General features: G+C 37.2%; 1 pseudogene; it reads left to right on the top strand.

The window, feature by feature from the left end:
• The first annotated feature begins 51,525 nt into the window (after nt 1–51,525).
• Nucleotides 51,526–52,538, top strand: LOC140229425 (uncharacterized; annotated as a pseudogene).
• Nucleotides 52,539–72,089: the final 19,551 nt, after the last annotated feature.

Raw genomic sequence — 72,089 nt, 5'->3', positions numbered from 1 at the left:
TGTAACGATTGATGTCGCTAGGCCCTTTCTGGCAACTTGGGAAAAATACGTCCCGCAGACATAAAACCTAAAATCGGCTGGTTTTTATATCTTGCCTTTAATCACAATTTTCAGTGTGATGACGTCATCAAAGTACAAAACAATGACATGGACTTGAAAGACAATTGTTCGAAGTACAACACCTCCGTTGTCGTCATTACATACTATGATCGGTTTGACAAAGTCAGCCTGCAAAATTTTGCAGCAGTCTAAGCAATGTGGTCTCCAACACAAAACAGAGGGATATTGTTTGTGGGTGTGTGTGTGTATAGGTGCGTTTATATACGAACGTGATTTCTACATGGACGAATGTGTAATACACCATTGAAGAAAAAAAAGTAAAATAGATAAGTATTTTTTTTCGTGCTCTTATGGGGTTCGAACCCGCACGTGTGCAACCTTACGTCTCTGAGACGTCGCCTTTAACCTCTCAGTCATACGTCTCGACGAGAAAATATGAGGAACGTAAGCTTATATGTGAAAGATGAATCAGGAATCGTTTCGTCCACCTTCCATTCTCATTTTCAGTTTTAAGCTGCAAAATTGTCAACCTGATGAGAAGATTTGAAAAAAAAAAATAAAATGTATGATTACTGCAGCTTATTGTCTCAGCTACAACATACTAAGTTAAGTTTCAGAGGAAATGAAGCAAAATCAAGTGAGGTAAAGGTGCTTGAGCGTTATCAAGTCAATGCATGGTAAAAAACAAAAATCCCCTCCCATAGACATAACACATAATCTTCGCTGATTTTGATATCTTGCCTTTAATCACAACTTCTAGTATGATGACGTCATCAAATTAGAAAACATCGACATGAACTTGATAGACAATTGTTCAAAGTATAACATATTCATCGTACGTCGTCAGTTTGATATTGACATGACGATCAAACACAGGAATATGAGGCAACTATTAGTACCTGTGTGAAATTATTATAGGCATGGTTATCCAATTCCCCTAAAATTTCCTTATAATTGCTTTACTTTTACACAGAGTTAAGCTATCCCTTTAAACTCGTCATATATAATTTATGACGATCTCACGTGATCGACACACATTCAAAGGGGACAGTTAGAAGTGGAAGGAGTGCATAATCGTGTCATTAATTCCTAATCAATGACACCCCTACTATAGGCATATCATAATTTCTCATCTAAAATCAATGGTCTATAGGACTCATGCACCATTACTTGTATAGTGCATAAACTTTGCTTTTTAAGCTTTGAGTGAAACGTGTCATAGCATAATTCTGTAATTCCATCAGCAGTGATTGACATAATGAAGAAGAAAGATATATCACATTGAACGCTTAGAACCTAACGGGGGGGGGGGGTATTACAGCATGATACTCGGTTCTTTACTGCCCAGCTAGATGCCAACAACATCCATCATTCACGGCTACGCATAGAGAAACAGCCATGGCGAAAATAAAACTTTCCTTTCTCATAGGCACAATAACACAGAACCCCTTTGAACACACTATAATTGGCAGGGAGGGACATGAAAAAGTTCATTACAAATACTAAACAGCGTATGCATTCCATTCATGTGGCACGAGATACCTCTATAGCAACATAAAGCCTGTCTTCAACTCCGTTGGTCGAACAACGACAACCTTGAAATTTCAAAGAGATGAGCGAGACGCTATATACACCTGGCCTAGAGTTAATTTATTCAGTTCTCATTCCTACTTCAAGTTGGGTTATGTTATTGTAATCATTCCCATCTGCAGTATAACAAAACCAAACTGAGCGAAAAGGGGAGAGAAAAACGAGAGGTGGCAAAAGGAAAACTGCATGCACAACTGCAATCCATAGCATTGCGTGTGACAAGTGAAGCAAATGTATTAGTTGTTATAGCAGTGTTTTATGAGCATAAACAGACAAATAGACAGACAATGTCAAATTTAAAAACCATCAATTAAATGTCAGAGAAGATGGTAAACAAGATGCATTGAAACCGTAACTAAATCGAACATATTTAGATATAACATTCTTGAATTAAAAACAAGATAAAGAAAAATAATGTCCACGTCAGGATTAAAAAAAAAAAAAAACGCCGCACGAACATGCATTATATTCTAAATTTTAGATGGGAATACGGTCTTGATGCAAAGGTCCAAGGATTGTCTCATTAATTTAAAAGCAATGATTCCCTTACCACCACCAGTACCACACCACAATGAAGTCTCTAAAATCGATGGTAGCACATATCATTGCATCGTGCATTGAATTAGCTCCCTTTTCCTAAACTACCAGTGAAACGTGCCATATTATATTGTGTAATTCGATCAGTAGTGATAGACTTTAAAGAAGAAAGATAATGCAACAAATTGAGTGCTTACCACATTGCTTATAGGGCTATTCCACTTTGGTACTGATCTGTTCTATTCTCCCAGATGCCAACAACACATATCACCTATGGCTAAACTAGTGAAACAGCCATGACGAAAATAAACGACAGAGAACCCCGTCATAATCACTACACTAATTGGAAAGGTATTGCCCGAAATTCCTCATATAATATGAAGCAATATCAAGTCACTTCCTTCCCTGCCTGTCTTTAACTCCGTTATTTGGTCAAACAATAACAACCTGGAATTCCAAACAGATAAGCGAGACGCCATACATCTGGACTCAAGAGTTAATTAATTCAGCTCCCATTCCTGTTAGTTATGTAAACGTACACGTTCCTACCTATATCCTGCTACAGTATAACAAGAACAAATGAAGAGAAAGGAAAGACTGGAGAATTCGAATGGTAGCAAGCGTGGCACTGTTTCAAGGGGCAATGTACAACATTACGTGCGACAAAATTAATGAAGCAAACCCAACCTTCAAACTCGAATACAAAACAAGGTAAATAGAGTTGCTGTGTTCATGACATCAGAGTGAAGCTGAACTGCAGAAAAAAAAAAGAAATAAAAGGAAAAAGTCCTGCGGGACTCGATTATCTTCTCTCCTTCCGGTCGGGCATTACAAACACGCAGCGCGCTCAGCGATTCTGCCACACGGCTCTCCCGAAGATCGTGTGCGAAACTTAAATACTATACACAACACAAATTTACTTTGATATTCAATTTTTTGGCGATATACGTCAAGTGACTGAAAGCGCCATTCAACTTCCCACAAGTGGCCGCGTGGATTCGATCAATATACAGTTGCAAAGACAAATCGGGAATCGCTTCGACCAGATTCCATTTTCATTTTCAGTGATCGACAACGAAAATAATAATAAGTAGCGACTTGAAGTAATATTGAGAAATGTTCGTGAAGTCCAATTCTTTATACAGTCCTACATAATTCAGATGAAATTGTTTCTGTCATGCAACTAATTGAAAATTTCGTTTGGTGTCGGCGTGTCCAAGTAAGTTGATTGGACAGCTATGTGAATGAATATTTACCAATAGGTCTTTATATTGCAAAAAAAAAAAAAAAAAATCAAACATGGCCATGCGGTCTTTTAAGAGTCATCTTCACTTGAACATTTGTAATTTCAAGTCCAAGTTGCCAGTCAAAGCAATGTGGTCTCCAACACAAAACAAAGGGATATTGTGTGTGTGTGTGTGTGTGTGTGTGCGCGCCTGTGTGTGTGTACGTTTACATGAAAACGTGATTTCTACATGGACGAAGGTGAATACTCCATAAAAGAAAAAAAAAAGCAAAAGATATAAGTATTTTGTTTCGTGCTCTTATGGGGTTCGAACCCGTACGTGTGCAACCTTACGTCTCTTGTGACGTCGCCTTTATCTTCTCGGCCATGTACGTCTTGACGAGAACGTAAGCTTATATGTGAAAGATGGTTCAGGAATCATTTGGTCCACATTCCATTCTCATTTTCAATTTTTAGCTGCAAAATTATCAACCAGATGAGAAGATTTGAAAAAAAGAAATGCATGATTACTGCAGCTTATTGTCTGAGCTACCACATACTTAAGTTTCAGAGGAAGTGGAGCAAAATCAGCTGAGATAAAGGTGGTTAAACGTTGTCAAGTCAATGCACGGTTAAAAAAAAAAAAAAAAAAAAAATCACCTCCCATAGACATAACACGTCAACTTGTCTGATTTTGAGTCTTTACCTTTAATCACAATTTGAAGTATGATGGTAAGTCTTCTCGAACTAAGAGTGTGGAACGTAAGCTTCTACGTGAAAGATGAATCATGCCGATCACCCTTGACCGACACATCTTCAAAGGGATCAGTTATTAGAAGTGGAAGCCCTCGTGCCAAGATATTGTCTCAGCAATTCCAAAGCAACGATACCCTTACATTTAGGTATACCATCATTTCCCTCTGAAATCAATGGTATTATTCATGTACAATTGCTTGCCTTGTCCATAAACTTTGCTGTACAAACTTTCAGTGAAAGGTGTCATAACATAATTCTGTAACTCCATTAGAAGTGATTGACTACATAAATAAAGATAATAAATATCAATTTAACGCTTAGCGCGTATAACTAAGGGGGATTTTAGCCTGATGTTGTGTTATTCACTGCTCAGATACCAACAACACTCATCACCTACGGCTACGTATAGGGAAACAGCCATGACGAAAATAAGGTTTTCCTTTTCTTTGGCAGATAGACACACAACCCCTTTAAACACATTAAAATTGACATGGAGGGACATGAAAAAGTTCATTACTACTACTAAACAGTGATGCCTTCTACTCATGTGGCACAAGATACCTCTATAGCAACATAAAACCTGTCTACAATTCCGTTATTGGGTTAAACAATAACAACCTGGAATTTCAAAGAGATGAGCGAAACGCCATACACCTGGCCTAGAGTTAATTCATTCAGTTGCCATTCCTGCTCCAGTTGAGTTATGTAAATTATTTTCCGTATAGAGAAACAGCCATGACGAAAATAAAAGTTTTTCCCTTTCTTTGGCAGATAGACACACAACCCCTTTAAACACACTATAATTGACATGGAGGGACATGAAAAAGTTAATTACTACTACTAAACAGTGATGCATTTTACTCATGTGGCACAAGATACCTCTATAGCAACATAAAACCTGTCTACAACTCCGTTATTGGGTCAAACAATAACAACCTGGAATTTCAAAGAGATGAGCGAGACGCCATACACCTGGCCTAGAGTTAATTCATTCAGTTGCCATTCCTGCTCCAGTTGAGTTATGTAAATTATTTCCCGACCTGTCTTGTGACAGTGTAACAGGAACAAACGAAGAGAAAAGGAAAGAAAAACGAAAAAGTGGCAAGCGGGGCACTGTACCAAGGGCAATTTAAACAATACGTATGATAAATGAAGCAAATCCAACCTCCAGCCTCCGACAAAAAAAAAGGAACTTGAGTGACTGTATGTCTTGGGGTAGTATACTTGATAAGATAATACGATACATGACATCGCCGATCGGAATAAGCTGAACTGCCAAAAGACAAACAAAGAAAGAGAGAGATAAAAAAAAATTATAGCGTCCTGCGGGTCTCGAACATCTCGTCCTAAGGTAGTGCGTAATGACCATGCAGCGCGCCAAGCGACTATAAAGCCACACGGCTGTCCCGAAGATTGGATGTGAAATTTATATCTTTATACCATATACAACATGAAAAAGTTCATTACTACTACTAAACAGTGCTGCCTCCCACTCATGTGGCACAAGATACCTCTATAGCAACATAAAACCTGTCTACAACTCCGTTATTGGGTCAAACAATAACAACCTGGAATTTCAAAGAGATGAGCGAGACGCCATACACCGGGACTAGAGTTAATCAATTCAGCTCCCATTCCTGCAAGTTATTTACACGTACATGTTCCTACCTATCCTGTTACAGTATAACAATAACCAATGAAGAGAAAAGGAAAGAGCAAACGAAAGGTGGCAAGCGGGACACTGTAACAAGGGGCAATTTACAACATTAAGTGTGACAAAATTAATGAAGCAAACCCAATCTCCAAACTCCAATACAAAACAAGGGAAATAGAGCAGCCGTGTTCACGGGTTACGTACAATTGATAAAATAATATGATAAATGACATCGGAGTAAAGCTGAACTGCCGAAAAAAAAAAAGAAAAAGAAAGAATGGGAGTCGAACTTCTCTCCTTCCAGTATGGCGTTATGAACACCCAGCGCGCCAAGCGATTACCCCACACGGCTGTCCTGAAGATCGAATGCAAAACTTAAATGTATAATGATACTGTCGTGACTGTGTTGCCTTGTGATGGCGCTATTCAACTTCCCACAAGTGGCCGCGTGGATTCGACCAATATACAGTTGCAAAGAACAATCGGGAATCGTTCCGTACAGATTGCATTCTCATTTTCAGTTTTTAACTACAAAATTGTCGACCTAATGAGAAGATTTGAAAATATAAAATGCATGATGACTGCAGCTTATTGTCTGAGCTGCAACATACTTAAGTTTCAGAGGAAATGGAGCAAAATCAGCTGAGATAAAGGTGCTTAAACCTTGTCAAGTCATTGCATGGTTTAAAAAAAAAAATCACATCCCATAGACATAACACGTAAACTTGTCCGATTTTGTGTCTTTACTTTTAATCACAATTTAAAGATGATGACGTCATCAAATTTCAAAACCATGACATGGACTTGAAAGGCAAATGTACAAAACAAAACATATTTCAATTTGGGGTAATATTAAGCTTAAACAACAGAGATACGAGCAAATGAATGTCAGAAACAGTACCTCAAAAAAAATTAATTCCACTTTTTTTATTTCAGATGATGATATTGTGACCCGCTACAACAAAAAGGTCCTAAAGTCGCGCACGGTGGAAGCCGTGAAAATCGAGTTTGAAGTCAGAGCATTAAAATTGGTCAAAACTTACGATTTTCTGATTTCGATATATTATTGGAGTCTAACATGTCTTCTATCATCTGTCGAAATTTTGAAGCAAAATGATCAAAGCAAAGACCAAAAACTAGCGTTTTTCTGAGCCATGTTTTTTGGCGTTTCAACGAAGCAGAAACTGGTTCGAAAATTTGGATTGAGCGCCACAGATAGGTTCCGCCCCTAACAACGACCAGAGTGATCTCATTGGTCAGTTTGCTGCTTGCTGCTAACCGAAGCGTGAAGCTCGCACACTGCCCAGTCGACTGGTGCGTGCGGGCGGGGTGCGCTATGCTCAGCCGCTTCTCACATCCTGGTCACTGATTGGTTGGTGAGGAGACCGCCGACGCTGATGTGTTTGAATGAACTCTTCGGGGGTTGCTAGGGCTTACCTTCTATTGTTCAGAGGTGAAAACTGACTTGCGTGTCCCTGATCGCGATTGCGTCGAAAGGAAGACTTTTAGGGCGCTTTTCTCGAAACAGTGATTTTCCAGACGCCTCGACATGCTCTCTTTTAAACATCGATACCTCCGCAGCCGATTATTTTTATAAAATATGTTATATATCAATTTAAAGCAGAAAGATTAGGAAATTATATCATGCAATTTTGAAATAAACGACCTCCCCCGACTTTAGGATCATTTTGTTGTAGCGGGTCACATATGATGACGTCATCGAGTTTTCCTGGCAATATTGGTACTTGAAATGTTATTTCCAATTCATATGCTTTTGTAATATGCAATAGAAATATATGGTCAACGGACGATTTAAAGAGCTATGCCGAAATAAACAAAGACATGTTTTTTTCACTATATTTGCAGAAAGACGCGCGCGCGGAATTTCAACTTTGACGCCAGTGCATTCCTTTGTTATAGGTCAAAATCGATCGGAAATCAATGGATATTGTTACTCAAAGTATCAGAAATCCAAATCAGTCAAAAAATTGCATTTTCATGTTGGTTACGCCCTCTGCGCGCGAAATTGCGCGGACGGACGCGCACGCGAGAAAATGTTTGAAACGCTTAAAATTGTCTGAAACTTCGAGATTTCCCATTGGGAAGTCGTTTTGAGCCTTTTAAAATTTTGACGCGCGCTTAGGCGCGCCTAATGATGACCTGGGTAACTAGCGTTAAAAAGTCAGATAGAGCGTGACCTGAACTTTATGTCCAGCGAAAATGATAGAGAAATGACATCTAGTTATGAAGTTATGATCGATCATGTGACAAGGTCTGAAAATCACAAAATGGCACCTAGATGACGTCATAGATATGTTACTGTCATGAAAACCTTATTGTGGCTAGATATTGTTATGAGACATGTTGGCTGAAAATGTCATGTCATTCCGTTATGTCATTGTTGAGATATTGACGACACAAAATGTGGCAGAAAGAAAGAAGAATAAAAAAAGAAAGAAATTTTGACAATCACAATAGGTGATACGCTGATAGCGTGATACGCTGATAGCGTATCACCTAAAAATAAAGAGAGATTTTGACAATTACAATAGGTGATACGCTGATAGCGTATCACCTAAAAATAAAGAGAGATTTTGACAATCACAATAGGTGATACGCGGATAGCGTATCACCTAATTAGATCATTAGAAATCCACATATAAACTAATAATAGCAGACCGAACTTCAGTAGAGTCTAGTTCTGTGTTTTCAAATTGATCAGTTAATTAGAAGTACGTGATATATCAGCATGATTGTATCAGACGTACAATGTAATGTGTGTGTGCAATGTGATGTGTGTTGTAGAGCTATTGCAAGCGACAGTTATTTTCCAGCATGTTGCGTTGTTCATTGAGATCGGACGAACCTCGTCGTGAGTGCAGTGACCTGTTTAAGCAGAACGTATGTACATTATGTACATGCACAACACTCACACACACACACACACACACGCACACACACATACACAGGTATTACTACTACTACTACTACTACTACTACTACTACTACTACTACTACTACTACTACTACTTCTACTACCACTACTATAGGTGACTCGCTGCATGTGTACATAGAGAGTAGGGCTGTCCGAATCCACGTCTCACTAGTCGAGTCCATTCATTGTGTAGAAGTTGGCCAAGCTGGAAGTCAATGCGCTTGCGCACTTCAGTCTTTCGCTCAACTTATGAATAATTCATGTCCTGTAGCGTTTCCATATGTACGAAAAAAAAATAGCCCCTCGGATAGCTACCCCCGGATAACTACCCCCGGATAACTACCCCATAATAACCACCCCCTGGATAACTACCCCTCTGATAACTATACCCTCGGATAAATACCCCCTGGTTAACTACCCCCCCCCCCCCCGATAAATATTTCCCCCTCCCCCGACAACAACCCCCCCCCCCCCTACGGATAAATACCACCAGGAAAATGTCCCCAGGGCAATTACCCACCAGATAAACATCAACCGGGTGATTACTCCCTATAGGGCTCTCCCACCAATCTTGATAGCCTACAACTACCTCCGGATATCAAACTTACTTACCCTCCAGGGCAATTCACCAGGACAATGCCCCATCGGGCACCCCCGAACCCACGGCCCAAGACAATTACTCAGAGGCAGTTCTACCTGGGATGAAAGGTCATGGAGTAGCCGCAATATTCCATAGTTATGTCTAGTTGTAGAGCCACATTATATTACTTTCATTTCATAAATTAATGAATACATTACTGTATCTATTAAGACAATGCTTATCACTGCCTCCAGATGTGTCTAGGAGAATTTCGATGCAATTTTCTGTTTATTTATTATAACACAGAACATTATTTCCGTTTAAAATTGCCCTTCTATAAAATTAGGCCCCAAACAATCACCTCTACGCCAATTAATTTGCCACAAGAAAATTACCCCTTCCATTTTTATTTTCTAACATCGTTTGTTATTTCAGTCAAAAAAACTCATATTTTGTGAACAGCGACAAATAACGGGTATCAACTAAGTCTTAGCAATCACAGTGATTAATTCTTCTTTTCTTTCTAATGATTTCGGTATTCCCGAGCCGCATCCGAGCCGATAATACATTAACCATCTATGTTTTTGTCTTGTCCCTTTGCTTGCTTGCTTTACAAATAACAATGATGATAATGATAATAACATAATAATAAGCTCAATAAGCATGTCCTTCCTTCTGCATTGTGTACCACTTATGTGAAGAATATATTGAAGCATTGTCAAGTTACAGCAAAATTTGTAAACAAAGGCATAATAAACGTCCATTGAAAGAAAGATATCATTTTCGAATAGTAAAGTGCATGAAAAAGTTGCATCCGTCGTACTTTCAACACAAATTTGACTTCAAAGTATATAGGCAAATGTAGTTTTTTAGTAATGTATGGACACAAATTTCCCTTAAGAATATAGGTGAATACAGAGAGCAAAGCCAATTATATTCTTATGTTAGCTCTTTTGAGTATATACAGAGCGATGGTTATTCAAAACAATCCTGGAAAAGAGCAGAGGAAAGCAATAACTGTTCATGTTCGTAAAGGAAGTTTATTCAAGAATGCAGATAAATTCCTTTCTAAAGAAGGAATATACACGTGCGCTGGATTATCCATCAAAGAATTAAGCATACTTTTGTGTTCGTTAGCTTTTGTTAAAAAAAATTATAGAATGAAATGAAAAATCCTGATATGTTCATTTGTATCAAAACGTGCAGTAATGAATTAATGCTTAGGAGAAAATGAGGGAAAACTCTTGGGCGTCTTTTCCCTTTTATCCAGGCTAATTTTACAGTGTTGAGGTAGGTACTTTAAGATCCGATCTACAATGGGTGATGTGCACGCAAGGCAAAAGAAACAAACCTGTCTAAATTCCAGATATCTTCGGGGGTTACCAATCACCTGTAGGCATCCGGTTACCATGGTAACCATGCACAATATTATAACTTAAAATGAATCCCACTGTATTGCTGTCATCTCTAGCAACGTGTACATTTATAGTTTTATGCAGTTTTGATGAATTCTTCATGAAATAAATGCAAAAACTGTGATAAGTTTGTCATTTTCAGTGCCCCAATAGCGACAAGCGTAACCGACCCTAGTCTTAATTTCTAGCCGTTTTTATTTCGTCTTTATTTCTCTGAGTTGCAGCTTGTGTATTGTGCAGAAGCCCGCTGTATTGCGCTAAGCCGAGTGAGGGCACATACCCAGTGATTGCGATTCGGGCGTCGCAATCACTGGGTATGCGCTCTCACTCGGCTTGCTTTAACTCGGAGAAATACAGACGAAATAAAAACGTCTAGAAACTACACTACACCGAACCCACCTTGGCGTGAAAAGTTAGTGTGCAGGCAAAAACCCTTGTTTGTCGCCTAAAAAGTCTGTACGCGCTGAGACTACTACTCGCACCACTGGCATTGGCGCCTGTAGAAGTGCTAGAGGTACGGTTCGTGTAGTAGTCTTAGCGTGCGCAGACTCTTTCTCGAAGAATAAAGTCTTGTCGCAACTAAAGTGGCCTGTAAAATGTTATTGATACCACAATTTGGAATCACATACTACCTAGGGGTGTTCCAGAGGGTCAAGCCGACCACCCCATGCAGTCAAACCTTTTCTGCGAATGATCAGGGGGTCGAATCTCGGAGGGGGGGGGGGGGGGGGCAAAGGGACATTTGCCCCGCCCCTACGGAAATGTTGGGGGCTGACAAATCATTTGTCCCCCAAGCAATTCCCGAGATGAGGACAAATCTCGAACTTTCTTTATGGAAAATTGTCCAAATACCGCCAGAACTATGCAGCAGATCGTTGAATTGCAATCATAAACATGCAAAAGCTCCACTACTGGGTCCCTTTCGATGACTTTGTACACTTTTGAGATTGACGTATTTTCTTATATTTTATCAAAGAGTGTGCAGCAAATTTTTCACTTACAAAAGCTCCCTCAAATGCAGAGGCGTCGATGGGGGGGGGGGGGATGGTTCCATTAGAAAAGTAAAGGGGACAAGCATGTCATTTTGCTTCTCCTCGTGTAACTCCCGAGATGTGGATATGTTCTTACTTTTTTGATAGAAAACTGTCTAAATAATTTATTTCACCCAAAGGTGGCTGAATTTCAATTCTGAAAATGCAAACTCTCCCTCGCGTAAGAGGGGGATACCAGGTCTAAATCCTTCCATACCCTCCCCGTCCAGTCCTTTATACTTAATACACTTTAGATTGACAGATTTTAAATGTTTTATCTGAAGTGTGCACCAGGTCTGTCACTTCAGATACAAAAAAAGAACACTGAAGAGCCATCTTTTTTTCAATCAACCCTTTCCCCGCTTTGTTTCCCATTAAAAACTTTAGTACACCTTGGGGATTGACAGCTCTCCGAATTTTCCATCAAAATTTGACATTATTTTGTATTTGTATTCTGAGAATACAAAAACCCAACCCCTTCAGTACGGATTTACGCGGTTTATATCAGCTGCAGATTTTGACCCCCCCCCCCCCCAAAAAAAAAAAAAAAAATCTTATGGAACTTAGATTACCCCACTCATATCTAAAATTCCGCTGAACTTGGTTTGGTTTATTTTGGTTTATTTTTGCATTTTTTTTCTCCAAATACAATTGCAAATGAAAACAGAATGATACAGATAACATACAAATCAATACAAAAAATATCATTTGCGTAACAACATTAGTCTGAAGTGACATATGAATCAGAATAACATATTAAGGCATACTGTATCTATTAACAAAGGAGAAATCAATACAGGGACCGTCATCATAAGCAGAGCTTGACGTGGATGAGGCCCTATCTGAATATGTGATACCAATATAATACAACACCAATTTTATATGTACTCATAAAACTCTTAATCTTAATACACGAAACACATTTTGCTAGAGAAAAAAGAAAAAGAAAAAAAAGAGAAAAAAAAACAGAAAAGAAAAATAGTGACTTGGCGCTTTAAAACAAGAAAAAAAACAGCACGCTGCACCATTGACTACTGCATGGTATAGTAGACTATAAAAGTGTAGGTGTGTGCGAGTGACAGTGCGTCGTGTGTGCAGGTGACAGTGCAAGAGAGAATAAAGGCTGTAGCATGCCTATTCTGGGGGTAAGGTATGGGCTTTACTTAATGTATGCAATATCATTATCAAAGAAGGGAACGGGAGGGAATGGAAAAAAATTGAAAAAAAAACACCATTTTGCATGGATCAGGGCTGACTGCGACTTAAGGAAAAAAAAAAGAAAAAAATACATTGATCAAAGACTACTAACTGGAAACATATTTCAATAATAAATACTTTTTTAAATGAGCTTTAAAGGAAAAAAGTGAAGTACACTGCTTTAATTGATCAGGTAGGTTATTCCAAACATCGGGACCGTAATGTCTAATTGATTTCTGAGCTAAAACAGTTTTGGGGTTTACAAGGTGGAAGTCTGTCGAACGGCGAGTTGGATATGTGTGTATATTCGAATTTAAGTGAAAAATATTATGAAATAAAGAGGGAAGTTGATTTGTTGCGTACTTGTACATAAATATACCTGTTTGTAAAATGTGGATGTCCTGCAGCTTCAAAGAATGCAAACGATGAAATAAAGGATCTGTATGAGATAAATATGTGGAATTAGTAATAATGCGAATAGCACACTTTTGGAGTAAATACAATGAATTCAGTTTAGTAATAGTACAATTTCCCCATACAATATTTGAATACAATATATGAGGCAAAATTAAAGAATTATATAAAATAATCAGGGATCGTTCTGATAGGAGATCTTTCAACTTCCAGAGTACGCCAATATTTCTTGACAGGGTCCTTTGTAGACAGGATATATGTTCGTTCCATGTCAAATGAGAATCGATTGTAATGCCTAAAAATCTAATAACCTGTTTCTCGCAAAGAGAAAACCCATCAATTGATATATTGACATTAAGATCCTGTGAGTAGGGTTTTCTAAAATGAACAAGATTTGTCTTGTTAACATTCAAAGATAACTTGTTTGATTTAAACCAATTCAATATATTCAACAATTCAGTGTTCAAACGATTAACAAGGGTCCCTCTATCATAATCTGATGTAATAATAGATGTATCATCAGCAAAAAGTATAAAATTCAGAGATGGAGAAGAACTTATAATATCATTTATATAAATGTTAAACAACAGAGGCCCTAAAATGGAGCCTTGAGGTACCCCACATTTAATATCAAGTTTCTGTGATTCATAAGACTGAAAACTAACATACTGTTGACGGTTTTGCAAATAATTCATAAACCAGAGCAGAGCGTGACCTCGGACTCCATACGTATTAAGTTTATATATCAATACTTCATGGTCGATAACTTGAGTTAGATGACTTCGAAATGAGATTTCGTGATCAACTATATGACACGTTAAGTTACGGGCTGTTTTTGATGAAGTATACAAGTGCTACAGACAGGACCAATATGGCCGTAACATCATTAATGATCGACTTTACTTAACATAATGCTTTATACGAATACAGTACAATATATATATATATATATATATATATATATATATATATATATATATATACATATATATATATATATATAACAACTTAAGATTTATCATCATTCAGTTTAAGGCCACTGAATGTAAGTCAGATTCTTCAAGATTTGCCAACATGCTTCAAGTTTTGCAATGGCCGATGACAATGAAGACACAGCAGGTTTTCTAAGAGAGAAAATGAAGTTGTGTATCATAATAATGCTTAACAATGATAACCAAATTTATTCTGGGCTAGCTTATTAATCCTGTATAATAGCGTTTTAAGTGTTATTTCGGCATTCTGGCGAACTCTTGCTGTAGCATGTACTTTTTATGTTACCTTGCGATGTACAGTATGCTGGTATGTATCTACATTGTATATGTCATCTTCTGTATATACGTTTTACTATTTAATGTACATATCTTCATCAATAATATTCAGGGCTCCATGGCAGACCACTATTTATTGATGAATGGGCTACCCTGACAAAAGATTAGAAATAAATAAATAAATACGATGTTTGCGCAATACTTTATCTATAAGTTACATAAACAGACAAAAAAAAAAAAAAAAAAACCGGGCCTCCAAAAGAATCCTGGGGTAACCAATAACAAATAACCAATAACCAATAACCAATAACCAATCCTGTCATAATTCTTCTCTGCAGCAACTCATTAATGATCATTTTCAGTGCATGAAACACACGTATGCGTACGTATTGGACCTACACACAATGTAGATTATATGAAAGTAGGCTTCATTACAGATGTATATAATAATGATGTACTAGTACATAAATGTCTTATATCGCACGAAATGCACACACAATGTCGTAGAACGTGGCTACAGCTGCTAACGTCTTTCACGGTGAGGGAGGTATTTAACCAGGGGGTATAGGCCCTAGTTATCCTGGGGATTTTTTTTTTTCCGGGGGGGGGGGGGGGAGGGATAGTTACGGGTGGTAGTTATCCGGGGGTAGCATCCTGGGGGTAGTTTTCCGGATGGTAGTTTTTCGGGTGGTAATTATCTGGGTGGTAGTTATCCGGTGGGTAGTTGTCCTAGGGGAATTGCCCTGGAGGGCAATTGCCCTAGGAGGGTAGATATCCGGTGGTAGTTGCCCTAGGGGGGAATTGTCCTGGGGGTAATTATCCTTGCGGTAGTTATCCGGAGGGTAGTTGTTCAGGGGGTAAGGTTTTGTTCCATCTCATTCTCAATTTAATTTCAATTTTATTTTGTATTGAGACAGATCGAACTTCTTGGCATAGATGAAGCAACCGGAGAAGATCACATCAGATGCAAACTTTTAAAGATGACAAAGAATGTTATGGCACAATCTCTTTGCGATATTGATAACAAATCCCTGACAACGGGAGTTGTTCGACGTAAATGAAAAAAGTGAATGGAAAAGAGCAAATTCTTGAATGCGAATGATTTACTTCACCCTAATCAATCTGGTTTTAGACCATTTCATTCCATATTAACTGCTTTTGCAAAAATTTTGAATCAGTGGTCATTGAATATAGATAATAATCAAATTTCTGGACTTGCCTTCAAAGATCTTCGGAAAGGCATTTGATACTGTAGGTCATGACCTACTTTTACATAAATCAAAGTGTACGGGTGTAGCAAGACGACTGTAGATTGGTTCAAATCCTATTTAAGTGACAGACAGTAAGTGACGCACGCAATTAAAAGGAGCCAAGTCCCACCCTTCAACTATCAAATTAGGTGTACCTCAAGGGTCAATTCTTGGTCCCCTTTTATTTTCAATCTATGTCAACAGTCTACCCGAGTGTACTTCAGAAGGTGCTATAGATATGTACGCTGACGATACGACCCTCACTGTCAGTGCTAATGATGCAGCAGTTTTAGAAGAAAAGATAACTGTTGCACTAAACAAAGTAGGCTATAATATTAAACATGGAGACAAATTAGCACAGGTGATGAAAGATGTTTCAGACGATTTCTGTTAAATGATTTGAAATTCAATTTTGTGTACCGGAAGTACATTTTTAAAGCTTACTGAAGTTACAGGGAAATCAAGTCACTTCTGTTAGTGATATTTCCATTTTTTTCAGAAGCATGATGAAAGGAAAAAGTGGAAAGTGCAGCACTTTAAAGGCCGATTTTTATTCATTATTCAAGTTTATGCAATTCGCAGTCAGGATATGCTGTAAGTATTCATTATATATGTTTATAAACATAATAAAGATGTCATTGACCCGTGATTTCAAGGATATGAATATCAGAAGGAACGTTCTGCGTATTGTATATCATATCCTGAAGGGAACAGGTTAAGTACGATTCAAGACAGTTATTTGAATTAACATTTAAAACTATGCCAATTTCCAGTGACCGATACCTGTGTATTATGACCACTGCAACAATGATTTTTTTTTAGCGGTTCGACAATGACCACAGACATTATCAGAACAGAATAAGTGACCTTATGACGGATCATTTTGCACAAAACCATATGCAAATTTATGCATATTATGTATAAAGAAATACCGTTACTACTGATGTCATAATTGTGTCCCCTGGCCTAAACAGAGATTTAAACACCAGGAATGTACTTTCAACGAATTTTGTGTTCAAAGATAAAGGTAAATAGGCTACATGGCGGCCATTTTGAATTCATGCAAATCAGGATTTGATCCATCGCTCGAATTATAGGGAACTTTCATAGGTTCTTTTAATGACTCTTCCACGTTAAATTCAAGCATAATCGTTTCTGTTGCAATTTGTTTTGGGGTTGACCCCCTTTTATATATTTTGACTGGACCATTTTCAGTCTAGAAAGCATATTCTTTTTTCCAGTCAAATAGCAGATTCACAGGACGTTATTATACCATTCTGGCGGCAAAAGGACGGTGGTGAGAACTACGTTATTGATTTTTCTTAACTATAGGACATTTTTAGATTTTGGCCATTTTATTCAAATATTTTGGTCAATTTCTTCACTTGACTTTGTTTATTTTCTGAGCGTGAGCGCGGTATATAAACACTTTGCGCATAATTTTCACCTTGGATACTACGCATGACTGTGAGCACGAGTATGCGCAAATTTTGTGTGCGCAAGTGATTGGTGTCAGCTCTACGCGGTATTGCTAAGCCTTCTGAACTAGACTATTATGACGTCACAATGGTCATTGTTGATATAAAATCCCTCCGCGTAAAGGAACTTAAAGCGGAACTCCAGAAACGCGGTCTTAACAAAAAACGGTGTGAAAGACACTTTAGTGAAAAGGCTGCAAAGTTCAATAGACAATGAAGTAAACGTAGATATCCGTCAAACAAATGTCAGCAATGGCAGTCAAATTGACAAGGAGACAAATACGGACAACGGTGATCTTTACGAGCTTTTTAGCCAAGTACTATCAGCCGTTAGCGAACTCTCCATAAGACTCAACAAACTCGAAGCTATCGCAAGAGTTAATAATGAGGAGCTGGTAGAGGAAAAATCAAATCTCCACGGAATAGTGGGAACCGTTTCCAAAGTGCGTCTCCCTGGCCATGATGAGGGACACAAAACGGACAAAACTACCTACACCATCCCGACAAAGAATCCATTCGATGTCCTCGCGGATGAGCACGGCGATCTACCTGAGCCTCCTCCTGTGATGTCAACAAGCGACCAAATCAAAGAGTATCGTGAAAGGCACCATCTCCGCTATCTATCTAAGTGACCTGAAGTCATCCTTGGAATCACGAATGCTAGTAAGTCTTCTAACGAATTGTCGACAAGCGAACAACTAAAGCAGTACCGAGAAAGTCATCGCCAAAGACGCTTGGATGTCTCTGTGCTTCCTGAGGCTGCTACCTCGGCGTCAATACCAAATAGCGGCCAGGTAATTGAGTGCCCGGAAGACAATAGACAACGCCATGTCACTGAGTTACCAGATGTTGTCATCGTAGGGGACTCTTTGATAAAGCACATCGACGGCCGTCTTCTGAGCCGAAGACGCAAAGTGTTCTGCCATCCACACCCGGGTGCGAAGGTGGCAGATATCTCCGCTAAGAAGGTTACCGAGGGTGTAAAGGCGAAAGGAGACGTCATTCTACATATCGGGTCAAACAATGTTTCGCACCCCTCGCATGGCAATGGAAGTACATCCACCGCAGATGACATCATAGCCTTAGCAGACGGGATTTCAAATGAAGGATGTGAAGTTGCCTTATCTAGTATTGTGCATCGTAGATGGGAATCAGCTCATCAGAGGCGCCTCGTCGATGGGGTGAATGAGCGTCTGCATACCGCTGCCCGTGAACGGAGCTGGGGTTTCATTGACAACAGCAGCATCGGTGATAGGCATCTTGGGCGAGATGGGGTTCACATCAACAAGGCTGGGCAAGCTGTACTTGCTTCGAATATGCGAAATTTCATCAGGCGACCCAGAGAGCAACCCACTGCATCTTCTCAACAGAGATCGTATGCTGAAGTGGTGGGATCCTCAACACCGAATTTCAGGATGATTCCACCTCGAGGGCGGCTGAAATCGACCCCCACCCACCCGTGGCTTCCACTGACAAAAGCTCAACAGGGGTGGCACGAGCATCTACGTCTCGTGACGGCAACATGCTGTTAACCTCCCGCTCTAACTTTGATGAACACTGTGCGGGTTCTCGTTTATTGAAGTCAAAATCACAACCAATTTCTAACAGTGCTTTGAAAGTTTGTACCGAAAATTTGAATTGCAATGATAATGTTAACACTGGCGAAGCACAAAATGTTCTTCAGGAGCGACCACATGAACTAATCAAAAGTAAAATTAATAATTTGACGAATGGTTCAATTCCTCCGCTCAGAAAGAGGGGTCTAAAATTTGCCCATTTGAATATTCGTAGTTTCATTTCTAAAATTGATGAACTTAGATTACTTCTGAGACATACATCACTTGATGTCATTGGTTTGAATGAGACATTTTGTGGTTCCATGATTGATGATTCTGAATTGCATATCGATGATTATGTCCTATTACGTAGAGACCGTACAAGACATGGTGGCGGTGTGGCTGTATATATTTCCAAAAGATTCAACTATAAAATAAGAGACGATTTGAATTCATCTACTTTAGAATGCCTTTGGTTTGAATTGCATTATCCAAATAAGCCTTCCATCCTTGTAGGGGAATTTTACAGACCTCCGAATTCTCACGTCGATTTCTTTGACGAATTAGACAGGACTTTGGACTATGCTCTCTCGGAACATATGAGTTGTATTATATTAGGTGATTTCAATTGTAATTATATGCCACACCAATATGATGTGAATGCCGAAAAAGTTATGTTTTATGCAAATATGTAAGGACTAAGTCAGTTAATTGATACTGCCACAAGAGTTACAAATACTGCTTCTACTTTAATTGATTTGATATTTGTATCAGACAAAGAACTTTACAGTGAATGGGGAATATTTGAGACTAGCATTAGCGACCATTATTTGGTATATGCTATACGGGACTTCAGTGCAAAGATCCATCAAAAATCTGAATGTGCGGAATTTCGCTCATTCAAAAATCTTAATGAGGAGGAATTTTATAGTGATTTGAGAAGTGCTTTGTGGCAGGTCATAAAAGATATAGACGACGTTGATGATGCGTGGGATATGTGGTTGACTCTTTTCAATGATGTTATCAACAAGCACATACCTTTGCGCAAAAAGCGGATAAGAAAACATGCATGTCCATGGATATCTGATGAGATTGTTAAGCTCATGAAGGAACGTGATAAAGTTCTCAAAGCTGCTAAATCTAACAATAGTGATGATCTTTGGAATACCTATAAATATCTAAAAAACAAAGTTACTCATCTCATGAGAATAAGAAAAAAAACAGTATAACACTGACCAAATTTTACAAAATCGTAACAACGGTAAGAAAATGTGGAAGAGCTTGAGGGAACTTACGCCTAAATCATCACCCATTTCTCCCAATACCATAAAGGTTGATGATGCAGAAGTATCGGACAACGCAAGTATTGCTGAAGCATTCAACAATTTTTTCATATCTAATGCTACTAAAATTACAAAAGACCTGCAGAGGAATACTTCGCAAATGATATTTGATGAGGACAAAGGCTTTGTTCCATCTCATTCTCAATTTAATTTAAGTATGATAACGAGAGATTTTGTATTGAGACAGATCGAGCTTCTTGGCATAGATAAAGCAACCGGAGAAGATCACATCGGCTGCAAACTTTTAAAGATGACAAAGAATGTTATTGCAGAATCTCTTTGCGATATTATCAACAAATCCCTGTCTACGGGAGTTGTTCCACGTGAATGGAAAAAGGCTCGGGTAGTACCGATATTTAAAGCAGGAGATATTTCTTCGTTGAATAACTACCGCCCCATCTCAATCTTACCAACAGTGAGTAAAATTATCGAAAGGGCCGTACATCAACAACTGAGCGAATTCATGAATGCGAATGATTTACTACACCCTAATCAATCTGGTTTTAGACCATTTCATTCCACATCAACTGCTCTTGCAAAACTTGTGAATCAGTGGTCTTTAAATATAGATAATAATCAAATTTCTGGAGTTGCCTTCATAGATCTTCGGAAGGCATTTGACACTGTAGATCATGACCTACTTTTACATAAATTAAAGTGTATACACTCAGAGAAATTAGGGTTCTATTAGGGTTCTTATTTGCACCCTACGAGCAAATCTAACTAAGTGGCACCTTATAGGGTTCGGGATGGATGTAGAGGTGCAAATCCGAACCCTAAAGGGAGCCAAGTCTTAAGGGTTCGAATTTGGAACCATTCCATAGTCTTTCCCGAAAGCTGACATGTGGGTGTTGAATGGTGTTTGCTTAAAATGCCACCCTATTTTTGGATATTATCGTATATTTCTATTTGAAAATATAACTATACGTTGTTAAAGAGTAACAGTGTCATCAGTAATACTGTACTAAAAAAATTACTACTTGAATTAAACATTTGTTTTTTCTTCTCGCACCGGGATCAAGAATATCATTTCAATGACGTTATCATAGAGAGAAAGCAAACGAGTACAAGTACACGTATTATGCGTGCACGCGTGGACCGTTGAGCACTTGGTCAATGGCAAAGCTAAAATCGCATGCGCACGCCACGCCTCATAGGTCGCGCGGTATACGTACGTGCATACTACTGACGTTCCTCGTTTGGAATGGACAGACGACCGTGAGGTTGGGATGATGAATTAATCTTTTTGATGAGCCAAACGTTGTGAGTAGATAATTGTACTGTAATTCCGTTGAAAATATTTCACAGTAATCGATGATGTGAGTGAATTATGCTCATAGAATGCTGAGTGGTGAAAACTGATGCGAAAGAGTTGTATCGAGGTACATGTGTACTAGCATGTCAGAAGTGCGATCATACATACAGTAAAAGCATAGCGAATAAGTCAATGAAAGTGCACGTTAATACGTAAAGCCTCAACCAAGGTACTAACTACGACCAACAGCCCCATATGCATAGCGTAATTACGCTATGCGTATGGGGCTGCTGGACGCAGTTACCAAGGTACGTACGTAAATAGGTGACCGGATATAGTCGCATCATTTTCGATAATGGGAATTATTACGTTTGAGCCGAGTTGAGGCTCAGTTGGATATTGGTTTCTGTGAAGTTGACAGAAAGAACGATGTAGGCATGTATAATGTGCCTAATGAAGAAAATAGTGTTCCTGGTTCATTTAGAAGAATTTAAGACATGTATGAAGATTGAAGTCAGAAAATTTAGGTTGGCCTTGACTCCTTGTTGTCTATCAACGAAAATAGAATGTGTGTTTATAAATTAGCAATGCCATAGTCACAGAGCATAAGCAATGATACACGATATGTGAATTTAGATAATATCCACTGGAGAAGTTGCATGTGCTAGACATGACATAAAATAAGTCACACAAACAAGGTATGTAAACGGTAAATCACTTCAGAAGTACAAATACTTGATCCCATACTATACCTTAGCAGGTAGATATTCCAATATTGATTGTATGTTGAACTTTGTTTTATTCAATTACAGGTTGAACCTTGCTGATCCATGCTGGTGCATGGTGTTAGCTTGGTCTCATACTGGGCCAAAGGGACCTGTGTTTGATTGATTATTTGTCATCGAGTTCACTATGCATGAAGTTCAATAATGGTCTTCAGGATGAGTGATGCAGGTCAACCTCGAGAGACTGGTGAGCCATATAGGATGCCAGAGCTGGAGATGGAAGATGTTCAGGATGTCAATCCTGGTTCCTCGTTGAGTCAGTGTGGAAGCCATGCCAGTTGTTCTGAGAGTGATGGCCAGAAGGGCATACTATTTGGCAGCTGAAGCAGCTGCTATAGAAATGCATCAAAAACTAGAGCTCGAGGAGTTTCGACTTTATGCAGCGTAAGATGAGATTAGCTATGAAGACCATGCTGCAGGTTGCTGAAGCAGAGGAGCAGATATACCTTGACTACGAGAACAAGAAGTTGGGAGTCGGCTTTCTTGTGAAAGCAGAGGATGAAACCTTGCTGTACCCAACTGAATGCGCCAACCAACCAGTACACACGAGTGCACCGATTTCCGTGACTAGAGAAGTAGCAAAAAATTTATTTTCAAATTTTCTTTGACTTTTAGCAGATACAGTGCAAAAGCCCATAAGATCATCAGCATCATGTAGAATCCCCGAACCAGGTTTGATGAAAGCCCATCAATTTTTCTGTAGATACATCCGTACACACCGGGAGACAGACAGGCAACCTGAAAACATATGCCTCCGGCACCATTCAGGGCGGAGGCATAATAATGAGACTCCTATATGTCATGTATGTTTAAACCATATAAAATTTGAGACGGGCCACATTGAATCCCCCCCCCCCATTAGAATTGCTAAACACCACGGCTCTAGAAACATCTTTCCATTTTAATCCAGAAAGTAATCACCTCCCTGTTTTTAGCCGAGGGTGAGAATAAAGCCACTCCATGAAATGAAGATTAGCATTTTTTTTTTTTTGCAAAATATATGTGAAAATGTCTTATTTCATAGATAACAGTAACTATATATTCTGTCTTCTAAACTGTTGTCAGGTTATTCCCTTTCTTAGAATGCACTGTCCTTGAATATTAACAAGAATACTCTAAAGAAATATATAATAGAAAAATACAAGAGAACGAACTTGCAAATTACAAATTTAAACACAGTCTAAAGAGAACTTAACTTCTATTCACTTTTATCTTCTTCTTTTTTTTTTGGGGGGGGGGAGGGTGGATTATGGATGAAAATATGAATCTGCTAATGGATATGAAATACTCAAAGTATGCTTTCCGTTATATTTCATACTAGATGGGGATAGTTTGTATTGTTCATATTTTAGTTATTTCTTCACCATCGATAGCCTCAGTGCTTCAACAACACATGCACACTTTGAATTGATTGTTTAAGTAGGGAACAAAACAAAAATAAGTCGCCTGCTGTTTTTTGTAGTAGACAGCCACACAATGTATGTCAATTTTGGGCAATCTCTGGCAATGCAATGTCATAAGTGGAGTAGCTTTGTGACACTTGACAAAAGCATGATTTTCTCACAAACCCTTTATGTATATAAGGATTGAAAAATAGAGTTTGTTCCAAAACCTGAGAAAGCTCAACATTTCATATCTACTTTTTTTTTTTGCATATAAAAGAACACTGGACTTCACTCTTTAAGAAGGCAGAAACTATTATCATTGCCCTTACATACGTCAGTGACTTGTCAAGGAAATGTGCATGTTTTTCCTTAAAGAAAAAAAATGTGAAATTCTCTTTAGGTTTTCCTTGAATTGTTCTACGCATGTGACATCATAAACTCTTCTCACTCTGCTGCGACTGCACAAATGATTTAAAGATTATTAATTTTGAACTGAATGTCCGCTTTTCAATTTTTTTCTGATGTGTTCTAATAGTATAAGCCAGTTCGGGGTACCAGTTTGAGCATGTGCAGAAAAAGGTCATTTGTACCGAGAGACAGGTTGTTGGTTTTTTTTTTAATTTCACTGAGATAAGCATCTGTAATGCTAGGATTATTCATGGAATCCTTATAAATGGTGCCTGCCAGTACATCCACTTGACAGCAAGCCTGGTATTTGGCAATGTTAACACACAAAAAAAGTTTGTTCACATATTCAAGACAGCACTTAATAAAATAGATGATTCCCTAAGTGTTGATTGACGAACCATACTGGTCACTTCATCTACACTGGTTAGGTTCATTCTTTGTTTGAATATGAGTTCCATAAATGGCTATGGTGGGCAAGCTGCTGCATTATGTCACTTTGCATTGAGTGAAGTGCCTAACCAACTGAGAAAAATGAAAGGTCATTTGTACCTATGTGCACATGAGCTATCTCCGGACTGGCTTATTGCTGCGCATTCACTCAATCCACATGTTTTTTTTTTTCTTTTTTGTTTTGTTCTTGGTATCTAGTTTCTGCTATATTGTAATGTATTTCATTATGTTATGCTTGTTGCTTTTTATGTGTTTTTGTGTAATTGTTAATTTACTTTGAGTGATTTGTTAACTGTTGTGTTGTTTTTGTTGTTGCTGTAACTCTGTACTCACGGCCTCTCTGAAAAACAGCCTCATCTGCCTGATCGAGGGCATTTTATCCCGTGATTAAATAAAATAAAACAAACAAACAAACAAACAAACATGTAGGTCTATATGAAGGTGGACTTGCCCTCTAACTCTGATTATAATTTCAACTTCGCTTTCTTTAAGTAGGTTGTATAAAGTGCTGATATATTTGTGTAAGGTTTGGTGAAAATTAAGTGTTAAAATCAAATGATTGGAAGAGTTGTGAGACTGTAACATCAACATTTGAGGTATTTCTCATGCATGATCATAAATCTCTGTAAAATATTGATGGTAACAGTAATAATGATAATAATGATGATGATAATAATAATAGGAATAATAATGATGATAATAGTAATAATAATATATTTTGCTCCTGATCATTATGCTTGTGATGGTGCCAATACCAATACCTGCTTTATAAATGTGAAAAATCGACTGCTCTTTACAATATTTTGAATGTTGGGGCTAAACTGCATACATTGTGTAATTATATTTATGGTCTACTGAGTACAATGTGCTTCCTGTTTCCATCGCTTGAAAAAAACAACAACAATGTATCAAAAAAAAATTAAACTTGTCTCACTGAAGACATATTCCTTCCTCTTTATGTCCAGTTTGTCATACCACTGATTGGTTAACCTTATTTTCCCTTTCTGAGGTAACATTAATTTTTCTGTGGAATTGTTAATGTTAATTGGATGCAATGAAAAGTGTTTTCAGATGTGCTATTCTGCCCGAGATTTATAACTGGGACATATCTTTAGCTGTGTGCATAAAAAAGTAACCAAATTTAGATGTGCATTCTTCATTTTTTGATTCTTTTTTTTTTCACCTTTCTTATTATTGGTGTAATTGTATATGAAAAACAAAATGTGAAGTATAATAATTGTATAATGGGACACATTCGCAAGCTCTCAAGCTTGGAATTGGATGGAATATGTCAGTACAAGTAGTGAGTTTCAAATATATATGACAGAACTTTAAGATACCCTTCATTGTTTTGGCAATAACTTGTGTACGAGAAATCAGAGTTGACATATCGCTGTTAATGTCTAAGAGCGTCATAAAGGTGCTTTTGATTACCGTAAGATGTACCGGTAAATTCAAGGTACATATTTATGATCCATTCTAGAAGTAGAAGGACAATGTGAAAGATATTTGTCACATAGTTTACTATTACTCTGCACAAGCTTCAGGGATTTTTTGTATAAAAAGAATTAGTACTTTTTGTCAATGTGGTAACTTCCTTTTAAAGACAAAAAAGTAATCATTTGATGGAAAGACGAATATTTTTCTTCTTATTCAATGAACTGACCAAATTTCATACATTTTTTATTTACATTGCCCTTTTTATGACAAAATATGCATCTCGTTTGAGAATTTGTAGAAATACAATGTATATTTGATGTTCATTTTAAAGTAAACCATGAAAAAGAAAACCGCTGTTAACTTGTCCCTCTTCCATGAGACATATAATAAAAATGTTAATAATTTATATGTAAGTATGCACTGTATTCATCATGTTTATGTTCTATTTGTTGTTGAATTGAAGTCTCTGACTTTAGTTTTCGAAAGATTGTGGATTTAATTGACTGAGAAACTGTGTGTATATCTATGCATGCTATTTTGCTTCATGTCTGGAGTGTTACCTTAGGTAATTGTTTGTGAAGTCAGTGAATGCATCCAGTATATAATTATTTTGGTTTTTAAAAAAGGTTATAATTTTCACCATATGGGGTGCAGAAAGGTAACCCTATATAGAGACGTGTGCAAATTGTATTGCATCCTATATTGCGGTGACTTTATCACCCCATAGGGTGCAAAATTACAACAATAACAGTATGAACCATAATGGGTGCAGGTATGAGGTGCAGAAGGGGAACCCTGTATAGAGGTCCATATTTGCACCTTATAGGGTGTTGAATATAGGGTGCTAAATAAGACCCCCAAAAATAGAACCCTAAATGGAGCCGCTGGTGTTACATCGATATGAACCAGAAAGGGTGCAAATTTGCAACTGAATTTTTGTTCACCCTATGGGGTGCAGAAAGGGAACCCAATGGAGGGGTGCAAATATGCACCATATCTGGTGTTAAATATAGGGTGCTAAATAAGCACCCCCAAAAATAGAACCCTAAATGGAGCCGCTGGTGTTACAACGATATGAACCCTATTGGGTGCAAAAGGGAACCCAATGGAGGGGTGCAAATATGCACCATATATGGTGTTAAATATAGGGTGCTAAATAAGCACCCCCCAAAATAGAACCCTAAATGGAGCCGCTGGTGTTACAACGATATGCACCCTCTAGGGTGCAAATTAGAACCGTAATTTCTCTGTGTTTAGGGTGTAGTAAGACGACTGTAGATTGGTTTAGATCCTATTTAAGTGACAGACAGCAAGTGACGCAATTCAAAGGAGCCAGGTCCCACCCTTCAACTATTAAATTGGGTGTACCTCAAGGGTCAATTCTTGGTCCCCTTTTATTTTCAATATATGTCAACAGTCTACCCGAGTGTACTTCAGAAGGTGTTATAGATATGTACGCTGACGATACGACCCTCACTGTCAGTGCTAATGACGCAACAGTTTTAGAAGAAAAGATAACTGTTGCACTAAATAAAGTAATGGGGTGGATTAAGAAAAATCGGCTCGTCCTTAACACTGACAAAACTTCTGTCATGATTATCGGCTCCCGTGCTAATCTCGGGAAAATTGAAAATTTCAGTATTTCATTAGATGGTAGTCGGATTAAAAGAGTTCAGTTCACTAAATGTTTAGGTGTTTTAATAGATGAAGAACTGAAATGGTCTAAACAAATCGAAAATGTATGTAAACGTACCCAAAAAATTGTCTGCATGATAAAGAGAGCGAAGGCCTTTTTGCCCCGACAATCCCTAAAATTACTTTATAATAGTCTAGTGTTACCACAATTTGATTACTGTTCTGTTGTTTGGTCAAACAGATTTCAATACCATACAACTAAGTTAGAAAAAATTCAAAAGAGGGCAGCAAGAATAATTTTGGACAAAACATATGACACACCGTCGGCTGATTTATTCAAAAGTCTTAAATGGATGACACTAGACAAACGTTTTGATTTCAGCCGCGTTATGATGATATATAAATGCGTCCATAACTTAGCACCTTCGTACCTTCAGATGCACTAAGTTAAGCCTAGTGATGTACATGAACATCATACAAGGCTAATAGACAGTGGAAATCTATGTGTGCCAAGATTTCGCTCTGATTGTCACAAGTGCAGCCCAATCGTATCCTCTGTACTTGAATGAAACAGGCTAGATCGTTCAATTAGATCAGCTTCTTCCATATATTCATTTAAGAGATTGTTTAAGCAAAGTTGCTATTTGTAAGTAACACACGAAATTCATTCTGGGCTTTATCATTCCTGTATAATAGCGTTTTTCATTGTTATTTCGGCATTCTGGTGAACTCTTGCTGTGGCATGTACTTTTTAGGTTAGTTTGCAATGTACAGTATGCTGGTATGTATCTACACTGTATTATGTCATCTTCTGTATATACGTTTTGCTATTTAATGTACATTATGTTCATCAATATTATTCAGGGCTCCATGGAAGACCACTATTTATTGGTGATTGGACTACCCTGACAAAAGATTAGAAATAAATAAATAAAAATAAATAAATAAATAAATAAATAAAAATACATGAACAATCTACTGTGCCATATTTCTATGTGAATGTATGTTATGTTAGTGTCACTTTTATTTTCATTTGGTTGAATATATGATACTACTAATGATAATGATAATAAAAATAAACAAGACATCATTATAATCTAATTTTAATCCAGACAGGCTCACAACACATTTCAAACAATGTAGAATTCTGTATGACAACGGAATAATGGACCTTTCTGAGGCAGTATGAAATGACCGAAGGAAGAGGAAGGGATGGACGGGGATGGAGGGGGATGTCCTCCTCCCTTACTGTGCTTTTTCGATTCTTGAAAAATGTAGAGCCCAGTATGGGGCACTATTTTGACATTTTTCAACGAATAAGTAAAACGATATGTTGTCTATCTAAATGGGGAGGGGGGGGGTGGGGGAACACGGAACTTAATCGTTACTGCGTTACTGTAAGATTTATTTATCAACTTATTTGAACTCTAATATCTAATATTTAAAGGGGATGGCTAGTAACCGATCAGTGGGAATCAGTGGGAATGCTGAGGGATGATTGTTCCAATCCCTGTGGGATTCATTTATGAGTACACTATATATCTACTGATGTGTGAAAATCATTTGCTTCAGAACGGTCTCATATTCAAGAAATGTGCAGATTAATGCCCCGTCACTGACCAGGGACGCTAACCTGGAAACATTAAACTGCACATTACTTGAATATGATACCATTCTGAAGCAAATAATTTTCACACAACAATTATATATATATATATATATATATATATATATATATATATATATATATACTCTTAAATGAATCCCACAAGGATTGGAACAATCATCCTCCAGCATGCCCACTGATCCCACTGATCAGTTACAAAGCAGAAGGAAGGAGTTTTTTTTTTTATTGTTGGAATTTAAATGTATCTTAAAGCTTAAATCTTTAAGGTGAAATTACTCCAATGTCCATCTTAAAGGGGATGGCTAGGAACTGATCAGTGGGAATCAGTGGGAGTGCTGAGGATGATTGTTCCCATCCTTGTGGGATTCATTTAAGAGTATATCTATTGTTGTGTGAAAATTATTTGCTTCAGAATGGTTTCATATTCAAGCAATGTGCAGTTCAATATTTCCAGGCTAGCATGCCTGTACAGTGACGGGGCGATCGTTACCGGGCCATTAATCAGCACTAATCAGACATATCAACAATAACATTTTACATCTTTTTCACGTCTTTTATGTGATATATCATGTCATCTAACAGGAGTATTGTACACATGCTAATTAGCTATTAATTGCTTGATGATTATAAGATCTAAGCCACATGCATCATTTCAAAAATAGAAACTGATGTTATAAATGGATTCCTCTTGATACAAAACACTTGTATTATCCGCGTTTTCAGGCGTCCCGAAACAAAATTAGCAAAATATGATATATAATGCTATTTAGGTGATTATGGTGATCATTCGTAGAATTTAATTTCCCAGGGCTGCCAAGATGACAATCAAAGTTAATCTACTTCAATACTCATGTATAACACGTGTCAGCAAAAAAAAAAAAACAACAAAAAAACAACAACAAAAAAACTCATTCCGCTATGAAAACAATTTTTCACCTCATATGCATAGTACGATACCACCTTATCGCCTACTGTACAGATATGCAAACTAACTATAATGCTAATTTATATATGTAAGACACTTTCATCATTTCGATATGGGACTTGTTGATGGAAATTGATTTTATTTTATTTTTTTGTCACAGCATTCCCTTGAATATTGTAATACATATGTTTTCATGTCTTCCTGGTTAACAATTATCAATTTACTACATTGACAAATTGTCCTACATCGACGTAGATGAGCACTGCATTGATCAGTGTATTAGCAGTAGCCATGATAAAAATCATGGGCGTACATGCTCGAGCAGCATTCGGACCTACGACCCCCTGATCTTCGGGCAGGCGCCATACACTGATCAGAAGAATTTCATGAATTTGAACAATTTATTACATGTTGTTCAAACGCTTATGACATGATTATGCCATTAACATGGGTAATTTAAAATTTGCCCATTTTGTCCATTTCTGGGTGAAGAAACCTCCGGAATAGCAACCGTGATTCCGATTTCAGACCGATGAACCTTTTCAATAACAAACTTTGTTTCATTTTCGGATTAATGGAACTTCTGAACGACGACCCTTATTTTATTTTTTGATTATAGAACCTCGGAAATAACAAACATTTGGAATAACACCACAAATGTCACGCAAGTTTCACTGCATGTTAACTAAAATACAACCTTCCTAGGTGTATGTAGATTCGCATCCTGGCTTTCGCACTCTTTCTGCATTTTGTTTTAAATCATAAAATGTGACCATTTCAATGCAAACCTAAGAGAGCTTAGAGAGTTGAAAGAATAAACACACTCAAGTTACATTACAAAGCTTTTGTGGAAATGCATAAAAAATAGCAAAATCCTAAACATGTAAAAGATAACAATCATAGATCCTTCTGATTTCCTTGAACTTCTTGTGATGTTTTTCCCACGTTACGTAATCTCTTTTCATAACAGATGCCATCACTTTTTTCTTTCTTTTCATTTTTTGCTTCTTAACTTGTAACTTGGTACGATTGTTATATTATGCGCAGATTCACCAGGACAATGGAGTCCACCTACTCTCTGGGGAGTCATCCTTCTCGGGGCAACTATTACTGTAATAGTTATTTGCATTCTTGTAAAGTGTATGCTGACTATTACAAAACGGCATAGAGGTTAGTGGTCTGTTCAAATTGTCTTCGTTGAAATAACATTGGTCTTAAACGGGTCGTATTTGTAATTCTCAACGATCTATTGTCACGAAAACTATTAAAACCAGTTAAAAAAGGAAGACAGATATAATTACTTGGAAATACATACATTTTTTCGTGCTATATACTTGATATATACACCCTTTACCGCGTCAGTACCTCCTTGACGCGAGACAAAGTTGAAATTTAATTATCATCTTCGGAAAAAGTATTGAGACAAGCACTTCTTTTTTTTTTTGCAAAGGAGGAATTTAGACGATACATAACAAGATAGTACAATGAACAAATTGTAATGAGAGTATCTTCAGTTTTTTTCTCGCAAGTCTTGCGCGATAAAACTCGATGGAGATGTTTCGTCAAAATTTTATTGTAGTTATATATCAATTACTACCAATCGAATAGTACGTACCTACCTTCCCAGTATCTAGCATAGTGAATAACATTGTTAGCAGTAGAGATTACAGCAACTTAAGTACTTAGTATAAAATTGGCTTATCCATTGTTTTCAAACAGTAAAGAAATAAGTACAATGTAAATGTGAAGGATACTTTTGTGTTATACGTGATGGACAGATGGACGATTTTCTTATTTCTCTATCATGCAGGTCTGGAGCAAAGGATTCAATTCTCTGCGATAGCTGCACCTAGGGGGAGGACTTTACCACCTATTCCAGTAGCGAGGGGAGATATCGTGTCAAGGGGATCATCTGAACTAATTCGTCATGGGAGGTCTCCTACTCACTTTCATATGACTCCTCCCTCACATCGTCCGGTCAGAACTCCAGGGCACATGGAAGATCTGTGTTGGACCGCATCGGCCTCAGAGGTACTATAAAGCGTTCTGTATTAGGGGCTTAGTTTAACTAGTAGCGTTTTATATTTTTGTTATAATCTCTTTTTATCACATTTTTTAGTTTAACAGAACAAATTCGTATTCTAAACATGAAAATAAGGAGCATAAAAGTAACCAGCGGTGATGTTTGTTGTTCTGAATATCTGTTACTTCGAAACACACAGAGTCCCCAAACTTGTATCTTCGTTAAAACTAACGCGAAGGAGCTTTTGATATCAAATTTAGAAATACATCATTGTGAAGATTTGTGACTCTAAAAGGAAATAAGACTTCTTATTTTCATGGTTCGTCGTCTGAAAATATAAAACTAATAAGGTTTTCTTTTTTTTTCAAACGGAACAAGTTGCATTTCGGATTTACTTGATTTCGGTAAAACGCTTTATACCAGTAATCTGAAGTACAGGACACTACCAATGAATAAATAAGTAAGTAAATAAATGAATAAATAAATATCTTTGAAAAATAAATAAATAGAATCACCAGCATTGCTTGGCTTTGGTACATTTCCCTTTTATTCCAATCTCTTACAAACTATAACAACTTCAGTAAATCGACATAAAAGACATACCTGTACATTTCATTTCATTTTCATTTCACACATGCATGTTCACATGCATGTTTTTTTTTTTTATGTTCATTTCCAATCAAACACAGGTAATACACTGTGACATGATTATATAACGAATATTGGAACATAATAATACATACTGGTTCTTAAAAGAACTTCATGGAAATAAAAATTGAGGGGCTGCTAAAAAGCGAACTTGTAGATTGCAGTCCCCTCACTTACGTTCTACAATACATTAATTATATAATATGACTTTATAACACAATACAACAATACACGTACCGTACAAGCTAATCATTGAAAGTATACAGTTTTCATTCAATCGAATCGGATGGTTACATGAAGTATACGCTTTCACATGTATACACATACACATACACATAGAAATACACATAGACATAGACATAGGCATACGCATACACACAAGCACACAAGCACACACACATACACTTACGCACACACACACACGTACACACACATGTATGCATCCACATGCATTGTGCACAAGAGAGTAGGGAAAGAGAGAGAGGGAGGGGGAGAGGGGGGGGGGGAGTAGAGAGAGCGAAGTGCAGGTCAGCATTCTTGATGCAGGGTGAAGAAAAAAGAACAGCAATTCCAAACAGTCAAACTAATCATTACGTGCATATGAGCTAATCAAATATTTCTTTAAATTACTAGAGAATGATTTCAAACTAATGGAATCTTTTATATTTTCCTCAAGGGAATTCCAAAATTTTGGGCCACTGTAGATAAACGTGGATTTTGTAAATAGAGTTCGGGTAAGGGGCAAATGATACTCATCTGTTTGACGAGTGGGGTATTTATGCATAATATCATATCTGTGTGAAGAGCTATGTGAGGGTGGGGCAGCAGGCAGCCAGATCACTCAGCTCATAGATAAGGCAGTGAAAACAGCGCTTAAAGCTGCACTACCCCAAATAGTGCAGGTGGTCAAGGAGGCCTGTCTCAACACCATCAAGGAAGCCATAAGTCCACATTTGCTGCGAATACAGTTCCAGCAAGATGAAATTCAGCAGGAGTTGAGTAGAGACACCCTTCGGCTGACTGAGATCCCTGAGGCTGAGGGGGAGACGGAGGACCAGCTTGCTGAAAGTGTTGCTAAAGACCAGAGTGGCCAAGGAAGCTGGTTTGGAGATACGCCCTGAGGACATATCTTCTTGTCACCGACTTGGCAAGAAGAGCGAAGGAGGGAAGAGCAGGCAAACTGTTGTCCGCTTCACAGCAAGGAGGAAAAGGGACAATTTGTATGCTGCCCGTTTCGAACTTAAAGGGAAGGACAACATGAAGGGGGTATACATCAATGAAGACTTGACGGCAATGCGGCATTCAATCCTCATGAAGGTAAAGACGGCCCCAAATGTCAAATCAACGACAAGCAAGTACGGGAACGTGTCTTGCAAACTAACAAGCGGAGAGACAAAGATCATCAAGAACCCGGATGATCTGTTTGATCTGGGTTTTGATGATGTCTGGTATGGTGATATCAAACTTCACTTTATAGTGTAGCCTGTGACCTTGTTAATCCCAATTTAGGATAAACTCCAACCCAATAAGTAATGATAGAAAATGAAGTCAATACTTTTGAAGTTAATGAATACAAATTATGTCCCAGTGATTTTGATAATGAAATAAATAAAATAAATGAGAACTCTGTTAGTATCACTCATGTCAATGTTAGGTCTTTAAATAGAAATATAAGTGGACTGCAATTATTGTATGATCGTAGCCTTAAATTCAAGTTTGATATCATTGCACTTTCTGAAGTTTGGAACGTTAGTACATGTAATGTTAACACATTACAACTACAGGATTATGTTTTGGAGGTCAATTGCCGCCAGGGAAAGGAGAGGGGTGGAGGAGTAGGAGCTTATATTCATAAGATGCTTAACTATGTTACACTCAATTATTATGTTGAACACACGGAAAGTCTTTGGTTGAGGATAAATCAGAACTGTTTTGATAAAACTGTGATAGGAATAATTTATAGAAAACCAAATACTGATGTTGAACAATTTCGAAATAGCTTGCTTAATGTTTTAGAGGAACTTAATGTTGGAAAAACAGGCATTGTACTTCTTGGTGATTTCAACATAGATATATCTCAAACGAATAATCAAAAGATATATGATTATCTGAGTATGGTAGAGAGTACAGGAGTGCAACAGATTATCTCGTCACCCACAAGGGTGACAGATTCTACGTCGTCTATTATTGATCATATTTATACTAATGTGTACAGTCATACAATTCATTCCTGAAAGGTGTCATTGAGACAGATGTGTCAGATCATTTTCCAATTTTTGTAATTTTTGAAAATGGGAACAAGAATACGAATGTCTTTGTGCAGAAATTTGCCCGATCCTACAAGTCGTTTAATGCCCAGTCATTTCACGAGGATCTAGGGAAAACTGAATGGGCACATGTATCTAGATACGACAATGTAAACACAGCTTATAAAGTTTTTCATGATATGTTTGAGAAAATATGTGATAAGCATGCACCTACAATAGAATATAATGTATCCCAGAAAAAGAACAGCTCAAAGAAACCTTGGATCTCATCAGCGATTCTTAATTCCATCAAGAAAAAGCACAACTTATACAAAAACTACAGGTCTTCAAATTTTAGTGACGAATACGGAAACAAGTATAAAAAGTATCGAAACACTTTGGTAACAGTCATTAAAAATGCAAAGAGATTATATTATTGCAATTCTTTTAATCGTAATAAAAGTAACATGACAAAGACCTGGGATACTATTAATGAGTTAATTGGTAGAAAGGGTAAGAATAAGCATTTGGATATAGAAAAGTTGATTATTAATCAAGGTGGAATTGATAAAGTTGTATCTTCTGAAAATGAAATAGCCCAAGAACTCAATGACTACTTTGTCATTGTTGGGTCAAATTTGGCAGAACAAATACCAAATGGGCCTCCCAATAGTTGTTTTCAAGATTATTTGGGTGTCAGAAACGCAAAGTCTTTGGCTTGGAAACCTATAAGAGAAGAAGAAATTATGGATATTGTATGCTCTTGATGCTACAAAGTCTCATGGTTATGATAATTCGTCAATAAGATTGATCAAGAACGCAGCACCATATATTGTTTCCCCATTGACTTATATCTTTAATTTGTCATTGGAAATGGGCCAATTCCACATGCACTTAAGATTGCAAAAGTGACGCCTTTGTTCAAGAAAGGTGCGAAAGATGACCCAGGTAATTACAGACCTATTTCGGGTCTGCCAGTAATTGCAAAAAATTTTGAGAAATTAGTCAATGGTCGTCTAATGGACTTTTTGGAGTCCACTAAAATTTCGCACAGACACAAGTATGGATTTCGTAAGAAATACAGTGCAAAATTATAATTCATCAATTTGGTTAATACATTAATACATTCAAATGATAAAGGTAATATAACCCTTGGTATATTCATAGATTTCAAAAAGGCGTTTAACACAATCAATCATCGCATCCTTTCAGCGAAATTAGAATATTATTGCATAAGATGCATTGTGTTGCAGTGGTTCCAAAATTACCTCTCAAACCGATCGCAGGTACTGTGCTACAAGAATGAAATATCCAGTAGTAGAACGATCACATAGAGTACCACAAGGATCAGTGCTAGGACCCACACTGTTTGTATTATGCATCAATGACTTACCTAGCTCATGTAACTATTTTCAGTTCAGACTATTCGCTGACGATTCAAACATTTTTCATACATTTCCCAAAGGTACAAAAGAAATTGATATGAATGATGTAAATGGAAAATTGAATGAGGTACAGAAATGGTGAATTGTGAACAAATTAACTATTAACTTGAAGAAAACAAATTAAATGATTATTAAAGGACCAAGACAACCAATTGCTGTTAAAGGTGTGTTAACAGTCTCTGAAAAGGTTATAGAAAGAGTAAATGTAGCATCTTTTGTAGGAATTCAAATTGATGAGACCTTGATGTGGAAGGATCAGATTAAATGTATCAACAAATGCATTAGGCGCAAAATTGGCTTAATCTTCAAGTTAAGATACTTTGTTCCAAGGCATGTTCTCATGCTTTTGAATAAATTCTTTATACAATCACCTATACTTTATGGAATTGAAGTATGGGGAAGTACCTACAGAAGCCACTCAAATTGTATATTTTAAGCGCAAAAAAAAAAAATGGCCGTGAGAGCAATTACATTTTCCCCCTTAAGAACAGGTTCTATAGGCCATTATTCACCAGTCTAGGAGTGTTAGATGTTTTTGACCTGCATAAACTTGCAGTGTCAACCTTTGTATATGATCTACATAAGGGACATTTACCACATTCTGTAACGCAATATTATGAGGCAATGAATCATATCATGCATACAGGACTAGAGGCAAAGATCATTCCATGCTTAGACTCCCGAAATGTAAAACGACACATGGTACATTTTCTATATCTTTTGTCGGATCAAAGTTTTGGAATAGTTTGCCCAAAAATGTTCAAGAGGAAAGAACAAGATCTTCATTTCGAAGAAACCTTAAAAAATCACTTGTTAAAAGAAGTTTAGCGATGAAAAGAAATTTCAGTGTTCAGTTTAATGTACTTCTATAGTACAGTTACTTTAAAAGAGTAGACCTTGCAATAAGCAGCTTAAATATACATGTAGCTACAATGGGAAAACCATTCTCGACTAACACTTGTGCTAACTTTTGGTTCACCCTTTAACAACATTATCTTTCTATTATCTTTTTCAATTATTTTTTCAGAACCTCTGTCTATGCATATATGTCTACATTACATGCTTATTTAATATTCCCTTTGCCTTATCAGTGATAAATGTATCACAACGAAACTAAGTCTATTATAACACATGTATTCTTATGTAAGGTAGATATAAGTATGTAAAAATATATGCTTGCAAAGCTGTAAGAACGTTGTACAAAATCATTGTATTCTCATAAAAATATCATGTTATAATATATTACACTGTGGAATTTCATGTTATCATGTTATCATATTCACATGTATGTTGTTAATAAACTCAACTCAACAACTCAACTCAACTCAAAACAATATTATTCTTATTAAACATATTTCAAAAACTAAAGGAAGTGAATTATTATACAAACTGTACATAAATTGACCAAGGTAATAATAATACAAATCCCTTACTTTCAAAACCTTATTCTCCACAAATAATTCGTCAGTATGGGAATATTTGGAGGTATTACATATTACTCGAAGTGCTTTTTTTTTGTAACAAAAATAATCTATCCAAATAAGTTGAATGTGTATTTCCCATACTATAATTCCATACGTTAAGTAAGGTAAAATTAACGTTAAATATAACATTAGCAACTTTTTAACAGGAAAACAAAACTTTACTTTATTAATTACACCTATGTTACTGGAAATAGTGCGGCATATACAATCTATATGCTGTTTCCAAGAAAGCTTACTGTCTACAGTTACACCAAGAAATCTAACAGAATAGACCTGTTTTATCACTTCATTTTCAAAACTTATATCATGTGACAATTTGTCAAGGGTATGACTAAACAACATCACATTTGTTTTCTGCAAATTAAGCGATAATCTATTTGCTCTTAGCCATTGCATTATCTTGTTCAATTCTATATTCATGACATCAACTAATGTATGAGGATTTGAATGAGAAAAGAAAAGATTAGAATCATCTGCAAATGATATAAAAGAAAAAAACATTTGAAGATTTTGGAAAATCATTGATGTAGATAATAAAGAGTAAATTCAAATTCAAATTCAAAGTTTATTTCATTTTTCGACATAACATATGTTTCACTTCTTTTGATAACAGAGAACAAGGTAAATAGAACATAGTGAAATGAATAGACTGTACAATAATTGAGGACCTATAGTAATCATACATTGTATAGTAAAAAAGCAACAGAAGTGATCGAAGTGAAGTACATGTATACCGTGCGAAAAATGGAGGGACCCATAAAAAAGCAACAGATAACGGCCCTAGTATACTTCCTTGTGGAATTCCACAATTAACTGAGCCCAAAGAGGATTTTTCATTGTTTATACAAACAAATTGTTTTCTGTCTTTCAAATAGCTTCTGAACCACTCCAAGGCCTTCCCACGTATACCATAATGATTAAGTTTATAAAGAAGAATGTCGTGGTTAATCGTGTCGAAGGCCTTGGATAGGTCCAGGAAGATTCCTGCTGTATTTTGAAACTTATCAATTGCTCGAGATACTTTTTCAGTGAAAGATAATATTGCATGTGCTGTGCTATGTTTCTTGCGAAATCAAAATTGATATTTTGACAAAATGTCATTTCTATTTAAGAAATCTATAACTCGAGAATATATTATCTTTTCTAATATGTTAGATATATTAGGCAAAAGTGAAATAGCTCTGTAAGTATTCAATTCTTCCCTATTACCCTTTTTAAAAATGTAAACTACTTTTTATATTTTCATAACATCTGGTACCTGATAGATTAAAAATATGAAACAAAGAATCAACAATATAAGATATTATATTTTTTAACAGTATATTATCAATATCATCATAACCAGAACTTCTTTTAGAAGGTAAATTATGAACAATATCTAAAATTTCATATACTGTTACAGGGGAAAAAAGATTGAATTTTGATTACCTACTTCCAGGTATTCATAAAATTCTTTAGTAGACAACGGAATATTTGCACAAAGATTCCGGCCAACAGTTGAAAAATGTGAATTGAATATTTCTGCTTTCATACGTAAATCTTTTATTTCAAATCCATCATTCTTAATTTTAGAAATAACATTTCTTTTCTTATGCTTATTTAATGTTTCATTTATCAATTTCCAAGTATTACGCATATCATTTTTAAACAAATCTAATTTTCTCATATAATAATTCCTTTTTTCTAACGCAATACTATAGTGAGAGTATTTTTATATGCAGTATACTTATCACGGGATTGCTGTGTTTTTTTAGCCTTTATACTTACATGATACAAATCATTTTTACGATTAATTGAACGTGATAATGACTTTGACACCCATGGCAATCTTGGATCACGTTTATAACTACCCAACTTCTTTTTAACTAATGGAATATGTGATGCGCTCCGTCGGAATGAGTCAAAAGTCGCAAAAAATGAAATCGTAGTTATGCCTATATGTGAATTCTACAGACTCAAAGCTTTACACTGATATATAATACAACTCATTTCGACATCCCTATAGATCATAAAAACGAATATTAGCTACGCTTAAGATGTCAGTCCATTTTCTAAATAACGGAGAAAATCGCTCTCAAAGTTCAGGCTATGTTCAAGCTCACGACCTGTTTCTTTCACGAGACGAAACAATACAACAATCCTGCTTAGCGACGGCGTTTACGCTCCATCGCACGCACTACCATATAAGGCGATAGCTTGGGTGTGTAAGATAATTAACCAATCGCAGGACAGGTCTATCATAAACGATTCTGACCAATACGGCAGCCCGAATGTAAACTTCGGTGCGTTTGTGTCCGTGTTGCTGCAGCCGCATGAATGAGTCGGTACGCGTTGTGTGTCGGCTGCGGTGTAGTTTGCCGCAAATTTTGAACTCACAAACAATAGGAAACAGTAGAAAGAAAAAAAGGCACGCAATGCGTATTACGAGAAGCGTCCTTAGTGAGGGCGTTGATCGCTTCCATTCTCCTCCCATGTTGTTGTCAATGGAAACGTTTAGCAAGTACCAATAGCTAAATAGAACCTGTGAACCCATTGTAGGCGGGAGTTCAAAAGACAGCATCGGTAGAGAAAATCAATGAAGTTAATTAACGAAAGTCGTCTTTTGAGATCGTGTTCTTTGCATGTACTAAAAACCCTCAAATTATGCACATGGTCGTAATGTTGCAGAGCATCAAAGACTGCTTTCGCGTCTGTTCTGCTGCAGCTCTATACAGTCGTAACATTCTGAATTCCCGCCATATTAGGCACATTCCTTTATAGACGTTGCGTCCACAGTAATTATCGCTCATCACACTTGCCAATGCTGCACATACTATACGCATCAGAAGCAAAGGTTGATGTAGGCCTGAGAGCTTCACGTTGGGTTTATATGATTGTATCATAAATATACTTCTTATTCTCGGTCACTTTTGTAATACCATAGCATATAAAGAACCATTAACTTGTGGCTTAAGCTTAATGTTTTTTTACATCACATTTACAGTTACAATCTTTCTGCATTTGAGATACTGACAAATATTCGGAATTAATACTTAGGCCTTCCTCATTTCGTTTTGTATTCACAAACCTTACTAAAATAAAATTGATTGCTTGATTACTTTCGGGTAAAGGAACCACCGGAAAAGGAACCGCATTTGATTTTCTTGTTAACGAACCTAAGCTAATAGCGAACCATATTTCATTGTGTGATTAATGAACCTTCAGAACAATCAATTGTATTACCCCCCCCAAAAAAAAAAGAGCATTTCAATGTCATGCGTTGTCAATAGTGATAGGCCCGTTTTTATTTCCTAGTGTGTCTCAGTACTCCTGCGTTTATTTTTAAGGATGTGCCTCTCTTTATGATTGCGATTGATGTTCAACTATTTCTTTCCCGCAACCTTGAACAGGAAGAAGCTAAAATTGAGGCAAGGAGACGAGTTTTCTTCCATGAGATACAATCATTAAGACATACATTTATTCCCGAAAGTTGTGTGATTGCTTATGCGCTAAAGAATTATGTCCATTACATGTATCAGGCACTATACAAAACGGTTGAAATGTGCTGAAAGTCGAACTTCGTTTTTTTTTTTTTCTATTTCCATTTCAAGCGGGGATAGACTAGAAATTAGTTTGTTTATATTGGCAGCAGACATTAGTTTTCCAGTACATACTCCGCATTTAAACAGTCGCCATATTTTCGTGGTCAGAATCAGATAATGGACACGTGATATATTATAAAAATGAAAATACAAAACAACGAACAAAACAAGCACGCCAATTAAATAATTTACTAGAATTAATAGAACACACTGTACACAGCGATATCATGCATGGCAGATCAAATCAAGTTCAATTGGTGAGAAAGCTAAATGAAGTTAAAAAGTTGACTTCTTTACGTTTCTCTTTCAATTTATGAAATCAGAATTACATTGTATATCTATTGCAGCGGATTGTCTCTGTTGCGAACGATCGTCATACATGTATATAGCATTGTTAGTCTTCTGAGCAAATCCGAAACCCTAAATACTTTAATTTTTGCTTGATAATGTAATAACCCTTATAACTTTATAAAGGACTCGCAAATTCAAAGTTTCAAACCGTATACTAAAACATTACATTGTACACGATGTATTTTAATGCGTTGATCGTTAGCATGTTAATAGCATCAATCTGCCTTTTATTTTCCGTACGTAAAGCGCACAGAAACGTAACCAAACGTTACCAAATACAGTGGAATGCATTGTACGGCGTGGTATTATCATAACAAGTATATCCCATTCCTTTTTACTTTTATTTGCTTGAAGCAGTAGTCAAACCATGTGTCATTTTCGTAGCGACACCACTTAGGAATTAGAATGTATGAAGATAATCGTTACTTAATTATTTTGCGCTAATAGCATTTACATTTTCCAACTGTTATTGACAGGATTATGTTACTGTGATGGTTACGATTACGAATGTTGGTTATGAATTCAAAAGACTGGTTCATTAATCGAACTATAAAGGTAATAGCCGTTTTGAAAGAAGTTCGGTACAAATTCAAAACGCAATCGAAGTCATCGTCATAGGGGGAACTGATAGCTCTAGAAAACTTGTTTAGGCCAGTAAAGATTGCCGTATGCAATCTTTGTAGAAAGTTTTGACTTAGGCCATCTTTTGAGTATTTTGAGAAATTATATAAAGAACTATTTGTTTTGATTATGTCAAGAATTAGTTTGAACTATGAGAATAAAAAGGCGCGGTTACCTCAACAATGTCGTAGTGCGATTAGACATGATGGGTAAAGTGAATTCATGACTTGTTGACTTATCCTCACTGAATTGATGATCACTTCTGTAAACCATCAGTTAAGTCTTGTAGATGATACCTCTGTAATCGTAGTCAACATTCTTTTGAGCGATGAGACGAAAACCAACAAACAAAATGCCATGTATCTTCGCTCGAGTTTCCAACATTTGGCGTCACCCGACCAACAATAAGGCCGAATCAAATGGAACATTATATTGTGGGATAGCAGACTGTGTTACGATCTTTAAATATTGCGAGCAATTGTTAAAAAAAGAAAAAGAAAGAGAAAATGAGGCAAGGTTCAAGAAATTCGAAAAAGCATGTAAATGCAGGCGATCATGTTTAATATTCAAAGTAAGAGATTACAATCGGCCATGCGGATGTATATGATTGCCTTATTTACATGTCTGATTTTTGTAAACTATGTTATATTCAAATTTAAGTTCCCTTCCCTCGATAAAAGTTGTGTTGGGTTTTCGCTAAAGGCATTTATTAGGAAACGCTATAAAAACGGCAACAAATGCCTACTACACATCAAGAGATGACCTATACATACATGAAACACAAAAATTCTGTACGTTCTGATATAATGCAACTGCTTGTTTGTTTGTTTGTTTGTTTTGAATTACCATGGTCTTTGTCGGGGTAAAGATGAAGAAAAATAGTAGAGTGTATCACTCTCAATTCCGGATTTTTGCGATAAGTGTGTATTCCCGCCCTTTCTATACAGGTAAACGATTTAAGCTTGGTATGCTTTTACAAAAGCCTGGTGTCACGCAGAAGAACTGATTCCGCGATCGCTTTTAACCTTTCATAAAATTCACGTTTTAAGATAGTAACGGTAGCTTGTAAGAGATAAAGTAAGTTAGCGTCCCAGACTGTGGTTCTGAACACAAAAGGGGACTGAAAAATTCTTTTACAAATTAGCAGACATAATGCCGATCCTCCAACACTGTTGCTCCATTACAGTATGTCACTGATTCTGCTATCAATGGCGAAGAAAGAATACTGGTTGCGTGATTATCCACCCCTTGATAGCAGGAAGTTTACATTTCATTGTTCAAGGCTTCGTTGATGCGGGGTTTACTCGGATAAAAGGCGTGAACAGTGTCGCCCGAGTTCTTTCATTCGAATTCCTCACAATACACAATTCAATAGGCAATTAGCGTTGCTACTTCGCAAAGCTGTTAGCCAAATTCTTTGCAGACTTGACCTCTCACATGTCAGCTACACGTAATACACGACAAACAGCTATCATTACAAACATTCTGATAAAAAAAAAAGTGAAGAAGCACACTTTTGAGTAGCGACACAGCTTTCTGTCACTTTCTCAAATAGGTCTTACTTCTAAAAAATACACAGATGACAAGAGTCAGAATATCCTCCAAAGGGAACACGAGCTATTTGGGCATAATAATAATGTTTATCTTCCAATTTCTCTCCATGCCGTCACGGCCCAAACCATCATAAGTAAATAGGGCAATATTTTTTTATTAACCAGGGAAATAATATTACGCATTACATACATTTGGCTAATTATCACACGAATTTTCGACTTTATAAAAACGAGAATAATTGACAACTTAGGCCCTACTATATCTCCAAAGATGAACTTTAAACAGCAAGTCACATACCAGGGAACGAAAGTTATAATCATTTGAATGAATTCATTAATGAGGCCAATAACCGTTGTAAAAGTACACACACGCATCACTAGAGAGGTTTCAAGTTCGATATGTGATCATTTTAGCTTATTGATAAAGTATCATAAATTTTGCGTGATCGTCGTTGGAATAAAATTTTTCAGCGCCATTTGTGCGTCACATCAATCACCACTTCATGAATGTGGTGCATGTATCAAACGCAACTCGCTGGTCATGCAATTGATAGCCTTGGTCAGCTCACTGTTATTGCGTAATTTTATAAAGCCCTCGCCGCCGCCGCCGCACGCACCATGCTTTGTTTTGTCTTCAGTGGGGTCAAGAGCAATGCTTCATTAGCATACGCCCTAGCAACGGAGGCGGAGTCTCGATCGGGCGAGAACAATAGGTGCGAAACGCAACGCAAAGGCGAGCGTTCGAAAAAAATGTAACCGAAAAAAATGGTCTCAGAAAAACTGTGATTTGGGACACTTGTACTCACTTTTACACGCTGAAATTTTCTGTACAAATAGATAAAACATCAAGGAATCAAAATCCGTCATAAAAAAATTTCGACCCGAGCAGTGCTTCCCCTTCATTTTCGGCTCATTACGGGAAAACTCCCCGTGCGACTTATGACTCATTTTGTTGGAGCGTCACACATATGTGTATCTAACAAAGTAACAATCTTATTTATAAAAATTTCAAAGCTACATTCGTATCTTGCACCACATATAAGTCAGACCAGTCAATTTCCATCAAAGATTCTTGAAACCGGGCTATATTGTGAGGTGTAAACTTACGCCTTCTTTCATAATTCTGAGCTATTTTAGTCTTTAACTGCAAGGATGAACACATATAAATAGCTTAATGATCAGATATATCCGTAAGTATAATAGCAGAATCAGGAAGAGGGTTTACATTACAAAAAATATTATCTATTAAAGTGGCAGATTGTTCAGTTACACGGGTTGGTTTTGAAATCAAGGGTGAGAAATATGCAGAGAGCATAATATTGAGAAATTCCTCGGGATAGTAAAAATCATTACATTTACTTAAATCAATATTAAAGTCACCCATTAAATAACATTCCTTATTCAAAACTGAAGATTCTTGTAGTAATTCATTAAAATAATCAAAAACTAATTTTATATTTATAGCGTCAGGGGGCCTGTATATTACGCCTAGTAAATTATTTTTTCCGATTAGGCACTTTGATTTCTATAAATAAGGATTCAACAAAACTTTCCATTCGACAGATATCTTTTCGAATGAAAAAAAAAAATCAAAGTTGGATTTGACATAGAAAGCAACACCCCCACCAATTCTATTATATCTGTCGTTATTTATCAAATGATATCCTGGGAGATTGAATAAAGAGGCAGTATAAATCAGTGAGCCATGTTTCTGTAAGCCCAATTACAGAAAAAAAAAATAGTCTATGAAATTATCTAAAAAAAATACGCAAATTTTCAAAATTTTTATTTAAACTTCTTGTATTCATATGCATCAGGGAGAATTTTTGCTAACATATTTGAACTTAATTGGTTAACAGTGACATATGGCGAAGAAATATCTTGAAATTTATCATCAAAATATCATTTGTATGAAAATTAATATCTTTGGATATTAGGTTATCAAATGACAGTGAAGCAGTGGCATTCTGATTATTTGAATCAAATACAAATAAATCATGAAAATCCTGTTCATTCAAACGACTGAAGTCAAAATTAAATATCGAATCAGCCATTAAATCGATTCAATACTGGAAGATCCTGACGGTCGTAACAAAACCACTACGCACGTCCTGTAATGAGAAATCCACTGACCTGTTGAAAGAAGAAGAGGGCATGAAAAGAAAGAGTGTACATACATGCACACACATGGTACAGACAAACACATGCATACAAACACATACACAAACATACACGCAAACACACACACACACGTTCATAGACAGACGCACACACATACTCATACACATCAACGTCATAAGGGGACTTACACATCTATCAATTTAAGGAGTCACATCGGTCTCTCCAAAGGAGCGCAGGAGTAAAATAACCTTATGTTCAAACTACAATCTTAGAATTTGTACCGTTCACTAATTTCATTGGTACTTTCATTACCTATCAATAACTATCACAAGGAAAACAGTTAATGTACCAAAACAGATCTTTCCTGGAAGTAACGAAAAGAAAAATAAATGTTGAAAAAATGCTTGTAATTGAATCTCATAAAATCAAATTATGGGACAGGGAAAAAAGAAGGATATTAAAAAAAGAAAAATAATACTAATGTTTCTTACTAAATCAATCTTAACTATATCCTAATCTTTTATTGCCTAAGAGGCAAATTATGAAAATGTCGTAATCTATACAAACAGAAAAATTAAAATAAACACAGAATTTCTGTGTAGTGTCGGGGTTACAACATATTTTCGATCTATTAACATTACAAATATACTAGAAAAACCAAAAAACAAAAACAAAAACCAAACCCCAAATATAAATACTACAGAGATTTGATAAATACAAAAAGATATATTATTTAAACATGATTACTAACTTAATAAATCGGTTAATTCATACAAAAACTAGGAAAAATATAACACTATTCTATACTAAAAGAAACCAATTTTAATACCTAAACAATAAAAGAAAAAAATCAACAACAAAATAGCGGTATTCACGTCTCGTAGGAAAAATTTAGCTAAATATTTTACGATCAATGACACGTTAGGGTTTCGATAATGCATTTAATCATGATCGGTTGCAAATCAGAACGTGGTTACTGAGTAACCCTTTAACTTGATTAATACATCGAGCCATACGATAAAAAAAAATCCACAATCGATTGCAAGTCAGGGTATTGAAGATATTGAGCATGGTCGTTTGTATATCAGAGCGTGGTTACTGAGCAACTCTTTAAATTGATGAGTAAATTGGGCCATAAGATAAGATATAAAGGAAATAACACTTTGCAAAAAGACAAGAAAAGAACAAAGTCGAACTTCGACCATAAGAAAAAACAATAACAGAAAAGATATTCCAATCTCAAAGCATAGTTGCGACATGATATTCCATGATCGATTTTAAATCAGGGTGGTTTTTTTTTTTTTTTTCAAACAGTATTTTATTTCATCATTATTTCATATTTCATCACCTATAATTGATTACAATTCAATATTTAGTGGTGTTGCTTGCTGCGTGACATTTCAAACGTATATTAAAATATCACAAAATAATTTTTAGGACTGTCATTGTGTCAGTTTGTGATTGTTCTACTATACAATACACAGCAACTGCTTCACAAATATAATTATCCCCGCAATAACTATAAGATCACTTTTTGATAATGCCTAATGGGTGAGCAAAACCAAAATGTATGTACAATACACATAACAAAATGTACCTATTGACTGCGTCCGTATACTCGTCACAGCAGTGATTATGAGATAATGAAATCAATATTGTTAAGGGATCAAACAAAAGGTCTGCATACCTATGTATCAGGGGTCAACAAAAAGCCTACATACCTATGTACACACATACATATACAAAAACTTTACAAATCTACATGAACAATGTCTGTACATAATTCATACCTATAAACATTACCCCTTCATCGCTCACCCGTATAACCTCATCAACTCTTCCCCCTCTAAATAGGCACACTCCAGGTATACCTCTCTCCAGCACAGATACACACATATATTTGCACACCCCCACACACACACGCCCACAAACACCGAACATGTTCACCAAACACTCAACAACAAAAAGCACAAAAAGATAGCAATAGATGTGGAGTAAGTATCACCGTGTCATTAATTGATTCAATTTCCTGCTGTGCAAGGCCAGCGTACCTCGTTTCATTGCTAATCCCCTTTCTTCTTCTCGACTTTCTCACATTCTTTCTCTAATTTCTCTTATCAAAGGGGGCCTGCTCTTTTCCTTCGAAAATACAAATATCATCCATTTTATCAATAATATCAAATGGTTTATGAGTTGTCCTTTTCCAATATCCTGCGTTTTGATACCAAAATGAACAGATTGACAATCTAACTTTTGCATCTGGGTATTATAAAAACAAAAACTTCACTACACAATTTCTAAATCTGATTAACTTTCCTACAATAAAAAACAAGTGTTCATAAGTCTCAACCTCAGAATAACAAAATATACATCGGTTATCTCCTACAAAACCAAAAGAAAATAACTTAGCTTTTGTAATATTAAACCATTCAACATTTTATATTGAAATTCACGCAGCTTACAACCAAGAGTAGACTTCCGAGGCCTTAGAAAAATCGATCTAATATCTATTTCCTCGAAATTATATTTATAAATTATATTATAAATTATTATATGCTGATGATGTTTCAATTCCATCCCTCATCAATGCTTTATAAATAAGTTTTGCCGTTATATCCTGTATATGATATATTTTATTCTGCAAATATAATTCAATTTTCAGTTGAGTATCCTCCATATTAATTTCTCGTTTTAATGTACCTTTCCATGATGACGGTGAAGCTAAAAATATTTCAAACATTTTTCCAACCATTTCTTCACTAAATCCTAATCTGAAAAACTCCCTTCTCCCTTTGAAGTCCCCATTTACATCTACCAAATGATGAACTTTATATACATTCCTAAGAAATAACTCTTTATCAAATATTGTATATCCATCAATCAAAATGAATTTATTATTAAAAATTACCTCATTCCTTTTTGAATCCTCTTTCAGAATCAAACTTCTACTTCTCATCCAAACCTGCAACATATCATTGTAAAATTCTGGTAAAATTAGCCTCAACAACCCTAAAATCGCCTTACTATAAAAAATCAAAATACCTCCCACCGATTTAGTAAAAAACTTAAAACATAACTTCCACTTCATACTATGATCCCCAGAAATCAAACGCTTAATCCACATAATTCTTTGTGCTTTAACAAACACTCGAAAATTAATGAACTTTAATCCTCCCCTATCATAATCTAAATACAAAATATTCCTTTTTATTTTATCTCTACCCCTCCAAATAAAATCAAACACCACCTTATCTAACTCCTCGAATACCCAATCAGGTGTTACCATGAGTGAAGAGATATAAATCAACTTTGGTAAAACAAAAACCTTTACTAATTGAACTTTCCCCATCAGCGTTAAATCTCTCTGTTTCCACCATGATAATAATCTCTTTATCTTACTCAAAATCTCCTTATAATTCATAACTTCTTTAACATCAGGGTTCAAAGAAAGATATATTCCTAATATTTTTACCACATGTTCTACTCTACCAAAAGGCAACACACAATCCTCCCTCGGAATACCTACTAACAACACATACGTTTTATCATTATTGACGTTTAAACCCGAAATTTGATATAATACATCAAATAATCTTTTAACCTCCTCAACAGAATATCGATCCTGAAGAAAAAAAAGTAACATCATCAGCATACAGAATTTGTTTGATTTCAACATTATCAACCATTAACCCATGAATATCAAAATTCTTCCTTATTGCCTGTGCCAAAATTTCAATACACATAATGAATAAATACGGGGATAAAGGATCTCCTTGCCTTATCCAAAACCAAATATATTCAAAAACTTTCTGCAAAGGTGTATGACGGATCGAATCAAAAGCTTTCCCAAAATCAATAGCAAACATATAACCAGGTAAACAACAGCTCGATGTATAAAAGATCATATCATCAATCAATCGAATAGCCTCTCCAATTTCTTCCTTCTATATATCCAACTTGATCAACATTAATTATTTCATGCAAAACATGCTTAATACGGTTTAACAAAACTTTCGCAAGTATCTTATAATCTACATTCAATAATGAAATAGGTCTGTAATTCTTTATATATAAAGGATATTTTCCTTCCTTATGAATCAAAGTAATTACACCTTGTTTTTGAGAAGCAGACAATTCTCTTCTGTTTTATGCTTCATTAAAACTGTCCAACACCAAATCCCCTATCACTGGCCAGAATGTAATATAAAATTCTACACTTAATCCATCATTTCCTGGAGATTTATTTACTTCATCTGATTCAAAATAATTTCACATTCTCTTTTAGAAATATACCCCTCACGGGATTGAATAGAATCCCTACTTAATGTTGGTAAATTTAGAAAAAAAATATATACTATCGCCAGATATGAAATCAAAATTCTCAGAATAAAGGTTACTATAAAACCTTTTTATTTCTCTAATTATTTCCTTAGAATCACAAACTACCTCATCATTAACCCATACACTTTTAACAATCATTTTCCTCTTATTCAATTCCATTTACTGTTTGAAATAAGATGAGTCACCTTCTCCACCTTCATACCACGAAGCCCTTGAACGAATTTTTATCCCTTCATTCACATAATCATAACATTTTTTCAACTCTTTCTTTTTATCTTCCAACAACGTAATTCTATCACTATCTAATCTCAAAAATACGTCATGTTCTAAAAACTAAATTTCTTCCTCAATTCTCTGAATTTTTTCTTACGTTGTTTGGCCAAATTTATAGAATATTTCCTAGAGTAAAATTACAAATTTTCATTTTCAAAAAATCCCACAAAACCCTTTTATCTTCTATTTCATTCCGAAATTCTCCCAATATTTTTATTATTTCATCTTTCATTTTACTGACATATTCACTATCTTTACACAAACTGTTATCAAATTTCCAATATGACGCCTTAAAACACCTATCATTTTCCTTATCATTAGGTTTATTCGAAAGTTACAAAAAAAAATGCTGAATGATCTGGCGCAATAGAAGTTAATATCTTGCATTCCTTTACAATATCATGCAACTCACTCGAAATAAACCAATAATCAAGTCTACTTTGCATAAACGGAAATACCTATCGATAAGTAGATTGGATACAGAGATTGGATACAGAGAGGGCGCTATGGACTGAGACACACGCGGCAATTTCGTTTGTCTCGCAAAAGTAACAAAATTTCACCAAATTGGGACGTCTACTTCATCTTTGCGGGTCTCACATTCTAACAAAACGACAAAGTTAGAAACATCGTCTGAGGATGGACCAACCAAAATCTGCTCGGCCGCAACGGTTACCCGCTACAAAGGCAAAAAACTATGGTCCTTCTGTGAGAAAACCCGCAGCCCAGGTACGTGCAAACAGCCCTTCAAGTCCGAACCCGAAGGTCACTAAACCCTGCTCCCATGACTCCGGTCGCTTCCCAGCGAGAGTCGTTGGAAGGCCAAACAGCCAGCGATGCGGAATCTGTTGAACTGGTGCCTGATGACGTCACAATTATGGCTGTCGCATCCGCGACGGTAACCAACCCAATGCACCCAGATCGAGGCACCACTATGCCCGCCGATAAGGAAGCACTGGCCTCTGCACCTCCCAATGTGCAAACCCCTGGAAGCTTGGACGCATACTTCAAGGAAGCTACCAGCGGATTCAATAAAATGATCCAAGACGCTGTCGACAAGTTCCTTGGGAAGTTGAGCGATCTTGAGGCCAACATTGAAGCTTCTATCCAATTTGAGAGCAAACGGGTCGATGATCTCGAAGTCAAACAAAAGGAAATGGAAGGTAGAATGAAAAGAATGGAAAAAGAAATTGCCGAGCTGCGCTCCGAAGTATTGAAAAAACAGAGCGGAAACAAACAAAACCGAAAGAATATCTAGGAGGAATAACATCCGCATCGTGGGAATCCCTGAAACACCAAATGACCAGAGGGAAGACTGCGCCCACATCGTCGAAGACATCCTGCGGTCCAAATTCAAGATGACCACAAAGGTGGAGCGAGCTCATCGTGATGGTCGCAAGATGGAAGGTCGTCCCAGGCACATCTTGATAAAGTTTCTCTCATACAGAGAAAAAGTAGATGTCATCCGTCGTGCCAGGGAAATCCTAAAGGACGAGCGATATTTCATTATCGACGGCTTGACGCAGACTGACCTGGAAGAAAAACAGAAATGGAAGAAACAAGTCCAAGAAATGTACAGCAAAGGTACCAAGTTCAGATTCTATGCCGGAAAATGGGGCCAAACCGGAGGCGCTCCCTTTAATTTCGAGTGAGTAGTCATCTCCTATATACATTTCTTATAACTTCAACTGAAGTTTTGTGTACCCTACAGAGAAGATCAGTAACATTGGCCCAGTTGTACATGATTATGCTATGATAGATACTTATTGTCCTACACGAGTAACTCAGAAATCATATTTTAGGTATACTTATTCCACTCAAAAATTCTTATAACTTCAACTGAAGTTTTGTGTACCCTACAGAGAAGATCAGTAACATTGGCCCAGTTGTACATGATTATGATATGATAGATACTTATTGTCCTGCATGAGTAACTCAGAAATCATATTTTAGGTATACCTATTGCACTAAAAAAATTCTTACAACCTCAACTGAAGTTTTGTGTACCCTACAGAGAAGATCAGTAACATTGGCCCAGTTGTACATGATTATGCTATGATAGATACTTATTGTCCTACATGAGTAACTCAGAAATCATATTTTAGGTATACCTATTGCACTAAAAAAATTCTTACAACCTCAACTGAAGTTTTGTGTACCCTACAGAGAAGATCAGTAACATTGGCCCAGTTGTACATGATTATGATATGATAGATACCTATTGTCCTGCATGAGCAACTCAGAAATCATATTTTAGGTATACCTATTGCACTCAAAAAGTCAATGATGTTGGCTTAATTAAAATGTGCGCATTGGTTTTTCATTAGGTATACCTATTGCGCTCAAAAATTCAATGACGTTGGTTTGGTTAAAATATGCGCACTGGTTTCCTAATAAAAACACACCGGTTTTTGCATGGTTACAAACATTCCGGTTTTTCATTACACTAAATTGAAGTGGTAGAAGTAAATGAATCCAAAGTTTACTAGAATTGCTGTCAACGTACAGTGCCAAATGCATACTAAGATACTAAAGTGAAATGGTAGAAGACAATGTATATCAAGATACTGTATTTTTCATTTTTTTTTTCTCTCCTTTTGTTCAGGATGGCATCTGCAAATGGGTACCATCCGAACTGAATACAATATCAGCCGAGTATTATATTTTTCTCTACTTATGCAATGAACCGGCTGCACAGTGTATTACAGCAGGTGTGACTTGCTCAAATTTGGTATGTGTCTTGAACCGGCTGCACAGTGTATTACAACCCTTTAGCAGTTAACGTACGCAAGCTACATTTCACTATCATCAATGCAACACGCTTAAGCATTCTATGCAGGTTGTATAGTTGCCCAGGGTGAATTATTCAGTCTGATCTTTTTGTTCAGTATGGCATCTGCAAATGGGTGCCATCTGAACTGAATTCAGTATCAGCCGGGTATTACATTTTTCTCCACTCACGCAGTGAACCGGCTGCACAGCGTATTACTAATACAGCAGGTGTAACTTGCTCAAATTTGGTGTGTGTCTTGGTTACTAGTGTTGCCCCTGGCAACCTTGTTCTTATCCTAAATCATGTAAAGAGTCCCTCAGTGTTGATCTTGTTGGCGCATAGGGATTTAGTGATGTTTTGCTCTCCAACTGTGGGAGAGGAGAAATCCGTATTGAATGAATGATAAAAAAAAAAAACCGGTTTACTTATAGATGTTCCTGGTAAACAAGCCCATTACTGGTTTCCTCCAAATGGATTCCTCAAGTATAGGTTCCCTTAGGCTGTAGGAGGTTTACCCGGCTGACATGACGGTTGTCAAGTCACTTCATTGTGATTAGAGCCTGCACGATGTCGTGATCCATCGCAACCAAATCTAAATGTATGATGTGATAAATACATATATATATGTATACATAATCTATTTCAATCAATTGGTAGCTCAATTCAGAACCTTAACAGATGATGTTTTGAAAATAGAGCCATTAGTATGCTCCCAAATTACCCAACCTTTTAGCAGTCAACGTACGCAAGCTATACACACTTCATTATCATTAATGCAAAACGCTTAAGCATTTTATGCAGATTGTTTAGTATAACTAGGGTGAATTGTCCAGTCTGTTTTTGTTTTTGTTTTCTATTCAGAATGGCATCTACAAAGGGTGCCATCTGAACTGAATACAGTATCAGCCGAGTGTTATATTCTTCTCCACTCATGCAGTGGACCGGCTGGCTGTACAATGTATTTATAATATGTTAACCTGTATTTTGTTGGAATTTGGTGTGTGCTTTGCTCGCTATAGAGTTTTCCTTGGCAACCGTGTACTTGCACCATATAGTGACGGTTGGCGGTCCCAGGGTGTTGGTCTTCTTGGGGCATAGGGATGGGGTGATCTTTTGCTCCGTAGTTATGGAACAGGAGAAATCCGTATAGATGATAAAAACGGTTTAATCATAGATGTTCCTTGTGAACAAGCCCGTTGCTGGTTCTTTCCAAATTGATTCCTCGGGCAAGGTTCCCTTACGCTGTAGCTGCCTGAGATTTGTACCCTGCAGGCATGATGGTTGTCAGATCAATTTATTGTAATCTAGAGCCTGCACGGGGTTAGGGTTCATTGTAGTTAAATTCATGGTTATATCATAATGTATGTGATAAATATATTGACATGATTGCCGGAATTTTATTGCGATTAGATCCAGCACGGGATATGGTCCGTGACAACCAAATCCACGCCTATTAGTCAGGTCGCTTAGTGAAATTACCGTTACACGGCGGATAAAAGCACCAAATTTGGAGAGATGACCCTTCATGACCTACTCATTGATATTTGAGTAGGAGCCCTCTGTAATTTTTTTATTTTCATGGTATAAATGCTGAATTTCATTTTGCAGAAAATATCGCGGGCATGAAACTTTCGCAAATTCGCGAGGAGCTAATATTTGCAAAAGCAAAATGCGCGCGATTCTAAACAATGCATTTGATGCCAGTGGCAATTCGCGGAATTTTCATGCTGCGAAAAGACCGTCGGCTCTAAGTCACGAATCATTCGTGTCGCGAAAATAACACCGTATTTATGTATCTGAGGGAGTAAAGTAACAATGAAACGACGTTCACATTTGTTGTACATGTTTCAAGTTTCATGGAACTGGAAAACAGGAACCCAATCTTGAATTCCTAGGTCAACAAAGCATTTGAAACACGGAGGTGGTTGAATTAATGACCGATTTATGAAGAGAAAAACGCTCACAGTCCCTAATATTCCCAGTTTGAATACGTATACAATATCAAAGGGGCTTGGAACGTTTTCTAATGTCAAGGGGTGGGACATCACTGACCCTTGAACACACTCCCCCCCTCCTCCCTCAACGGTTCGCATCCCCCTCCATCCCACCCACCCCCCCCCATCATTAGAAAACGTTCTGCAGCCCCTTTAATATCGGGTCTATATTTATGTACATGTATAGTACATATAGTCCAGTCACCCTGTGGTATGACCTGGAAAAAATTGCAACAGAATTTTTCTTTCCAGATTCCAGCTCCCATACCTCTTGCAAGAAACATTATAAAAAATCTAGAGAAATGGAGGTGGGGGAAAGCTTGCAAATCATAGGAATTATAAAATGGGTGTATTCGCCTATGTTTCAGCTCCTCCGCTGAATACAAGCATGTGCTAAAATGGGATTAGTGGTTTCTTTAATAGGTAACTTGAGGAAATTAGTGTCCCAAACACATTCAAACTATTAATTGATACCTTCTCCGAGAATCGTCGGTATCGCAGTCTATTCAGCACTTCATCAGGACTGCCGCCATACAGACAGACAAGTGCTGCCTCACCAGCGTGCTGTACTTCTTGTCTGGTAGCCTCACTGCTGCAGAAGATTTCTGCTTGCTTCTTGAAGTTGGAGTCTTTCAATTACTTCAGAGGAAGACCCTTTCCAATGCCAAAGATGTGTGAAGTAGTATCGCACCCTGCAATGGCATGCACAAATGGTAGCAAATGACAAATATCTGCAATGTTTTGAAGAGAGGAATCCTCTGAGCAAAAGGGATCTCTTGCCTGCAGATACTCCAAGAGACTTCTGGAATCTTTATCATCTCTTGACTGTCTGGCTGGAGATATATCTTTATGTTGGTCACTTGTCACATGGTCTGTGCCTTTGAATTCCTGCATAGCACCATTCACAATCTGAGCAAGCTGGCATTGACAGCAGCCACTGTGCACGCTGGGCCTCAGACATGCCTCTACCTCGTGTTAGTCCTCCAGTTGTCTTCATAGTTCTCATGAGTACCTGCTCTATCACCAAGTCTGATGATAGTCCAGCCCAGTATCGGCAACATTTCCTGGAGAGTATTTAGATGGAGCTTCCAATTTCCAGTTCTCTCTGCTCTGATGAAGCAGCGGAGAATATTGATCATCTCCATATATTGTATCCACAGACGTGCTGTACGTTGTTTCATTGATTCCATTTCTTCTTGTAGACGTTTGTGAACCTTTCAAGATGGCCATCACTGCACACTTCTTCTGCAGATAGTTCTCCTTCCATGAGCTTGTCATACATTTGTATGGCCTCATAAAGGTCTTCACTCATGCCTGCAACTTCTAATTCAGAATGGTTGTTGGGATCAACGTCATTGGTGGCTTCCATCTCCTGAATACTCACTTCAACACCCTCATGCAAGAAAGCAGGCAAATCATCATCATCAGGATCTTCAGCCAGTGTGGCTCCATCTTTTCCAGTCTCTGTGGACTCTTCTGCTGCTTCAGGTTGTCCCACATGATCACTGGTACTTCTCTCCGGTAGGAGTAAGTTGAATGTCTTGGCTACCACCATTGCATTCAGAGCAGAGTCTACAAGCATATGTCCTCTCACTGCCCTAGCAATGGCCTTTCCACTTAGCATGTAACTGCATTCGGTGCATACACAACTTCCAAAAGCTCTCGCAGACCCAATCATGACATGATGTGACCAATGCATCCCAGGAAGCTCATCTCTGCGTGAAGGCCACCAAGGCACAGTACAACTGAGTGCAGCTCACTGTCAGGAGGTTCATTGGTGATTATCATCTGTGCTTTCCACCATAAGGGCTGGTCAAAGGTGATAACTGGTGTTACATGTTGCCGCTTAGCTTCTTTGCAGACAAATTTCAGGGTTGAGTACACACAGCTCATGTCACTTGAACTCATGTCTATCATTGGCAAAAAGGTCACAGATGATTTACCAGGATAACCTCCCTGACTGATAGTCTGCATCATGCCGGACCATCCAGGCCTTGGGGAGCGCAAAGGCCATGCCACTTTCCAAAGAAGGTCCAACTTGTATGCTTCATCAAAGCAGTCAATGCTTGTTCTCTTGAATACCAAGAGATTCGAAGGCATCTCCAGTGTTCTCACATTGTGGTCAACATTGTCTGCCACATACTGAACAAAATGGTCAGGAGTGAGACCTGGGATATCTGTGCCCTGTGTAGCTGCTGCACATCCTTCAAATTTCTTCACTTCCGAATATGAAGAGCAAAAGCCATGCTTGTTCAGGGAGTCAATCAAGAACGTTGATGCAAAATGATGATGCAGTTGAACTGCAAGGCCAATCTGAAGGGGAGCAATGATAACTCTTGGTCTGGCTGCCTGCACAATCGCCTGCCCTACTGAGGCTATCTTCACCTCTGCGTTCTTTTAGCTAAAAATCCTTCTGAGTAAGAGTCTGAGGGATTCAGGAATAATGGCATTGTTCTTTTCCATGGAGTAAATATCGTCTGGTGTTGGGTAGACAGCTTTCGATGTCTCTGTGCGCTTTATGTCATTCTTGATCATTTCTGCTGCTGCTGCTACCATTCTCATCTTTTCAGCCTCAGGATCGGTCATCTCTGGAGTCTCGTAGAACTTGTTCAGTATGGCTGATGCTGTGCTAGTGAATGTCACCACATTAGCTTTACCATTGATGGAAGTGATGATAATCTGGTCACCAAAATGCTCCTGCAATTTTTGCTTCATGTACTTCACACTGTAAGGCTCATCGCAAAACTCCTACATCTTGTCTGCTAGATCAGTCACGGTTATATGCTCATCATTCTCTATCAAGTATTCAGCAACTTTCAGAAAGGCATGCTCTCTGTGGGACATTACAGGTCGTCCTACTTGTTTCTGCATAGAATCATCAGCTGAACATTGGTACATTAATGGAATCTGCTTTCCAGTTCTGAAATTGATGCTGCACACTAGACCGCATCTGCTGCATGGAGATCTTGTGCAAACTCAATCCTGCTGTGAACTTTTTCAGCCCAGCTGTCCTGCCGTTCTTTACATATACTTTCTACTGTAGCCTGGAAATCTTCCGTTCTCACAGGAAAGACAACTGTGTCATCGTGGCCTCTCTTTTTCCCGGTAGGCTGTACAGGGAGAGCGCAAAGTAGGCAGTGCTTACTAAATGTGAACACCGGCTCCTGTGAACGCAGAGTGGGACCACTAGTTGAGGTGTTACCCTCTAGCTTTGCTTTCAGATCACGACTGATTATGTTTTTGTTGGTGTAGTCCCTTCTACACTTTTGATGCACAGAATGTCCAGCACATACATCAATGTTGTCCCCCTCCCCCCGTAATTCAGCTGCTTTGTTGACACCACTGCTCCCCTTTTCTCCCAGTACAACAGTTGACTGTCCATTGGTCAAGGACTCATTGCACAACACACAAAGATCCATGTCTGAAGGTTGTTTAAGACTATGTACTGACAAGGCAATCAGAGAACTGCCAGCTTTCCAAGAAGACCATGCACAACTAGTGTACAGACAGGGAAGCCATCTCACTGGATGCTGATGTAATGATGTAAATGAAGGTTAGATGTTAGCTTAGATACAAAGAGCACCTTTGTGTAACACACACCAAGAAAACAACGCATGTGGTTGTGCTTACAACGTGGCAAAACACACATTCTCTTTGGATCCTATTCTAGACAGGTTCCCCCACCTATATTCCTCTAGATTTTTTGTATGTTGTTTAAGGATATCAGTGGAACATGTTTGTGAAAAAATAAATTCTGTTGCAATTTTTTCCGGGTTTGGCCATTTGGGGGCTAGATTGACTAGTCTAATAAGTGAACCGCCAATAGTACATCACACTGTGACACCTCAACAGCATTTTCTATTCATAAATCGTAATATATTCAATAACCTCCATGTTTCAAATGCTTTGTTGATCACGGAATTCAAGATTGGATTCATGTTTTTCTAGTCCCATGAAAAATGAAAAAAATACAACAAATTTAAACCTCTTTTTTGTTAGTTTACTTCCTCAGATACATAAATACAGTGTTATATTCACGACATGAAATTTTCGCACATTGGAGCTGACGGTCTTTTCGCAGCATGAAAATTCAGCGAATTGCCACTGGCATCTAATGCATTGTTCAGAATCGCGCGCATTTTGCTTTTGCGGATATTAGCTCCTCGCAAATTTGCGAAAGTTTCATGCCCGCGATATTTTCTGCAAAATGAAATTCAGCATTTATACCATGAAAATGAAAATGTGACCCGCTACAACAAAATGATCCTAAAGTCGGGCGAGGTCGATTATTTGAAAATTGCATGATATAATCTCCTAATCTTTCTGCTTTAAATTGATATATAGCACATTTTATAAAGATAATCGGCTGCGGAGATATCAGTGTTTAAAAGAGAGCATGTCGTGACGTCTGGAAAATCACTGTTTCGAGAAAAGCGCCCTAAAAGTCTTCCTTTCGACGCAATCGCAATCAAGGGACACGCAAGTAATTTTTCACCTCTGGACAATTGAAGGTAAGGCCTAGCAACCCCCGAAGAGTTCATTCAAGCACATCAGCGTCGGCGGTCTCCTCACCAACCAATCAGTGACCAGGATGTGAGAAACGGCTGAGCATATCGCACCCCGCCCGCACGCACCAGTCGACTGGGCAGTGTGCGAGCTTCACGCTTCGGTTAGCAGCAAGCAGCAAACTGACCAATGAGATCACTCTGGTCGTTGTGAGGGGCGGAACCTATCTGTGGTGCTCAATCCAAAATTTCGAACCAGTTTCTGCTTCGTTGAAACGCCAAAAAACATGGCTCAGAAAAACGCTATTTTTTGGTCTTTCCTTTGATCATTTTGCTTCAAAATTTCGACATATGATAGAAGACATGTTAGACTCCAATAATATATCAAAATCAGAAAATCGTAAGTGTTGACCAATTTTAATGCTCTGAATTCAAACTCGATTTTCACGGCTTCGACCGTGCGCGACTTTAGGACCTTTTTGTTGTAGCGGGTCACAAATTATACAGAGGGCTCCTACTCAAATATCAATGAGTAGGTCCTGAGGGGTCATCTCTCCAAATTTGGTGCTTTTATCCGCCGTGTAACGGTAATCTCAATATTTGACATTAAGCGACCTGACTATATAGCATTATCCATGTGAGAGATATTTGTTATGATTCTCAATATTTATCAAAAGCACCTGCAATTAAAGTTTTTGTTGTTGTTGTTGATAAATACCCTTATGATATAATAATAGTAAGTTATATCCTTTGGTTGAGATATAGTTTTTTCTGATTAATTGACATCAGCCGAATGCTATATTTTTCTCCACTCACGCAATGGACAGGCTGCACAGTGTATTACAATACAATTAGCGTGACAATAGGCCCTATATATGTTAACCTGCATTTCGTTTGAATTTTGCGTGTGCCTTGCGCTTTAGAGTTGCCCTTGGCAACCGTGTAATTGCCCTATGTAGTAACTGTTGGCGGTCCCAGCGTGTGGATCTTGTTGGGGCATACTAGGGACGGGGTGATCTTTTGCTCTACAGCTATGGGAGAAGAGAAATCCTTAAAATAATGAATTTATTCAAACCCATTGCTGGTTCATTCCGAATTGATTCCTCGGGCATGGGCTCCCTTAGACTGTAGCTGTTTGAGATCTGTACCCGGCAGGCATGATGATTGTCAGGTCACTTTTTGTAACCAAGAGCCTGCAAGGGTAATAGTTCTTTGTAATCAAGATATGTTTATACTATAATTTATGTGATAAATACGCTGTTATGATTTTCGGTATTTCATTGTGATTTGAGTCTGCAAGGGGTTATGGTCCATGCAACCAAATCCACGTTCACATCACAATACATGCGAGTTGTTATGATTCTAAATATTCACTAAACCTACCTGCAATTAATGTTTTGTTGTTGTTGATAAATACATTCATGATGTAATAATACAAATAAAAAATCAGTTTTGCGATTTTTTTTCTCTCTCTCTTTTGGTCGATATATTTTTCTGATTAATTGGCATTCTCAGTCAGAACTCCAACAACTGATGTTTTAAAATGAGAGGTATGCTCCCAAATTACTCAATTTTATTTAGTAGTAAACGTATGCAAGTTACATTTCATTATCATTAATGCAACACGCTTAAGCATTTGATGCAGGTTGTGTATGGTTACCCAGGGTGAATTGTACAGTCTGTTCCTTTTTTGTTCAGGATGGCATCTACAAACGGGTGCCGTCTGAACTGCATACAGTATCAGCCGAATGTTATACTCTTCTCCACTCACGCAGTGGACCGGATGTACAGTGTATTACAGTACAATGATATGTTAACCTGTCTCTTGTTCGAATTCGATGTGTGCCTTGCGCTTTGCAACCGTTACTTGCCCTATATAATATAATAGTTGTTGGCGGTCCCAGCGTGTGGATCTTGTTTCGGCATAGGGATGAGGTGATCTATTGCCTTGCAGCTGTGGGAGAGGAGAAATCTGTATAAGAATGAATGATTTATACGGTTTATTCGTAGACATTCCTTGTTTTCAAGCCCATTGCTGGTTCTCTCCCCCTGTTCTCTCCAAATGGATTCCTCGGGCATGGGCTCCTTTAGATTGTAGCTGTGTGAGATCTGTACCCGGCAGGCATGATGGTTGTCAGGTCACTTTATTGTAATCTAGAGCCTGCACGGGGTAAGGGTTCATTGTAACCAAATCTATGTTTGTATCATAATCCATGTGATAAATATGTTGTTATGATTTTCGGCATTTTATTGCGTTTAGAGCCTGCACGGGGTTATGATCCATTGCAACTAAATCCACGTCTATGCCATATCCTATGCAAGAAATACTTTCAATATTGACTAAAACTGACTGCAATTAATATTTTGTTGTTGTTGTTGTTGTTGTTGATATATGCCCTTTATGATAATAACAATAAGTTAGAAAATGTGTTTGGGTGGGGTTTTTTTTCTCTCACTCTCTCTTGGTCGAAATATTTTTCTGATTAATTGGCATACCAATTCAGAACTCCATCAGCTGATGTTTTAGATATCTAGGTATGCTCCCAAATTATTTAACCTTTTAGCAGTCAACGTACACAAGCTAAATTTCATTATCATTATTGTAACACGCTTGCATCTTATACAGGTTGTATAGTTATCCAGGGTGAATTTTTCAGTTTGTTCTTCTTGTTCAGGATGGCATCTGCCAACGGGTGCCACCTGAACTGACAGTATCAGCCGAGTATTGTATTCTTCTCCACTCATGCAGTGGACCGGCTGCACAGTTTAATACAATTTATTACAACATACTATGTCAATTTGTAACTTGTTCGAATTTGGTGTGTGCCTTGTTCGCTATAGAGTTGCCCTTGGCAACCGTGTACTTGCCCTATATAATATACTGGCCGTCGGCGGTTCCAGCGTGTTAGTCTTCTTGGGGCATAGGGATGGGTGATCTTTTGCGCTGCAGTTATGGGAGAGGAGGAATCCGTATAGAATTAATGATAAAAAGGGTTATTTTTTTTTTTCATTCCTTGTAAAATTGACTCTTCGGGTAAGGATTTCCTTCCTAGAGTTGCCCTTGGCAACCTAGTATTTGCCCTATATACTGGCGGTTGGCGGTCCCTATGAGACTTGAGATGTCTTCTCTTCTGTCATAACACAATACGTATTATATACATGTGTTCCTTCTATTGAATGGATAAAGAACAATTACCGGAGTTTTATTATAACTTATTTTGTATATTAGTATACATGGTTATGACAAACTGTTCTCTTTATGTTTGTGCCTACTTAGATCGTATTAATGTTATGTATAGGACGATCCTATTTTCTTTTGTAGATAACGTTATATTAAGAGACAACGATAAAATGTGTAACTGCAATATTGCAACAATCTCCACAGTCAAATTGTTCTCTACTGCCCTCTACATGTGCCCTCGTGGACTCAAGCAACGGACAACACGCTCACCCTTTAATACGCAATTCAATAGACACAGCATTCAATTCAATTAATGATGACGGCTTTTTTGATTTGGCAGGACCTTCTTTTGAACAAAACGAATCAAATATCATTCAAAATGACAACTTTTTTGATAATTGTGTTTCTGACAGTTTTAATTCATCGCCGCAAGAATTAGATTATGATTTTGACACAGAGAAAAAATTGCAAAGTCCGTCTTCTGAATATCTTACTCAAACCCAATTTACCAATGTTGTCAAGGAATATGATAGTACTATTTTTTCTCTTTTACATTTTAATATTAGAAGTATTAATAAGCATTTTGAAGAATTGAGGTTATTCTTAAATAGTCCCATCATGCATAATATCTCGGCGGTAGGTTTAACAGAAACCTGGCTCTCTCATGACTCCAGTCTTTCCTTCGCTCTCGACGGGTACGATCTAGTGGTTAATAACAGACAAAATAGGGTAGGTGGAGGTGTTGCCATATATGTTAAACAAAATTATGATTATGTGGTCCGCGATGAGTTCACCAGTATGACTGATTTTTTTTTTGAGTCTTTATTTATTGAAATCACAGTTCCAGGCAGCAAAAATATAATCATAGGTGTAGTATATAGACCACCAAACGCGAATACTAAATTATTTTTATATTATTTTTCGGATCTGGTTAAAAACCCACTTTTTATCAATAAAAATTGTTTTGTGATGGGTGATTTTAATATAGATTTACTAAAACAGAATAATATGTCGCAAGATTTTTTGGAAATATTTTTGTCAGCCTCTTTTTTACCCTTAATATCTAAACCCACACGTACAGTTAATGAATCTGTTTCTTTGATTGATAACATTTTTTTTTGTAACATTCTTCCTCCTCCCGATTCTTTTGTAGTACTCTCAGATATCACCGATCATTTCCCCATCTCGACTGGTTTTTCTTTAAATGAGACAGTTAATAATAAAAACAACAACATATTTAAACGAAGAATTACTCATGAAAGTATAGCTAGGCTAGGTGCTAGCTTAGACACCGCAGACTGGTCCTGTATCTTTGATACAGATGATGTTAATTTGTCTTATGAATATTTTATGAAGATTTTTATCCAACATTTGTACATTTGTATTTCAAAACGTAGAGAAAAATCAGCTAATTACAAAAAAAAAAATAAAAAATACCCAGGCTCCCATGGATTTCAAAATCGCTCCTGCGTTCAATAAATAGAAAGAATGATTTATATTACAGATTTAAAATGAAACGAACTGAGCAATCAAAAGTTGAAATACACTAGTTACAAAAATACTTTGACGAAAATTATACGAATAGAAAAGAAAAAATATAATAATCACTTTCAATTTTACAAGCATGATATGCAAAATACATGGAAAGTTTTAAAGCAAGCCATGAATATATCAAATTTTAAGTCAAATATTACAAAAATTAGATTTGATGGTGAAATTTTTGAAGATTCTCAACAAATTTGTGATACTTTGAATAACCATTTTCTTCAATTGGGAAAGCCTGGCAAGTAATATTCCTCCCTCCACAAAACATTTTTCCGAATTTTTGGGTCCCCCAAATTCTAGTTCAATATTTTTTAATCCAACATACACTCAGGAGATAATTAATATTGTCTCTGATTTTAGTTCCAAAAAAAAGTGCTGGACACGATGACATCAGCAATTTTCTTTTAGAGGGGGTAATATCGTCAATTGCGGATCCTCTAGCTCATATATTTAATCTATCCCTTTTTAATGGCATCTTCCCCGAAAGTATGAAAACAGCAAAAGTCATCCCCTTGTTTAAAAAAGGTGACAAATTAGACGTAAATAATTACCAACCAATTTCTTTGTTAAGTGCATTGTCAAAAATTCTTGAAAAAATATTTATAAAAGAACTATTAATTTCTTTAAATTCAATAATATATTCACGAATTCTCAGTTTGGATTTAGGGAGAAACATAGCACCACACATGCATTATTGAGTTTTATAGAAAAAGTGGCACATGCTATCGATAAATCTTCTCATCTGATAGGTTTGTTCCTGGACTTCTCCAAGGCCTTCGACACCATCAATCATGATATTTTACTTAACAAATTACATCATTATGGAGTGCGTGGGAAGGCCTTGGAGTGGTTCAGGAGCTACCTCATGAACAGGAAACAATATGTCTCTTTTATGGTTGTAATTCACAAATATTAAATATTAAATGTGGGGTGCCACATGGAAGTTTATTAGGTCCACTGTTGTTTACTGTTTACATAAATGATTTTAGTAGATCATCAGATGTTCTTTTATTCTTTTTGCAGACGACTCAAATCATTTTTTTTCACACAATAATCTTCTTACCCTTGTTAATACAATAAATTTAGAATTAGAAAATGTTGCCCAGTGGATAAAAGCAAATAAGATATCTCTTAATCTTCAAAAAACAAAATATATGCTCTTTAGTAATTCTACTGAGGCATTACCTGTTGATATTGTTTTAGATGGTACTCCACTCGAAAATGTTTCCCATATAGAATTTCTTTGAGTAACAGTTGACAATAAGCTGTCCTGGAAATTTCATATTGACAGTATATGTAAAATTATTTCACGTAATATTGGTATAATTAATAAGTTTAAGTTTTGTTTTCCTTTGTCGTCCCTGCTCGTATTATAGTCATCCTTAATATTGCCATATTTAAGTTACGGTATTCTCGCGTGGGGAAATACATATAAAACACTCTTAGATAAATTACCTTTATTGCAAAAGAAATCACTCCGTGTTATATGTCATACTGCATTCTTGTCCCATACTGACCCACTATTTTATGAGCATAAAATATTGAAAATAAATGATTTGTATTTGTTTAATCTAGGACAATTTATGTATAATTATAATGAAAATAAACTGCCAAATATATTTGCAACAATGTTTCAAAGAAATCAATCCGTTCACAATTATCCAACACGGCGATCAAATGATTTCCATTTGCCATTTCTGAGAACTTTGTTGGCTCAAAACACATTCATGTACGATGGGCCAAAGTATTGGAATTCACTTCCCAGTAACATTACAACAGCTCAATCTCTAAATTCCTTCAAGAATAAATTAAAATCATTTTTATTGAAATTTTACAACATCCAATCGAGTTAGTTTCCCTTTATCATCTCAGTCAAGTCATCATTCTTTTTTACATAAGTCCTCCTAATTATGTCCCTGTCTGTGTTCTAAATATAACGATGTGTTTTTCTCTTTCTCCTGCATTCTTACCAACATAACTACGTAAAAAAAAAAAAAAATGTTTTGCATTACATTCAATCCAGCTTGTATTTTATCACTTATTTTACATTATGAAATCTAGATTGCTTGCGTCCACGATGGCACATGCTGTAGTTCCCCCTTTTTTTCTCCCTTTTTTATCTCTTTTTTTTTTCCTTTCCTTTTCTCTCTTTTTCTCTTCCCAATCATCTTGATGTCAGTTGACATCGGTTCGTTTATTGTGTTTTATATTGATGTTTTGTGTATTTTCTGAGGGTCCCATATCGTACAAGCTTTGCTTCTTAGTGGGACCCTCCACTTCCATCCTCATCCTTAGTTTTATAGCGTATTATACGCTTTATGTATTTAACAAAGATGTAATCGCATCTGCTTCTCATTTTCATAATTTTCTTATGTACCTTTTCAAATTATGTTCTGTATCACAAATATCCCGTGCATATGCAATGTACATAATTTCTTTGTTCATTTTGATGGAGGTGAAATAAAGTTGAATCTGAATCTGAATCTGAATAAGTAAATTGTCTATCTAAATTATGGGTGACCCTCCATATATCTATCAAATTACATTCCTCAAGAAAATTATCAAAACACTGATCAAAATTTGTATACTTCTTTACCATTGCTCTCCCATTATAATCTAATTCAAAATTTCGTATCAAATTAAAATCTCCACCAATAATAATCAAATTTCCTTTATCAACAAAAGGATGCAGAATCTTTTCAACTTCAGACAGAAAGTCTCTCCTCTCTGTTTCTTTACCCCTCACTGGAAAATATACATTTACAATGACAATTTCCATACCTTGTAAAACACATTTCATCAAAATATATCTACCTTCTTAATCTGTATCCACATATAAAACATTCAATTTTAAATTTGCATTTACCAACAACCAAACACCCTTACTATGTGTTGTACCATGACTAAAATAGGATACTCCTTCCAATTTTTCTCTCCACTTTTTTTCAACTTCAGGAGAGCTATATGTCTCTTGTAATAACACAACATCTGTTTGTTTATACGTACACCAGTTAATAATGTTCTTTCTTTTCCTTGCATCCCTAATACCTTTTACATTCAACGAAAGGAAATTACAGCAAATATCTAAATCATCCCAAGCCATAGTTACAGACGAGTACTGCCAGAACAAGCACAGTTAATTCAGCTGACTCCGAGATACATCCACAGCTACCATCTGCACACACACAAACACACCGCTTATACACACACTCACTCACACCGATTACACTCACAATTACACTTACACTCGTGGAGTCCGGAAGGACGTCCATGTACACTTCCATAACCAACGAAACGAGTCTCCCCCCCCCCCCCCACCTCCCACTGCATTGCACTAACAAAGAATGGACGCAGGCAATGATTTCCCCTATATCTATACAACTGCATAACACTTGATCAGCATCTGAAAGAAGAAGAAATGAGTAACATGAAGAAGAATAATCAAGAAGAAGAAAAAAAAATAAAACTAACACCCGACTTTACACAGCTTGACCTTGTATCGTTCCTCTCTTGGTTGCCCCTGGGATATGGCTAACGAAGTTGTAATACCTCCGAGACCAAATCGGAGTGTGCATAGCTGTGACAAAAAAAAAGACAGCTTGAGAGGGATACGCCCTGTTCATTATACAATTTACTAAAAGACACCACAGTGTTAAGGGGAAAATAATTGTAATCTAGTATCTGCTGTTCTCATAAACGAAGGAGCATTTCTGTCGACCAGACAGGAGTAATTATCAGACTACCAAACAAATCAAACTAGGACATGACAAAAAGAAAAGAAGGAAGAGAGAAAAAAATCGGGACATGACAAAAAGAAACAAAAGGTACGAAAAAGAACTGAGAAGCCACTAAGGCTTGACCACCTGCCATCCCATACTGCACTATGCAGAACGATCTATCTGTGTCTATACTCATTATCGGCGCTTGAGGGCGACAAACATGCTAAACTGATTACCAATAAGAGGGGTCATTGACTAATATATGACACAAAAGGGTTTTCAGTGGTATTAGAAGAGAGTTGCCATACAAAAGAGCTTTGAACATGCATTCATGATTGACCAATAACTAAACACCTGGCTTCTTAAGCAAATCAGTACATCAGCTTTATATTGCTCTTGAAAGACCCATGGCCATATAAAAACGATTCGTACCACTCCCGGGCATGACAAAACAAAAAACGAACTAAACAAAGCAAAAGAAATCTTTAGAAGGGCACGTGTTGCGACACGGATTGTCGCCCCTACACGGATTGTCGCCTCCTGCTCGGGGCGACATTCCGTGATGGGCGTTGGCGGCACGGATTGTCGCCCGCCCTCGAAGCACATTTTGCTGGGTAATATCGTTCTGGACATAATCATTGAAATACTAACACATAACTTACATGGCTACATCCATGCAAACATGCCATGTAAAAACTCATGGTGAGGTTTCAAGGAAGTGTGTATGTGCGCGTGCACATGATAATTTAGTGTCCGTTTGTGCGTGTGCGTGTGTATGTGTGTGTGTGTGTGTGATGGAAGAATGAGTTTATTATGTCAGTTTTTTACGTATGTGTTTTTTAGCTGCGCGTGGGGAGGGATACCTAGTAAGCTGTTGCTGGCATAAACATTAATATTGATTTTATCAGCAGCTTTGAATTTGATGAGTTTGTTTGGCAGAATGTATATGAATTCGGAGTGGAGCTTGCGTGCGGGCGGATGCTGCTTTTCTGCATACGGTCCATTATGTCTTATTCATCAACATTGGGAAATCGTTTCATCAGGAAGGATGTGGTATCGGTTCGGGTGTGCGTCGGTATGTGGGAAGGTGGTTACATTTCGTTATTGCAAAAGTTTGTTATTCTGAAGGCTCATTCGTCCGAAGGCTCATTCGTCCGAAGGGTCATTATTCCGAAGGTTCGTTATTCCGAATTTCATTTTTGGATCAACGAACCACTAGATATAGGGAATTGTGTGTTTCGGATAAATGAAGCCTCGGAAAAAACGAAACTTCGGAATAACCAACCTTCGTGTGTGTGTGTGTGTGTGTGTGTGTGTATGTATGTATGTATTTGGGTCGGTGAATGTGGGTGTGGGATGATTTTGGTTTTGTTTAATCAGGGGTTGGTGGGTTGGGGATTGGATTTGAAGAAGGATAGTTATAAATGGTATGACGGATGTTGGTATGATTTAATATTTAGGATAGATGTAGGCCCTAGATTTGTTTCGGTTTGGGAGGGGAGGGGGTGATGGGGTTTTTTTATGACTGATTTCATTCTAGATTTGTGTAATATATTTGTGTGTGTGTTTTTTTTTTTTTTTATGTATATGCCCTTTTAAGTAAGAAGGTGTTACATGATCCAAACCAATATATTCAAGGAATATAGGTTTGGTAGGGCCCTATACATGTCAAAACTTTCTCGTGAAGAAATTATTAGTAGGGTTGGTCTATAATCGAGTTATCTATGTTGAAGTGAGATTATTTTTGGTATAAATTGACACATGGATTTGCTTTTGTTTCGAATTGCCATTTGTAACTTTTTTGTTCATGTTGCACCCAGAATGGGTCGATTTATGAATGATTTGAATGAAATCAATAAATATCAAGGAAAAAAGTGTTGAGTTGGTTTGTTTGCATTATGAGGTTTGTTTGAGTGTTTGTTGGTGTTTGTTTGTATAACGTATGTATTAGCGGTGTGCAATGGCAGTTCGTTTGTGCTAGTTAATCAAGTAACGATTGACACATTTTTTTACGGCGTGTGGAAATTATTCGCTCATGCATAAAGCATGCCAAACCTATTCTGGGACAATGAATAGTGGTATGGACGTTCTAGTTTATAAGACTGATGGAAGAAAATAACTGCAGGGAAAAATGAACAAAGACAAATAACATTTGGGGAGGGTACCTCCCTCGTATGTATTTTCTCTCGGTCTCTCTCTCTCGCCTAGCCCGCCTCACCGCTGATATTTGGTTGACACACCCATACTATTTTTAGATCAACGCTGGTGTGAATTCTTTAAACACGTGCTCATACACTCTGAAGGCGTTTGTATTGCCAAGTAGCGCCACTATATTCCACATACACACGTAAACATACAGGCACACGTATACACACAGACAAACAAACCACTACCACTATGTAACCACCACACATGCACAGTTTCTACATATTGTATTATTATACTCCAAACACACACACAAACACACACACACACACACAACAAATCATACACATCACATATCATGCAGCTAACAACACACACACACACACACACACAGTGGCGTATCTAGGGAAAACGGCGCCCGGGGCAAGCACGAAAATTGCGCCCCTAATTTCTGAAAAAGTGTTCAACCCCAACACCATCCCGGTAGGGACTTTAAACAAAGTCCACATGATGCTTTTTCAAGCACTTAAGAGGGATCTTTTGAGGGTGATTTAAATGTAATGAATTTTGAAAATTTTTGTATTTCAGGTTACAAAACATGGAATTCTTGTCATTTTTTGCTTACCAAAGGGGTGTTGCAAGAAAGTTGCAATCAATTGCAACTTGCAAGTGATTGTCACTGGCCAATCAAAATCATTGTTGCATGCATGTCTTCTTAAAGCCCGTCTGCACTAGTCATTATTTTGATGCCAGAACTTTTTTTGTAAAGAGCGCCATCTATCAAAACTTCCGGTGGCCTGGTTACATCCACGGAACTCTAGTCAAAACTCTAGTTCTGTGGTTACATCGTTATTTTATACTGTGGCTGCGCTGATCGCCGCCTGCCGGTCAGCGCACGATCTCACAGCAGCTTGTGCGCATACGCAGAGCCGAGAAAACACACACAAGCAGTGCATATTATGGTGGGGTACCGAGAGCCCAGCCCGGCCCGCCCGGCGCGGCCTCGATCTTTCGGCCGATCGCGAGGGAACGGGTTACTTACTTGTCGCGAGAGAGATCCACGACAATCCACTCACTCAGCCCAATGACCTACTCACCAGCGTAGCGAGCAGAAAAACATCGCTGGGCGGTGAATTACTAGTACTGTAATGTGGCCGTCGGTTTCTTCGTCGGGCCAGCGAGCTGGGATTTGTAACTTCTGAACTATAATTATTCGCCTGATTATGGGTTGGTCAATTACGATGACATGTGATTAGTGATCGCATTTAGTTTGTTGGTTGTCAATTCCAGCTCGTAAATAAACGTAGCACAGCATGAACACGTATTGTACCAACGATCAAT

The sequence above is a fragment of the Diadema setosum genome, chromosome 6 (assembly GCF_964275005.1).
Source record: "Diadema setosum chromosome 6, eeDiaSeto1, whole genome shotgun sequence".
NCBI lineage: Eukaryota > Metazoa > Echinodermata > Echinoidea > Diadematoida > Diadematidae > Diadema > Diadema setosum.
This window is presented reverse-complemented; position numbering and strand designations above follow the sequence as displayed.